The sequence below is a fragment of the Gymnogyps californianus genome, chromosome 4 (assembly GCF_018139145.2).
Source record: "Gymnogyps californianus isolate 813 chromosome 4, ASM1813914v2, whole genome shotgun sequence".
NCBI classification, from domain to species: domain Eukaryota; kingdom Metazoa; phylum Chordata; class Aves; order Accipitriformes; family Cathartidae; genus Gymnogyps; species Gymnogyps californianus.
In genome coordinates, this window is record NC_059474.1 from 48,411,782 (window position 1) to 48,483,870 (window position 72,089).

Genomic DNA, 72,089 nt, shown 5'->3' on the forward strand with positions numbered 1-72,089 from the left:
AGTGAGCGCAATGTTCTTAATGGGTTTGCGTTTCTCATAAATGGTTATTGTCTGACATGCTCAGGTTCGTCCATTACTTATTTTATGTGATCCATAAACCCAATGAAAAGATTAAAGTATGGACACCTGTTGCAGCCATGACATAAATTGTGTATCTTTTTGGAGGACAACAGGATTAAATAGTTTTACTATAAAGAGTTCCAGATGTTGAGCTCATGGGGCTGAGTGTAAATGCACAAAGAGGTGTTGATATTATTTTCTGTGAAATGCTATTAGGAATGCTTAAAGAGATGGTTATATAAATCAAAAAGTAATCAGGAAATACTCAGTAAATGCAAACAAAGAGATCAGTTGGCCATTATTTGGGAGGATGCTATTATTTGTTGTCAGTTGGTGAAATATTTCTGAAAATGTTACACACTCAGATTTTGTATGTATTATCAGGATAATGTTAATTCTGGAAGTATTTAGTTATTTGTTAATACCTAACTTCCACCATTAGCTACAGTACCAGAGAAAATATAGATGCATTCTTTCGGGGAGCAGAATCTGTCTCCTCTTATTTAAATGACCACTCACTTGCTATAAATAGTGAGCATCCAATATGAATAGTTTGCTCACCATCTACAATCTGAATTGTTCTGAAAAAATTATGCAACAAATACTTATGAATAGTGGTTACACATGTAGAAAACAGAATTAGTTTGCATATACTTATACACGAAAAAGAACTACAGTTTTAAAAGCTGTTGGGCCAGACTCTCCTGTCATTCTTGCTTATGTCAGTGTTCATTTCTTCCACAGATTTTCTGCTCGCACCAGTGGGACCACCTTCAAAGTCAACAGATAACAGAAGTGGCCTTAATTTTTAGCAGAACAAAAGAGTTGGTGGAGAAAAAGGAGCCATCTTTTGTTGTAGTAATAATACTTGCTTCTGACTTTGACTCTGAGCTCACACTACTCTGCATCACAAAAAGCCTTAATGCAATCAATGTCATCATATTAATGCAAAACCAAAACAGGTAGTATAATACAATAATTTAGATTAGAAGGGACTTCTGGAGGTCATATAGCCCAAACACCTGCTCAAAACAGCATCCACCTTCAAAGTTAGGCCAGGCTGATGTCAGATCAGGTCAAAATAGAAAATAATCTGGTGACCACAATCATGATTGTCCTCTGATACTTTAAAGTTATATCAATTACTAAAAACTCTTCCAAATACCATTTAAAGCACGTAAGAGTGTTTATTTGAATGATTTTAAGTTTTGCAGCTTGCTTTCATCACCTTTGTCAAGACTGATTAATCATTAGCCCTTCTCATAAAGGAGAGATGATATTTAATCTTGGTTCTCAACTTTAACACTTAAAAACTCCCAAAGTTTGACTGCCGAATGTGTTTAAGAGGGCTTCAGTATGGACAAGGCCAAGCAGCTTAACAACAGCATTGCCTAATACAAGAAAAGGGCTAAAAGCTTAGAGTAAATACTAGGGCAATGTCTTGGACTCTTAACACTGAGTTTTCAGGCTCCATGTTCTTTAAAAATCCCAGAGACTTAGAAGTATTTCAGGAGTAAAATGAAACTAAAATGTAGGAGTGGAATGAAAATAAAAATCAACAGAGATCTTCACTGTGCAAATGTAGCATCATAATAGTAGTAGCAGCCTGACACTGGTGCTGATTAGAGCTATATTTGGTGTATAACTTATAAGAAAGATGGAACTCTAGAAATTAGTGAACTACAGTAAAATACATCAGCTAATAAAGAAGTGATCACAGCATTAGTATGAATGACCCAGAATGATTGTTGGTGAAACAGCTTACATGAAAAACGTTCTAATATAACATTTTTAAGATGTTAATACAGACACCAGATACTTTATATTTGTATTGATATTCTCAGTTTATATGTATTTTATTAACTGAAAGAATTGATGCTTTGTGAATTATAAGTGAGACTATTTTAATTTCATAAATCAGAATCTCTGCCATAAAATCTAAGCTGGAGACTGAATTCTGCTGAGCTAGATCATTCCAAATTAATTAATCAGTAGCCCTACAATTAATGATTCTAATTAACAGATTAGGCCACAAAGGGATTACTGCCTTACCAACCACTTATGAGATTGTTTGCTGCACACTGGGGAAAAGGGCTCTGCAGGGTTGCTGCAGATCCCCAGCACAGATGGACAGGAGGAGGTGAAAGAGTTTGAGATTGAGTGCAAGGGAGCATTTTCCTCCCAGCGGTCCCTCAGAGGTAGGGTGATAACTCATAGGAGAGGTACAGTCCAGCAGGTAGGCTTTCCTGGAGCAGCTGGAAGGCAGGAATAGTCTTCCCAGGCTGCTCTGAGGCTAGTACAGCAACGCACTACTGATTGCTATTGCTTAATTGCAATTTGATCAATAACAGTCTGGATGACTGTGTTGGTAAGTGATAGCATTTAGCTCTTAGAAAAGAACTTGGGGTCAGATGACAAGCTGCTTGTTCACATGAAGTTTCAAAGGTGGTTTCACCAGAACGAATGAGAGAGGAAAGCTTAGTCATGCATCTTTAAATCTTTGGTGTTCAGAGTACACAAAATGTTTGCATGTTTACAGCATGCAAAAAATATATGCTAATGGTAGAAGAGTTTCCAGTGGGTGAAAATAAAATATCAGCATTTGTCACTACCGTGATTTAGTGATTTGCTTCTGATCAGGGATTAGAAATGCTCAGTAAAGATATCTCAGCCGTTAGAGCTTCATCTCGCTGCATTCCATGTGAGATGGTTTAGATGCTATTATACTTGGATTAAAGCAAAATATGTAAGCACAGATCACAACTGAGGAAGAGAAATACGCAATTTCCTATATCTGGAGAAAATAGAGGAATTTATGTCTGGAAAGAGAAATATTTCTCTTTCTCATGTTCATATGCAATCTTACATTGCAGTTCTGTTTACGGTCACATTAAAATAAAATCCCTTTATAGGAAAAATTTCAAATAGATTTGAAAAAGAAAGGCGTTGATTTTTGTGTCCTGAGTTTTCAGTCCTGTCTGGGGTCTCTGCCTTCCTTTTGCAACCAGTTTGCTGGAGAGCTGTTGAAATTCAACTATGTGTTTTTAACATTGAAATAGTAACATTAACTTCCTGAGGTAGCAGAAAATTAATGGGAAATGTGCCTAAATCACAGTGGTGGTTTTAATAATTTTAAGGACTAAACTTCCCCTTGTTTTCTGTGGGTGGTCATCAAGAAGTGTTACTGCTCTCGTAAAGCTTGCATCGTGGCTTCCTCCACTCCAAGTACAAATAGACTCTGTTCAAATAGCAACATTCAAAAGACCGGTGAGGAGGTGTAGGGCAAGAGTCACTCCATAAATCATCAGAATAATCCACTGAGGGCTATTACATATAAATAGAAAGTCATTACCCATAACTCTGGAACCTTCTGAGCTACACACAGCCATAGGGTGAGAAAACTTTCTGAGGAAACACCACTATATGCTTGCCGTGTTCTTTTGATGCTATCGGTGATGGAGACGGGATGTTGAAGTAGATGAATCTTTGATATAATCTGATATTCATACAATTTTATTAACCTCAACTGCACTAAATGACATGGACAGTGGTGAAGAGTGTGCAACTAGTGAAATACTAGAATTTACAAGAGTACCTGGATCACAACTGAAGTCTGTTGTCCCTTACCACACACGAGTCCACTGTAAAGACCAAAACTGAAAATCAGTCCAAGATCCAATATTCAGTTTTGCCAGTATAAATAGATTGGAATTAAACAAAACCCATATTGCTAAAGGGATAGAACAAGTGGTTCAATTTCTCATACTCTAAATCCAGAAAGATAGTTGTTTCCCCTGTAAGGATGTTTTTAAAGACTGATGTGTTTATTCCTTCCAAGCCCAGCATGTATTTCTCAAGAAGGACATTCTGGAGAGAAATACAGGTTATAAATATACTGCATGGTGATTACCTTGTGTGACAGGTGGACAGAAAGTCAATTACCAAAAATGTTTACCTTTAAGATTTGAGAAGGGGGGTTTTGTGTGTGTTTCATTAATGGAAGAGCTGTAAAGAGTGTTGAGGGATTTGATTTTTAAAACAAAATACAAGTTAAAAACTTGTCATGAATTTGGAAAGGCAGCAGCATCTAGTCAAATGTCTCTGATTAATTCTACGAAGGCATGACCTCTTTAACCTCTCTCTGAAGTTCAGTTCCCGGAAGAAAAGAAAAGCTTCATGGGAAAATCTTCATAAGAAAAAAAATCTTGGGAAGGATATGGCTGGCTGAAAGACCTAAAACCCTGTGTGGAAGAACAAGGCAACAGTGGAAAGAGTTGTTTGTAAGGGCAAATGCTCTGTTCTTAGGTTCACATGATCTCAGTAACACACTCTGGCATCCTGTGCTCTAGGAGTAGATGCCTAAACTTGCCAAAAGGCAGTAAGACAACACATTTCCAGACTTTGCCAATTAGTAAGAACAGTCGTATTATTTAATGCAGGTAGAGTTCCTGTGCCTCAGCTGCACCTTGTCTTCTGGAAGGAATGCAGTTCTGATCCACAGTCCCTATTTAAAACAGAAAACACTGAAGCAATTATGACTTGCATAAACGTGGTTTCTCTGTGGACCACAGCCAACTACCAGTAATGTGATAGTCAGCAGAGAGGATGTACCTGTCAGTATCTTCCTTTATTACAGGTTATTTGGAAAATTGATGAAAAGATCCCTCTGTTTTGTTTTAAGTGCTCATCACTTTCAAAACTTCATTTTCTTAAGAAAGCCTTTGCTAAATCTCACAGAAAAATGACAAAACACTGTTCAGTGCTTAGAGGTTTCTTCCAGTAACTGGGATCTCTGCTTTCTGGGAATAACTTTGGAAACGCTCTGTTGTCACGGTTAATGAACAAAGGAATGTTTGCTTAGACCCTGGGTATGTTTTTATAGCAGTTGTATAACACTAAGTGGTCCCTTTCATGTGCAGGACCAAGGTTTTACAATTTAGTTCCTTTCTTAATCTGATTACCTTCTCTAACTTAGAAAACAAAAGTATTATACTTTATTCAAAGACTTCATCCCAGATGCTGACAGAATGTTTACTTAGGCATTTGTCATAAAATTAAGGATAGCAGAATCCACATAATTTAAACTTGATTCTCCTCAGCCTATGACAGCATTTATGTCTGCCAAAAACTTGAATCTTAGAAGTGTGTATATTGCACCAGTCCTCCTTAACAGACTGTACATTTCATCATCACCTCAATATAACTTTAGAGACTGCAGACATCACAAGAACCTTTAGCACATCATTATATCTTTTCTCACTCCATTAAAAGAAAGGAGAAAGAATCCAGATAGCTGAAACCTGGTTTCTAAGTACAAATCTCTACCCTTCAAAACTGTATTCTACCATTGCAAATCTTTTTAAGTAAGTAAGAGTTACAAAGTAATAAAGGGTATAGGAGAAAAAAAAATTTAAAGGGATTTAAGTACTACATCCGAGTTCAACACACTTGGATGATTCCCCGTGGAACATGTTATGGTTTTTGTCCCATGTGAAAGGAAGCCAAAGCTAATTATAGAACATAGCACTGGGCAAGCAAATAAATCAAGCTTTGCACTGCTGAATTCTCACATCTGCAAATTAACAATTACAGGTCTGTTAGTGTAGACTCTTCTGTTACAACAGAAAGATACCAAATGTAAGTATATTTGCTTATCTTAGGATAAGAAGATGTAACCCAAAAGGAAATGTCCACTTCACAAGAATTCATAGCCATGGGCTAAATCACCACACATAGAAGTGTGCATTAGAAGGAGAGCATTAGCTCAGTATATAACACTGCAAAGCCCACTCACAGTATCTGTGTAAAACCTGTGTATACAGCATGTGACTTCAGCACTGGAAATATAATCGCAAATACTGAGGCTGACATATTATTATATCCTGTATATTATACGTATAGTATAATGTGCATTCAGTAATATGTATATATAGGGATCATACAAAAAATAATATGTAAGTATACACATGATTATGTCTGTGCGTGTGTGTGTATAAGAGAGAGAGAGAAACAAAGACAGAGGGAAAAACATGCAAATAGTCTTCCAAACAGAAACTTCCCCAGAAGATAACGCTAAAATTTCCATGTAACTGAAACTATGAAAAAAGCCTATACACCCATTGCACACCCAAGCACCTGTAGCATAGAAATGGCGCAGTCAACTCCGTATGCGCAAGCCAGGTTGATTAGCAGACTAATTGAACATTTAGATTGAAAGATTAGTTTAAGCAATCACATTGGCCACTAGCTTGCATGGTTCATCCACTTGGAAAAATTGGTGTCAGGGTAAATTTTTTTCTCTTTGCCAGCAGTAAACATTTTCAGGCAGAAATGGAAAAACACTACAACATCAAAAACCATCCAAATCTGCGTGGAGACTCTTTTTGAGGCTAAGTACTGTACTATGCAGTCTATATTTTAATGTTCATTGCAGGACTATGCTGTAAGGCTCATTTTCCCTAATTTAAAAGGCAGGTAATGTTTACTTACTGCTAATTCACTTGGCTGTTTGTAAGAATCGTTCATTAATGGTAACATCACACTCTGAACACGTGAAATCCTCTATAATGTCACCAGCACTGTTATTACCAGCAGGGAAAGGCACCACCTGAAAATAAAATCAGGGCCAGTTACTTTTTCTCTCCCCACTTTGAAGAACTGGAGTTCACATATAATTTTAACTCTCTTTATTTTGTTCTTTAGCTTTGTTTCTGTCTACTTGGCTATTATCTCTCAAGAGTAAGTAGGGTGGCATCATAACCTTGAGGGATGATTCTTATTACAAGACATTGCAGGATTACTCCAGCTTTTTTCAAACTAATGCATTTAGCCCCAAGCCAAAAGAACAAAACACAACCACCCCACCCTGCCACTCGCAATCACACTGAAGTGCTTTACTCCATTCATTTAAATATCTAAATACCTTTCTGGGTTTTTTTTCCCGCATGTTGCATTTGACTGCAACACAGGATAGCTTTCTCTAGCCAGCGTAGCTTCTAGTATAGCAGAAGTCAGCTGCTAAATACATATTGCAGAGTTATGAACAGGATTTGTACAACACGTAGGGAAGTCTCTGCAGTCCCAATTTCATCAGTCTTTTTATCTGTATTAGGCAAGATTAAAGCTAGCTAAGATAGCTAGCAGAGGAGGCGCTGAATTGTGTAAGGGCAGCATTTGACTCAGAAGCACCTTTCTGCGCTCGCTTAACAACTTTGCTGTGCTAAATCCAGACTTGGCTAAAGCCATTCATTACACAGCACTAAGCCACAGATAAAAGACAGGAACTCAATACCTGAAGAGCGTGTTCTCACTGAGATTAATACAGCAGTAAAGAATTAGAAAAACCCTCAGCATTGCCCAAGCTCTGTCCCTTCACAGATCATTGTAGTCCTGCTGCTAAAACCAGCACTGCAGAATTAGGCCACCACTGAACACTTTAAAAATCTCAAATGCACGGATTAGCATATATGAAAGCCCCTGCCTTTTATTGCACTGAATCCAGTTTGCTTAAGCGTGTGTAATGGACATCTTATTGCTGGAGATTTTCCTCTTTTTTTGAATGAGCTAGATGCTGACTGGATTGTATAAAAAAGAGGAAAAAAACCAGGACTTTTATAAGGGCCTTCTTTCAGCAGCTGGCCACACAAATTAGAACAAGAAGTTAGAAGGAAATAGATTGGTTTTGGTAGATCCCCACTGATTTCCAAGGATCCCTTAGTGATTTTGGAGAGAAAATGAGAAACAAAAAGTAAGCAGATAGTACTAGAGAAAATCCCATTAGATCTGTAATAGGTACTCTTGTGCAGTAAGCCATCAGCATCTGTCAGTGCTGCCGCTGCTCAAAAGACAACATGAAGTGAACTGTGCTTCTTATTAGCAGTGCCTGAGTTGCATGGTGTTTCCCTAGATGATTTGGAAATACAGTTGGCATATTTTATTTGAATTATGAGGTAAATAACTGCGTGTTTGGAAAAAAAACAAACAGAAGGAGAAAAAGAGGCAACATTCTTGTCTAAGAAAAACACGGCACAATCCATTTAGCAATTTACTGCAACGCAAATGGGTCTCACATCATTAGCAAAAAGAGTTTCTATGAAACATTTCAACTTTGAAACATTGCATAAAAAGATCAGCATGCAATCGCTACCTCATCTTGATCTGCTTTCCATTATTCTTCTACAGGAAAAAAAATGTTTTGATACAAGACAAAATGCAGTTCCCAGCTGTATTTTTTCATGAAATGGCTTTCATAGCTCACAGCTCTACTATCAGGAAAAGATTCTCAGCAGCTGGGTAAATACATTCTGCTTTGTTGATGCTGCCTGTTAATTTTGCATCTAAAGCTTGCCAACGTTATAGAACTATAAAGCTTCACAAAATACCATTGGTGGGAAGTACAGTTGCTATACTATGGATAATTCATAGGCAACAGATGAAAAGGATCATGCTGGTTCCTCTCATGAAGTATTCCAGGATCTGGTTTCAACAGAAAGCCCAATGATTAAGTAGATAGGTAGGCAGTCAGGTGCTTAGATAGATATTGTAGTATAAGTGTGTGTGTATGTATATACGGGCTTACTGCCAGGTAGTTTTAAAACCACTTGTTTTAAATAATAAGTTTTAACCTCAGGAAAGAGTAGCTTCAGCAACAGTCACTGTCACTTTAAAGGTACAAGTATTGAAACTAAGAAAGAAATTAAAAATGGTGAAGAAAGCTCACGTTACAAATGGTCTTCCAGATATGGCCTTCAGTTTTAAAATACCATTTTCAGTTATTAATCTTTGTTTGTAATGCTTCAGTGTGTTGGCTTTGTACCTAGAAATGTTTGCACATACCTCAGACATTTAGAACATATCTTTATGGCATAAGGTATTGCTGGCAGGAGATACCAGCGTTACTGCTGACTGAATTTACTTCAGAAATGGAAACAGCGCAGCTGTTAGCATGATCCTACAGCACCAAAGCTAAATAGCTCTCCTTCCCACTTCCCCAAACAGCCTGGGCGGACCTATGTAACTGAAAATGCAATTTACATCAGCTAATCTGACTCTATGCATGCATGAAAATGTACTTAGAGGAGGCACTATCCCTTTCCTGAAGAGTATACAGTCAAAAATACTCTGACACAAAGAGCTCAGTTATCCCCTTCCACCCCTCCATGCTGTGTCGTCCCCACCGTGTCCGGCCCAGCTCCCTTCTGCACTGAGATGCCACTTCTTTCTCCCTTACTCCCTCCCACATTCTGCAAGAGCCCCTCTTGAGAGTGGTTTAGCACTCAGACCCTCTCCCACCTTCCATGGTGGCATGCCCATTAGCTTCTGTTCAGGATTTTCCTCTGACAAAACAGGCTGAAGAGCCCTGGCACAGAGAACCAGTCTTAGGGCAGCTTTAGATAATCCTCTAAACCGATGACTAATCAATTTGAAAAAGAAACAGTAAATGGAAAGAAAGATCACTTGAAGCACAGATTTGGGCTGATGACGTTTGCTGTTAAACCAAAGCTAAGTAATCTTAGCAGCTGCAAAATTTCAAATCAGTTGCAGGGGCTATAAACTAAGCCACAAGACGGAAGGAAGGAAACATGGAGAACAAGAAAAGATGAACTGTTAAGCTTCTTCTACAAATACGGAGTTTGATTTAATGTTCCAAATTACTAATTTGGATTATTTGATTCCAAGTGCTGGAGTGTCGTGGTTTAAGCCCAGCCAGTTTAACCAGCTTAACCTCATGACCAGTGATGTAATCATATCATAAGTTGACATTACCCAGTACAGCAAAATGATAATTCTGATCCCTCTCCTAAAGCTGATAAACATCACCGCAGGGAATACATAGTGCATATAAGAACTTACATAACACTACCATGTGAACAAATGAACCAACATTGTGACCAGCAACTATTTAACTAATGTAAGAAATATGTATAACAAATTTGTTTTAACATGCTCTGGCCAGATCTGTCGTTATCTCAACCCTTCGTGCCCCACATTGGGTGCGAAAAAGGACTGTCGTGGTTTAAGCCCAGCCAGCAACTAAGCACCACACGGCCGCTTGCTCACTCCCCCCCGCCCCAGGTGGGATGGGGAGATAATCAGAAGAAAAAGGTAAAACCTCGTGGGTTGAGATAAGGACAGTTTAATAGGACAACACAAGGAGAGAAGTAGTAATAATAACAATAATACTGATAAAAGAACGTATAAAGCAAGTGATGCACAAGGCAATTGCTCACCACCGGGAACCCAATGCTCAGCCTGTTCCCCAGCCACGATCCCTCCTCCCCCCAGCCAGCTCCCCCAGTTATGTATTGAGCATGATGTCATACGGTATCAAATATCACCTCAGCTAGTTCGAGTCAGCTGTCCTGGCTGTGCACCCTCCCAGCATCTTGTGAAAATTAACTCTATCCCAACCGAACCCAGGACATGGGGTTAATCAACGCTTTCTTTTAACAAGTCTGAATGAAATGTTCTTTCCATAGCCCTTGTAGAGATGACATAAAAGTACACAACAATATTAATAATAGGGAAAGTCAATATAGTCTTTCCACAAGAAAAATATCATAAAGTAGCATGGTCTTCATAGGAACCACACAAAATCTGGAGTTTGTATTTTGCAGGTCTCTGGTGTTACCATTGTAGAGCTCAGCCTGCAGCCCCAGACATGACCAGTGGACATGTGTTGGCTGGCCTAGAAAGGGGAAAAGGGTATATAAGTGCCCTCCCTTAAAACAGCTCTCTTTTAAAGGAGCAGTTGAGTATAGTGCATCTGAAGCTAAGGAAACCAGGGCTCCAATCTACAAGATAATCAGTGATCTACCCATTCATATGCTAAATAGAAAACAGGAAATGCCCAACTGGATGCTGCAGTCATCTATATATTTCTTCAGGAGTGGGTCTGATGTTGTAGCTTTCTCTACTGTGTTATCACAGATACATACCTTGTCTGTAGCCTATGCAGAAAAAATGCCACTCAACAGCTCTTTTACCAAAAAAAAAGAACCACAAAGGACAGCTATTAGCAAGTTTAAACTTTTTATCAAGCACTGAAATACCATGGATGTTCTTCAGATCCTTCTGCTTCCTGTGCAGCACTGCCTCTGATGAGTACAAGCTCTCACTTACGATGTCTGAATTTTCTTCACAGGTTAAGGGCATAAGTTAGTGAAAAACAGACATGTTAGAAATCCTCCAAAGTTACGACACCATAGAATTTTTGCGTGCCTTTGTGTCACTAGCACAGCTCCTGAGTCTTACCTCTACGTAGACAAAATGGAAATAATAATTCCCTCTCTCAGCAGTGTAGCAGGGGAAACTGGTAACTCCCTTGCAGACTACGAAGTCCTCAGATATTGTAGCAGCAAGGTTCTTACAGGTATACTGATAGGCAAACCAATACATTCAAAACATATAAAAAACATTATCTTATATGGTCAATTATAAATTTAAAAAGATTAAGCAATACAGTCAGTGTGCTCCCGATGGCCCTTAGTTTTGCTACACTTACTCAAGTAAAGTAATCATATATTTTTACTTGCTGAAGCTACTTGCACTGTAAAGTTCTATCTTCATTAGGATAACAGTAGCAAAATCAGACCTGGCAGCTCTATTTTCCTTTAAATCTTCCTGCCCTAGTGTAACTACAATAGCACTGAAAATTAAAAGGAGACAAGGGAGGAATACAGACGTAAAGAGCAGGAGCAGACATTATTATTGTCAGTGAGAATTAGCCAGTCAATCTTTCTGACCACAAAGCAATTTAATTTGGCCTTTTACTGCATCCATTTTCTCTGAATAATTTTAATTATGTCAGACTTCTTGTGCCTTTGGGCTGGAAGTCTGCAGGACATTGTCCAAGTCTTTAACCCAAGGTCCTGCATCCGCCTCTCTGGTGGAAGCAGCCGGAGTCCTGACGCTTCTCAAACGCACAGGTGATAATCTGACAAGCGTTCTTCCTCTCTCTGTGAAATGTGCCATAGCATTAAAGGCCTGAGTTACTGCTCAGCACTTAACAGCTGTTGGCTTTTCCTGACAGCATTAATACAAGATTAGACATAGAGATGTTTCGAGAGTGAGAGATGTTTAGTGAAACTGCAGGTCTGCGAGGTTTCTATCAAAGGTGTTTATTCAACCAGAGCTCACATCTGCAAGACTTTAAAAGGAGAATTTATCTATATACAAAAGATACCAGTAGCTTGAGCCATTTACACACAAAATGACTCCACTTGATGTGAAAAGGTTTGCATTTTCTGACTCCCCTTACAGGAAGTCTAATCTGCTGTCACCAACACATACAAGCTTTGTCTGTTTGAAAAGTTCATTGTCTGTTACTATGACCGAGCACAACACCGAGACAGCTGTGTCTCGTTCCTGTGTGTTCCAATGCTTTGCCTTAAAATCACATCAAGTACTATTAACAAAAAAAGGCAGCTTAAAAAATAAAGCTTAAAATAACTTTAAAAAAGAAAGGAGCCTTTTTTTTTCCTTTCTTCTTTTTCTTTTTGGATATCTACCTCCATCTGCTGCTTCTAAGTCTAATGCTCAGGAATAAATTAACCAGTCAAGAATACATGTATTCTTCATAAATGGCTATATAAATCAAGTAGTTGTGAATTTATTCATCTTAGTCTCTCCCTTCTTTTGCCCCAGTTTTGCAGTCTGTTCCTTCAACATCTATGTTTACTTCTGTATATATTAATTTTATCCAATTCAAGTTCCCTAGTAATATGCCTGAGAGCAAGAATCTATTAAGTGAAGCTTGCATACCTCCTTATCCTGACAGCATCTTCTTTAACTACTTACAAATCAGGATCAAGATGTAAAAGTGAGAGGACGAATTTGATGACAACATGGATTTCTATCTGATTTCCATGACACCACATTTTATGGATGTTACTATGTTCAATGCATTAAGAATGCATTATTGCAAACTTAGCTGCTCTCTTCTGGAAACACGGTAGGAAACCACTGAATACAGTTCCAGTAAAATAAGAAATCTTTTGTTTTCATATAATTAGACTTTGTACAGGAATGAATGATGAAGAAACGGTCAAGCTAAATTTTAAGCTGGTATTTCAATAGGACAACTTGTGGTCCCAGATGTGGTTAAAAACAGTTATTTTGTAATCTATTGGAATATAGCCCCTTATCTCTGTGTAGTGGGGACCAAGCTGCTGTGTTAATCACTGAATAATGACAGCTCCTTTTAAGAAAAATAAAAAAGAAATGTATATTTTTATATTTTTATGCTGAAAAAGTTTTTCCATTTAAATAAAGTTAATAAATATTTAAATTCAGTCACTTAATTAAAGACTATATCATAGTACAGATGCAAAAGGAAAGGGGGGGAAAGATACATTAGCATCCTCAGTTTTGGTATTTCCTGAGTTATCTGCTTAGCTATTCAAACTGAGTATTAGTTTAACCGTTGTTTTTTGTTTAGAAAAAAAAATCAGATGGTCAAGAAATACACCTGAATCTGTCTTTCCAGAAATGACTGAGAGGTACAAAAAGATAATTTTAGAAGGAGCAACCCAAGTCCTTCAGCTCTTGCAGGAGCAGCTGTGGAATAATCCAAGGATAGTGGTAGAGGACTGCCAACATGAATTAAGTTAATTAAGGTGAGTTGTTAAATCCTTCCCAGTTAGACTGGCAATGTCATGGTTTGAACAGATTGTTCTCTGAGAACGAATGTAATTTACTCGAAATAATACAGGTGAGGAGAACAAAAGGCTGAAGTCCTACTGTGTATTTCTTTGCAGTGGTGGGTGGCTGTTGTTGCAGTTACTCCAGAGCGATTTTAAGCTGGTTCGTGTGCATTTGGGCCTCCGAGTAGCTGAGGTGGGACAGCATGCATTGTGGGCTACAAACTCAGCAAGGAACCCACCCAGCTTTTTCTGTGCTTAGACTACACTGAATGTTTTCCCAATACAGCAACACTGCTCTCACCATCTGATATAGCAAAGGTCAAGCCCACATCAGACATGTCTATACTGGGTGACTTGCAGTGAAGGCATGGGACCCCGGCACATCTAACCCTAAGGCATGAAGTTGATTATATTTCTGGTTTTATTTCCAGATAAGCAAAAAAAGAACAGTATATTTTGGCAGGACAGGCATAGCCCTGCAAAATATGGTACATTGTAATAGATTGTTTCATATGAACTGGGAGGAAAATGTGAGAAGATTAATTTTTAATGTTTGTGCTTAACCATGTCTGGGAGAGTGACCCACAGGTAGAAGATCTTATTGTTTAAAATTGAAGAAGCTACTTGACCCATTGACTATGTTACTGTGCTAAACCAATGTGTATGCAAAATCCAAGAGCCAGGTGCACTTGGAGCTAGATGTCTAATTCCCACTGATGTCAAGAACAGGAATAGTCATTTATGAGCGGAGACCCTATCAACCAACACCAAAAATCACTTTCTACAGGAATGTACACCAACTTGGGCATTTTGTCATGGCATTAAGTCTCCTTTCAAGTATAACTTTTGACTTTGGGAAGGAATACCAAAGCAAGCAGAACACCATTTCTCTCCAGTAAGGGGTTTTATATATTTTGACTTAAGGCGAGTTATGGCATACAATTTTAGAATTTTAATCTATGTGTCATTTGTTCAGAGGAAATCCTGAATCCAATCTTACAAACCCTAGTGTCGTGGTTTAACCCCAGCCAGCAGCTAAGCACCACGCAGCCGCTCGCTCACTGCCCCCCCACCCCTGGGATGGGGGAGAGAATCAGGGAAAATAAAAACAAAACCTCGTGAGTTGAGATAAAGACAGTTTAATAGGACAGAAAGGAATGAAAAACAATAATAATAATAATAATATGACAATAGTAATACTAAAAGAATTAAACTATACAAAGCAAGTGGTACACAATGCAATTGTTCACCACTCGTTGACCGATGCCCAGTTAGTTCCCGAGCTGCGATCCGCCCCTCCCAGCCAGCTCCCCCAGTTTATATACTGGGCATGATGTCATATGGTATGGAATAGCTCTTTGGCCAGTTTGGGTCAGCTGTCCTGGCGGTGTCCCCTCCCAGTTTCTTGTGCCCCTCCAGCCTTCTTGCTGGCTGGGCATGAGAAGCTGAAAAATCCTTGACTTAGCATAAACCCTACTTAGCAACAACTAAAAACATCAGTGTGTTATCAACATTATTTTCCTACTAAATCCAAAACACAGCACTATACCAGCTACTAGGAAGAAAATTAACTCTGTCCTAGCCGAAACCAGGACACCTAGCTACATGAATAAAATAAACCACTTCTGGAAGTTGTTTATATGCATATGAGCTAGCCATCCGAAAAACTCATCATACCTGGCTGCTTTCTGAATATAACATCTTTCTTGCAGATTGGAATTACATTGCATCGTGGTGCTTGTTTTAAAAAGCTTTTTTTTAAGGTTCTGGGCACGGCTGAGATTAACATACATTTGGGCAGCAGAATTAAATGTTACCTCTAAGTTTATTTTAGCCAAATTAATACAATTGCTGGGATTATTTATTTTTCTCAATGCTCCATGTATACTTGAGAGAGAAAGAGCAACTTCACCTTCAAACATACATTTCCTTGTCCAATTCATACTTGTGATATATTCACCAGTTATTAATTAAAAAGCAGATGTTAATGCTCATTTTCATGCCATAAAATCTTCTGCTTTTTGTCCTCAATAAGCCTCCATATTTTTTTTGTAAAGGAAGACTCTTAAAAACCTTTATATTTGTACTCAGAGCCCTACATTCATATTTAGGCATAAATCCCATTCACCTCAGTGGGTCTCGATGGGATTTTTGCCTGAGGTAACAATAGAAGATGCAGATCTGATGTTCATGCGTTTTGACAAAAACATCTTCACACATTCAGTGCTGACAGTATTGATCTTTTTTTTTTCCCCACATCCTACCAACTCAGTGCATTGAATATTTAATTATACAGGTGATATGAGGCCCCATTATCTGACTCATATAAAAAACATAATAATTTAAACCAAATCTTCTTCCTTCTCTATAGTGTATGCAAGGCTGGGAAATTGATCTAAATGAATACAATGTCTTTCAAAAAATCCTATATACATCAGTGGTAACGTAAAAGAAGCTAGAATAAAGTGGACATTTTAAAAAAAAGAACCAGTTTCTTAATTTTAAAATATTCTGCTGCCACCTTCTGGAGTTTAATAAAATGTGCATCTCAGTTGCAGTTGTTTGTAACATGGACATAATTTAGCCTTCAACAGCAATTGCTAATATTATTACAGAGAAAGAATACATACATTTCTTCTTTATTACTTTTTAAATTCTAAACAAGTATGTCCAATTTCACCTTCCACAGAGAGATGGAATAGCACAGATTCAAATTTAAGGCTTTCTTATGTGAATAAAATAGAGGAAAAAAAATTGTGTCAAGCATAACTCTCAACAAACGCCACAAATAATCAGCAGATCAAGCATTATTTGGTCATAAAGAAATATAAGTAAACAAAACAAGGAGCTGCTCACAGATAATACATAAATATCAATTAATTATTCACAATGAACTGTTAATTTAAATCCAAGGTTACTTGTTAGAACTTGGGGCCTCTTTCCCCCAGGTGTGTTGTGGCCTTTGCGTAACTGCACTGCTTTTAAAATATAACTCTACATAAATAAACAAGAGGCAAACAAGTCCTAAGGCTCTGGGCTTTGTCCTATATATTCTCTCCCTGTTTCTGTCAGAGAGATTTTCTTCTACACAACATGCAAAAATGTAATGCATTTTGGGGAAGATTAATATATGCAAATATAACACCAGTACAGAGAGCATGTCAGAAGTTCTCTATTATCACTAACACAACTGCGCTAGTCTTATTTTAGAAAAGGAGCGATCAGAAGCATTTAAACTGGAGAAAGAATAGAAATATCCGTATCTGTACGTGGTCCTGAAGTCGACAGTTTTCGTTTGATGCAGGAGATCAATATTCCCAGAGCATCCTGGGGTTTGGCCGCCTCCATCACGGCTCATACAGCGGACAGATGACCTCTAGGACAGCCAGCTCTGCAGGGACGTGTGCTGCTTGGCGAGGTATCTGGTCAGCTGGGGGTTGGTGCTCGCCAGGTGTGTTGCACAACCACCTTTTGGGGAAACAAAAATCGGAGTATTAGGAGGTGCAAGCACCAGGTGATTTACTTCTACGCCACTATCATTCCTTCATCTCTAAACTTTCATTTAAATTAATGCACAGATGCTATGAGATTTTTTTCCAGAAAGCACTAAAATGAGTTTGTTCCTTATGGAAAGTGTTGTCTATGTCAGCACTGAAATCCCAAGTGGGAAGTTTTGGACAATTACTGGACTGTAAGAGTGGGGTTGATGAACCTGTGTCAGTCCTGTCTTCTGCTGCAATGGCACGCCCTGAGTGGCATACATATATATATATGTATGTGCGTGTATCTTGTGGGAACAGGTATGTGGGTTATATGTAGGATATGGGTATAAATAATAAATCCTGTCGACTTCAGCTGGTTTCTGCAAAGCATGGGTGAAGTCTGACTTTGGCCTAGGTACGAAAGCTGCTCAGCGGTGACAGAAGGCCTCAATTTTGATGCACAGACGCGTCTGTCGTCTGCTGTACCCTAACGTCTGTGCGTGTAGTTACGGACAACGGAGGGCCCCGAGGTTTGGGGTGAGAGGCGGGAGCTCAGAGGTGTACAGCTCAAGGTCAGAGCGCAACGACTGCCGGTGCCCACCAGCCTCCAGCCGCGGCCTGAAGGCGCAGGCGCTCCGCCGGCAGCTCCCGGACCGCCGCCGCTGCCCGCCCTTTATCCGATCTCTCCTGCGCGGCGGCGTTGCCGGGCGACGGGCAGTGCTGCGGAGGGCGGGGCGGCGGCGGCGGCGGCGGGGCCGGGGCTCTCGGAGGGCCGGCCGGCCGGCGCCGGAGGCGCTGCCAGGCGGGAGGGAGAAGCTGCCGCCATGTCGGGGGAAGGCGCCGGCAGCCGGGCGGTGGGGCGGCCCAGCGCGTTGCAGGTGAGCGGGGGCGGCGGCGGGCGCTGCCTGTGGGGCCGGGAAACGGCGTCGGTGGCGTTTGTCTGCGAACAGGCTTCTGCGACTGCGAATACAGTCATTTGCCGTTAAAGACAACAACACGCAAAAAAGCCGGTTTGCTATCGGAATGAAAAGCGGGAGGCAGGTTTCCTTCTGTGTGGGCACTAGAAGCTGCTCCCCGTGCCTAACCTGGGAAACAGTCGCTCTAAGACGTGAACAGCCTGACTTCCCTGCTCCTCATAGTCCTGCAAAAATGGCTCTGGCTAAAGGACCAGCAGTGGCCGACAGCAGGTGCCTCGGGAAGAGCGTAAGACCCACGTCAAGCAACCTGCTCTCAAGCCTTCAGTGGTTTGTGGTTAAGGGTCTTCCAATCTGGAGATACTGCTGCGTTTTGTAATGTATTTTTAATGTATAAGTAAGGCCAGTTGCTCTCAGAAGGCATGTAAACGCGGTGTGTCTCTGATGTCCTGCAGCAGAGGGTCCAAAATATCAGCGGTGGCTTATGTGAAGTTCTTCCATTGTTTTGGACCTGCCACCTGCTTCAGATTCTTGCACTGCAACAGTCAGTGAGGAGGTACTCCCTGCTCACCTTCTCTTATCACGCGTGACTGTACAGACCTTTTTGTTGTACTGTTGCCAATCAAAACATATAAAAGGGGGAGAAACTGTCACATGATGATACAAGGTCATTAGTGCCAAGAATGGAAGAGGGATCTGCAAGATAGGTTTCTTATGAAGAAGAAATATAAATTAATACGTGGAGGTTGTTTAACACAGAAAAAATGGGGGAATGATGATAGAGTGAAAACACTGTATTTTACTTATCCTTCACAACAGTTTTCAGTTGAATGGGTTAATCTCTGCTGCTCAGTTTTATTTATGTATGTGTGGGAGGGGGGAATTAGTGCTGAACTTGAAGAAGTGACTCTTCCCTTCTGTGTAAAAGTTATTTGTGCAACCATTTCAGGATGAGCTACAAGAAGCAATTTCTGCTTATGCAGCAAGAGAGCAAACAGCTGAATACTCGGATGACTTTGAGAGTGACAAAGAGGGCATGTTAAACGGTAAGACAGAATTAAATATTTTTCCTCATGTTCTTCCCTTTCTTACCTCATTGCTAGATCACAGAAAATCTTTGTGAGTCAGTATGATTTAATGTTCCAAGATTTCATATTTTAACAACTTCTAAATCTTTTAGTCCTCCTCTTCCAAGTTAGAAGCAGAATTCCCAGTGAAATCAGTGGTGGTGCCGACCTGCTAGACCAGATGCAGTCTGTGCTGTTTCCGACAGTTGTGGTGCCCAGTTTTACTCATTAGCCATGTTGTTTACTCTACACCTGGATGAGACAGTAGCGCACAGTACTGAGAATGAAAGCGGACATGGGCAGAGAGAAAGCCATGTTGTTTTCTTACTGTTTTCCCAGTCTGGACAATCAGCGAATAAGGGCTGCAGGACACACTGCAGAGCATGCTTGCCTGGCAGTGTACATAAACCAGGAACAGGTTTGATGTGGCTGTTTTTCTTGGGCCAGGATGCATTTGATATTTGGTAACGTTTATGTTTAGTCTAACGAGATTGGCCGAATGGCTCTTCTTGTTCCTGATAATGGTGCTGCATGTTAAAGGAAATATGAATCTTAAATATCATAATGTATTTTTAAAAGGACTTCCTCTGTGTCCTGTTTTTCAGTCACATCTGAAACATCTTTTGAAAGTTCGTGGGATGCTTTGATTTCCCTTTGCTGACAAGATTTAGAAAAAAGCTCCTCCTGCATTAAATATGTTACTCAACTATCACGACATTCTTTTGTCATCTTCCTTGAGCATTTGAACTCTGAAATAAAGTCAATTAGAAATAACAGGCTATGGGAAGATAAAAATATTTTTGTTAAACATGTGAACCTTAGCATTGGAGCAGATATCTCCTTTGAGTGTCTTCTAGTAGATTTCAGATGGGACAGAAGTGAAGAGAATAGAAGGGGAGGATGGATTCTGGTGACCAAATGTGCCTAGCTTTGTTGTTGTTGACTTGCTTCTACTTCTTATGGCATTGGAGAGATAGTTTTTTAGAAGGGATTTGAATTGCATGACAGATAAGGATTAACCAGTGAATATTTGAAGTATTTTCTTTGGATTGGGACCATGGAAACAGATGACAGGAAAGGAAGTAGAGTAAGGATCTAGTTTGGTGGCTTTGCAGAGATCAGAGGTGCAGAAAGAGAAATGCTCAGAAACTTAAGTCAGGAGACTGTTACATGAAAAATACTTCTAAATTATAGAAGATATAGTTTCTGTGTCCCATTTTTTTCCACTTGTCTTAAATGGAAGTTGATAATGTGCTATTTTCAGGTGTTGGAGAAGAAGTTAATGAAAGTAATTCAGGTGCTGGAAGCACTAAGAAATCAGTTTCTGTTGAGAGTCCTCTCTCAGGTGATGATGCTTCACAAAACGCAGCAGATTTGGAAAACGAAGCTGGTGATGACTTGACTTTATCCCCTCATGAAAAGAAGCTTCAGCAAATAATGCTTTTAGAAAGTGAAAACATACAGGATGACAGAAAAGATGGTGAAGAAGAATGTTTGGAAGGTCAAAATGAAGGTGATGACAGAAAAAATAATGAAGAGTGTTCAGCTGCTGAAGAAGTACCATGTGATAATAGTGAAAGTGACCACTGTAATGACTTGCCTATTCACGAACTACAGAAAAAAAGAAATCAAGAGGAAAACAAACCAGTACCAAAGCCACGGGTGCACAAAACAAGAAATACTTCAGCATCAGGTGAAAAGAAAGCATTTGAATGTTGTTGCTGCTACTTGCTTAGCCATATTATAATATTTTAAAGTGTTGTAATTCGGGTTATTTTCTGTGTTAAGTATCAGCTGCTTTGGCTTGCAGGGAATTTATTCAATATTATTCTAAAAATACATGTTTTGCTAACCTCCAGCTGCCAGGGGGTAAACTGAACCAGTGTGGGCCAAGTAGCAGGAGGTTCCTATTTGCCTTTTCCTTTCAGGAGATGAAAAACAGCTGTTCGGGTACTTAAAGTCCAGCTCTTCATCAGTGCATGTCCATGGAAGGTGTGGGAGGGCTACAGAGTTGCCTCCTCTGCGTGTGCATAGCACAGAAAGCCATATTCACACGGTGTCCACAGCATCCATGCACCCTTTAATGGAAAGGTCTTTAAACAGGCATCCCTTTTCTATGACCAGTGAAGTTGGACCACAGTGTTCACAAATATAATGTTGAAGTCGTGATGCTGAGACATCATGATGCTGTAATGTAACAATGTCAGAAAATTAGCTGTAACCAAAACATTTATGAATGGTGGACTTCTCATCATCACAAAGTTAAAATTTCAAATGATCTTTTACTTTGAAGATACTGAGCCACTTTGGATGTATAGTCAAACACGTAAAAAAACCAAACTTTAATGTTTCATTATAAGAATAGCTAATTCATTTTTAATATGCAGAACTTGGAATTCTGCTAATTGACCATATGTGCTTTTAGAAATTTTAAATGTCAAAAGACTTCATATTTTTTATCTGCTTCCTAATACGAGAAGAATTTGTCCTGTTTGATGTTGAGAGAAGTTTATGGCTGGTTATTACTTGTGATGGAAGATTACAATTTTGAAACTGTAGAGCATGATTAGTGATACCAGCTCCTTTTTTTCTTTCCACATGATGGCACCAAAGTGCTAGATTTTTGTGCAGCTGGGCACTGCAGATGCCTCTCTTTCACAGGCAGTATACCTGTGTAGTTTTAGACTGGCAGAACAAAGCTGAAGTACTCCTTTTCTTCATGTGAATCTAAGTAGTTGTCCTGGTTTCAGCTGCGTGGTGCTTGGCTGCTGACTGGGGTTAAACCACGACAGTAGTGCAGTGATACTAGCATATTGTCTTCAGTAGTCAACCATTGTAAATTTCCATATGTTAGAGAAATTGATCTCTGTCCGACAGAGGAGGTGACTATCCAGAGATTAATCAGCTTTTTCTGCTCCTTTGATTTTTCTTGTGATTTACTGCATGGAAAAACTGCCGGTGCACTTGTAGGGATATTGTTGTGACCCCTTAGCTTTCTAAACTTCACACTAATTATATAATTAGGCTTTATGCAGCTGAGTGTGCTGCATGGGCATGGTGAGTCTCCCATTTCCTGCGATGGATTTTTATGAACTAGGACTTAATAAGAAATGCTTCCGTGGCAATGTGCAGAATTAGATAAGCATTTCTATGTGCATCAGCATACATAAAGAAAAAGGCAGGTAGAAAGCTGTTGTATGGCTTAATGTTGTTGGTGTCAGGGCGGGGGGAAGAAAACATGAGGAAGATAGAATTACTAAACAGGAGGAGGGTGAGGAGCCAGAGGATAGAAATCTGTAAGAAACGGTTGTGTGGTGGTTCTGCTGCCCAGTGACTGCCTTAGGGAGGGAACAGAGACATCACTGAAGAAGCTGGAAATCTACTGAAAGCCCTCCTCTTCGACTGCATTTCCCATGATGTCTCCTCCTACCCAGGGTTGTTCTGTTCTGCACCATGCAGAGAGAAGCAGTCTTCCCCTTGTATCTCCGCTAGTAGATAACTGGACAAGCAGAATAGCAAGAAGGTTCTCTTACAACAATGCTGTATGAGATATATGCTCTCTTCTACATTTATGAAAACTCTGTCTGTCTCTCTAATTGCAGATAAGCCCTTGAGTGTAGTTTCAATATATAGAGAGATAATGATAAATGGAAAAAATAAGTTTGTAGATTGTCTATGTAGAGATTATATTAGAAGCTTTAAAAATTTCATTAAACTTTCTGAAAAAGTGGCTGTAACCCTTTATATAGCTGTTTGTATACGGCCTCACTGTGTTAAGAAAGCTATGCTATTATTTAAATAGCTCATTTAACTGAAACTAGTTAGTTGAATCTATCTTGACAAAATAGTGTTCCAGACTAAAATGTCTTCAACTAGACATAACTGAAACTATAATATTTATTTTCAGCTGAGAATATCAGCATTCCTTCATTAGATAGCTGTTATAAACCATCACCTCAACCAAGAACTATGTTGAGAAAAAGTGGTCGTGTGGAAGATAATGAGCTTAATAGGTCAGAAGGAAAAATAACTTCTAGAAATGGATTTTCTCCGTTTTCGGCACCATCATCCCTAACTACTCTGAATGCCCAAGCCACACCCAGGAAAAAACTGCTTGCCGAAAGCCCTGGTCCTGAAGTAAGAGAGTATATGTGTTGATTTTTTTACCGTCTGCATTAGAAACTTTAGAAAATAACTTTTATTTAGCTGAGAAAATTTTCAGGGAGAAAAATAGGACAAAAATAAGAGTGGGAAAAAATATCTTTGCCAGTAGTATTCTTATGGTGAGGGCTGGATAAGAGAACATCATTCTTTTTCTTTCTAACTGGAAACAGGATTTTGTGATGGTTTGCAGCCGTATGTGCAGATTAGTTTTACTTCTCCAAATGTAAAACAAGAATTATACTTCTTCTAGAGAGTTCTGAACAAACATTCTGTCAAAGTATTATAAAGCCAAGTTAAATTATACTGATTTGTTATTAATTGCTCACTTGTTTATTTGTCACTTTCTGATCTAAGGGTCCATGGCTAGAAAGTACTTCACCACCATTTTCCATTAATTTTACTTCTCACAATGAAAGATCTGGAGAATCTGATTTACTGATGTGTGGAGAAGCACCACCTGTGAAAGGTAGAACTTAGATACATACAACCGGATAAATGTTACCATTTATACCTTAGTAATATCTAATGGTCTAATACAAGTCTTCTTAAAATCAGTGGCATTCTTAATTTTATTTCTACACTTTTTCAGTATCTTTCTCATGCCCTTGTGTCTCCTTCTATTCTGCTTTTGAGAATGGCCCAGCCTCATTCTTGCAGTTATGTCCAAGTACAGTATCATCCCAGGTATTGAGAAATTTGGCCCTAGAGGCATCCCAGGAATGGAGAGGAACAGATTAAAGTTTGACAATTTAGGTTTTGTACTTTGACTTATGTCAAGTGCATACATCATTGTCTAAGCATCTTTGAGACTTAAGTAATTTTGATTTCGTTTCCTCTTTTGCAGTGTCCCAGTTTTGGCTGGGATAGAGTTAATTTTCTTCTTAGTAGCTGGTACGGTGCTGGGTTTTGGATTTAGTGTGAGAATAATGTGGATAACACACTGATGTTTTAGTTAGGATAAGTGCTACTTAGCGACAAGTTAATGATTTTTTTCAGTTTCCCATGCTCTGCCAGCAAGCAGGTGTGCAAGAAGCTGGGAGGGAGCACAGCCAGGACAGCTGACCCGAACTAGCCAAAGGGGTATTTCATACCATGGAACGTCATGCCCAGTATATAAACAGGGGAGTTAGCTGGGAGGTGTGGATCACAGCTCTGGCATCGGTCAGCGGGAGCTGAGCAATTGCATTGTGCATCACTGTTTGTTTGGTTTTTTCCTTTTTTTCCCCTCTTCTTTTTTTTTTTTGTTATATTCCTTTTCATTACTATTATTATTATTATATTTCATTATTATTATTGTTAGTATTATATTTTACTTTAGTTATTAAACCGTTCTTATCTTAACCTACAAGTTTTACCTTTTTTCCCGATTCTCCTCCCCATCCCACTGGGAGCAGGGGGGAGTGAGGGAGCGGCTGCGTGGTGCTTAGCTGATGACTGGAGTTAAACCACAACATGCAGTCAGCACGACTAGGGTAAACCTTTCACTTCTTCCTGCACCTTTTCCACAAAGTTTAATACGAACTGAGTAGTGCTTTTCTATTTTTTTGGATTTGTGAATCCCTAACAGTTCTTAGGGGATGTGCAGACCCTTTGAGAAATATCAAATCTGTGGGCTTCTGAGCAGTATCCATTGAACTTACCTTTCTTAGTTCCCTTTTTCAGACTGGTTACAAAAAATCCATGGACTCCAGGTTGAAAAACACTGGAATAGGCTGTCAGACAGACACCTTTTTTAATTTGCTAAGGGAGTCATGCTGGGGGGTAATTTGCTGTGTGCAGGACTGTGACAGGTAGGTAACATAGACTGTCAGATGCAGCAAGAAGAATGCCGTCTGTATGGCCCATGTAATGTCTGTACACTGCAGCCTAATGAGGTAAAAGGTAGGACTTGGCTTGAAGGATTTAGTGCAGAAAGGTGAACAAAAGTTGAAAACTCGGGCAATGTACTGAGTAGTAAATAACAGATGTGCCTAGATCTGTGTTTAATTTCAGTTCTTTTTATATTTTACTGATAGCTTGGATTAGAAAATCAGTTTGGTATAGCTTGATGTTTTCAAGCATCATTAATGAAACAGTGACTAAAGAGAGTTTGTATGGGGAAAAGGATATGAGCATCAGCGTACTGGAATGGCTAGATGCTCCGAAGTGCAGGGACAGCATAAGAGGAAGAGAATAATAAAGATGGTGTTCTCAGGACAAAGGAGGACATAGAAACAACAATGATATGGAGTCTTCAATGAAAGTGGAGGAAAAAGGATAGGAAAAGATTGTTTAAATATGATGCTGAAGTCTGCAGGTGTAAGAATTCCAAGCAGACTGATCAAACTTGTATAGCTTGAACTGTCAAGAAAGAAACTGCAATAATAATACTTACAGGTTTTATGTGGCATTTCTCAGCTAACCATGGGAAGGTTAGTATTTTGTATCCATTTTGCAGACAGAGCCAAACTGACTTGCACATGAAGTTCTGTGAAGTTCATTCTACAAAGTGCTCATAGTAAATCTGCTGTCGCCATTGTCCTGTGCACTAAGTGCTGCAGCTTAATTAGAGTTGTACAGTTTCTGATGCCTACAGTTTATATACAGTTGTACTATCTAGTAAGTGTAAGGTAAAATATGAAAGTTTACATATCAATAGAGGAGAGAAAATGGTTCATATAAATTCAGAATTCTTGTCACCTCAAACTTACCTTCATCACTGTAAATCTAGGTTAAATTTCTTAGATTGTCAGCATTGATATTCCTTTCTTCAGGTAACTTGGAGTTAATCTCTCATCCACAATTTATATTTCTTTTAAGAATTCCATCAGAAAATTGTGGAAGACTATAATTTGGAATTTACCACGGCCTTTTTTGGTTTGTGTCTGAATTGTTTTACAAATTTACATCTCTGCATTAATGGCAGTTCAGATCTGATAAAAATGGTTTTTAAGTATGATTAATAAAGTGTTTCATAAATTACAATTTCACTGCTTAGGCATATATTTAAATTGAGGTGACATTTTGTTTAAATCCCCACCGCAGAATCTTTCCATTATTTCCTTGTGTGTCCCACACCCCTGAAAAACACCACACAATGAAAGTAGTTTTTGTTACCCAAATTGTCGTACAGACTTCATTAGTAGTTTGCTAGATGTCAGAAGAGCTCTTGCTGTGATTGCAATGGCTCTCGCTTTTGGTTTCTGCACTAGAACGACGTTTGGGTGGTAAGGCAGACAGGAAGTTTTGCCTTTGTCATGCTCTCACATTCTATAACATTTGTTAAAACTTCAGTTGCTACTCCAGTCTTACTTTTAAATACAATACAATTGAATACTCTTCTTATTAATCCATATAGTTGTTAGAAGGAAGTATACAGAAAATACATTATATCAAACTTAGTAATATGTTTCATAAACAGATGTTTGTAGTACAGAAATAACAATACTCAGAAACATTAACAATGTTAATATGTCCTCTCAATCTTTTTTCTCCTGTTAGATCAAGATCAGAAGATGATCAGCACCAGTGACTTGAAACTGGAGGACAATAGTAGAAAATCCCCTTCTGTGATAGAAGTAATGATGACCACAGTATATGAGAAAACAAAGAAATTCGAGAAGTCAACAGATGACAGTTCAGATGAAACGGTGAAAATAGTGGAAGGGCAAATAGTAACTGATACAATACAGGAGGTATCAGTGAATGATCAGTCTGAGCATGGGGAGGCAAAGAACACTTCAAAGGACTCTGTCAAGGTATGATTCATGTGTGTTTTTACCATTGTTTAGAACAATGTCCTAGAAGCATGGTGAAAAGTTTTGTAAAGTTACTGTTGGTACCTTAAATGTGTAGAACTCTGTTTGTAAAGCTGACAATTTATCTCTGGCTTCTAGAGCTGAGGCTCTTACAAATTCTGTATAGTTTTATGGAAGATGTAGGGAATACCTTTTACACAAATCATTTAAACCAGATAAAGGTATTGAAATGTGTGTTTTCCAATCTTAAGGAAATACCCTTATCCAAGTGAAAATGTCAAATCTCTATTGTGAGGTTAGCTGAATTGGAATGAGCAGTGTATGTTGGCAGAGGATGGAATCCATGGTGTGACTTGAATAATGGATAAGATGCAAAGCACTTTATCGTAAGAAAGAAAATATGTAGATATATGTAATTGTTAAAGCTAAATATTAAAAATAGTTAAAAGAATGTTGATATAATAACAGGGAAACCCACTGCCCAGCTGGGTTCTTTTTATTCCTTTGTATTTCTAAACTATGGACTATATTTTTACATAATACAAAGAAACATTTCTAGGTGCCATTCCAAAAAGATACAGGCATTCTGAAAGTTTGTTTGGTTGGTTCCCCCCCCCACTTTCTTACCCTGTACTGTACCCTTTCTGTATTAGAGTGGCTTTCTTGCATATTTGTCTAACATCATAGAATCGTAGAATATCTTGAGTTCGAAGGGACCCATAAGGGTCATCGAGTCCAACTGCCAACATCCTTGTTAGCTTGTAAGAATCTGTTTCATCCTGATCTAGTTCTGTTGCTTGAGAGACTCTATAATTTTACTTTTCCTCTGTGTTTCTTAGAAACTAAGTGAAACAAAGGAGAGAGTTCTACAAAACCCGAAAGCTTCTTTGTCTGACAGGTAAGAGAAAGATGCTATGTATCACAGTCTGCAGAGTGTAAGATGCATGTAAGTGCCCTGACAATGCTGCTTCACTCTCGTTTTGTGTCGGCATTGTCTTCACTGCTGACAGCCTCTGACCATCTGTGGAAAACAGTTTAGTAGATGTGGCATGTTATTATAACCCTTGCTCAGGGTTATATCAGATCAGACTCCAAGTCTTTTGCCAGTGTTTATGATGAGTGTGTGCTACTGGATCCACCAATGAATCCAGTCCCTGATGTCTTTACAGGTTTTAAGCTGTTTTGTAGGTGAAAGTGTAAGGAATTTGTAAACTTTCTTGGGCTGGATATGTTGAGTAGTGGCTTGCTTTGGCAATAATAAAGCCCTCAGAAGAAAACGGGCTTCTTCCCCCTTTCCTTGTCCCCTGTCCCCAGCTAAGTGCATATAAAAACAGAATCACAGTAACTTTTGGTATACACTGAAATAAAAGGAACACTACTTGGTATCAGCTACAATAAATGGAAAGATTGTTAATGTTTGTGTGTTGGTATTTTTATAGGTCTCTGTCTTCTGTGCTCTTAAAGAAAAAGGTGAAAGCTGTTCCATCAGGTACACCTGTTTCATCTCAATATCTGGGAACACTAAAGGTGTTGGAGGATAAACGCATGCAGAAGAGCAGTACAGAATTTGACAAAGCAGATGGTTTACGAGCAGCTGTTTTCCAGGTAGGTCTTAAACAAATAAAAACCAAACAAAACAACCAACCAACAAAACTATGTATATAAAGGTCCTGTTATAGGAGTCAACACCTCTTATTTTCTTGAAATCAATATTTCTGAGTATATCCCTTCCATATGATTACAGGTGTAATAATCCTTTTATTCTGTTGGCTATGCCTTTTTTTCAAATTATGAACTAAAAAGCTAGATGAGAGGGACATACTGTGGTTCATAATTTATTGTGTCAGACTATTTTCAGACAAATATCATATTTTCCTTTATTTTTACTTCTTCCTTAACATAAGTAAGTGTGTAGTTTAAAGTTTATTTTCCTGATAAGTTCTATTCAGTTGGCATTCAGGAAAAGGGAAAACAAGTCTAGTATTCTCTCCAGAAGGATAATCTAGGTGGCTTCTGTGTAGAATTTCATAACGATTAGTTTGTGGGTTCCAACAGATTTTTGCTACTAATCTGTGTGAGAAAAACTTTCATTAACAGATGCTGTTCATATTGGTATGTGTTTTTAATACTTGTTATGGTTCTAGAACAAAATTGGGAACCTCAAATTCATATTTATATTGTCTCCATAATTTTTAGAGGTAAAATAGGCTTCATTTAGGACACTTGTATCTCTAAGCAGCATACCAAATATATAGTTAAACCTTGAAAATTTAAGCCTGATTCTGCAAAAAAAAGTCTCATAACACTTTATGGATGCCTGAAGTCTCACTCTTCCCAGTTGGATCTTATTCTCGTTAATTATAGGTATTTGCACGAGAGACAATAAATGTAAATAATATTCCTATATACCAAGTGGTAAGAATCTTTATTTCATTCTTCTTTTTCTTTTTTTTTTAATGCTGACATTTTTTTGGTGTTTTTTTGAAGATTTTTTTTTAAAAGATCCTTAAGCTTTTTCATATTTTGTAGCTATGATTTTAGAACCTTAGACTTTTTTTTATCACAATGTTTGTGTGATCACAGCTTAGTCTTCCACATGGGGTAGTTATTTAAGTAGCACACGGAAGAATTAAGAGTAATTTTGGTGGTCATTATATTGGTGCTGCTCTAATAGTATTTTGTTGTTTTAACAGAACTTTTTTAGTTATACCTTAAAAAGACTTTAAAAGTGTAAAAGTCTTCTAATGGTTCTTACAGAATTGGTTGGAAAAGAAAAGGACCTTTCTACTGGAATTAAAGAGAATTGAAAAGAAGAAAGCTGAAAATCTAAGGAGTAATGCTGAAAAGGTTTGTTTACATTCTTGTTTAAAAGAAGTGGACAAACTATAATTCTCTGAAGTCTGCTTACCTCTGCTTTCTGCCTAATTACATCACTCTGCTATTCTAAGGCATCTGGTTTTCTCTAAATAGCACGAGGTGAGTTGAAACAGTAAATGGCATGTCCCACTTGTTATGGTTGCTGTAAAGGGTGTGTGGCTGACGCTTCCCTACACATTTACGTAAGGTATGTTAAAAGTGTGCTTCTTAGATTAATTTTCAGGTTTGTTTACAAAGACCTTGCGATGCTCAACTGTTCAGGTGTTAAGTTTTTATTTGTCATCTGTTAGAAAATGTGTTTTCTCCCTATCTCAAGAGATGCTTATCTACAGAGGACTGTATTTTGAATGGTACCATACACAATTCTTAGGTTTGGCTTTTAAGTATTTAACATGTTTCAATTCTAAGCATTTGACATGTATTTCATATTCTTCTACATGTATTTTGCAGGACTAGTTTGTCTCATTCGATTAAGTTAAATTAAAAATGAGCACAGAAAAAACCACTCTATATAGTTCAAATTTAATTTTGAGTATTACTTAGAATGTTGTCTGCAAATCAATTTCCATTTCTTTATTGCTCCATCTAATCCTACATTTGACAATGAGTTTAAAGCATACTATTTCAATTATAGTTTTATATTTAAGTGTATTTGAGTGTAGACTGTTTTCAATCTAGGAAGAAGCTGTTAAAAGAGAGGAAGCAATTGCATCTTTTGAAGCCTGGAAAAAAAAGAAAGGAAGAGAAGCAAAGAAGTTAAGTGAAAAAAAGAAGCTTGAGGAACTTAAGAAAAAGAAAGCAGCAGAACAGAATGAGGAGAAAACAGAAGCAGCACAGAAGGTGATGTGAAATATGTACATAAATGTGTATCGGATATGATTCAGGTGATTGTTGAGAATAATTTTGATTAATCCAGCAAGAGGTAGAAACGAACTAGATTCTAAAAATCTAAACATGGTTAATTTTTGAAGAAAGCTCATATTAGATTCTGTTCTGTTGGAAGTATGTGATGTTTACATTTGCACACAAATAGGCATTTTTCCATATTTGGATTCTGTTAACTGAATGTAAAATAGACTCCATATAAATACATTGGCAATGAACTATTACTTACCAGGAAAAATAATTTATTCTTTTTAGGTATAGTGATACCCACTTCTGAGCAATGCTGCAAACAAATATTCCAAAATTGGAATGTGTAGAAATTACAAAAAATAATAATACAGAATAAGCAAGTGGAGTATTGACAAAAAGGTGAGGGGTAAGATTTCTAATGAATCTGAAGTTTTCTTTAGGCATTCGAAAAATGGAAAGAAAGAAAAGCAGAATATTTAAGAGAGCAAAGCAGAAAGGAAAAACAGTCTGAAAGAATCAGGAAGAAGAAAGAAGAGGAACTGGTTGCAGAGAAGAAGAGAGACAGCATGTCAGCAGTTGAAAAATGGTACTACTCCATTGGGTTTTGGAATATCATAGTTTCCCAAATCTTTGCTTATAAATGCAATAGGTCTTCTGTGAGTGCTTGATGTGCTTTTAATTGGGAGACAATGGCATGCTTGGAATCAGGCTCTTCAGTCCCAATGGAGAACAAGTATAACAATGAGAACAACTTGTACAGCTTCTTTCAGTTTAGTAACTTAAATGCTTTCCTCCTGAAAAAGGCTACTGGCTAAGCCCAGGCAGATACTGCAACTGAGAAGTAAGATTCGTTGAGTAGTATAATGTCTTACGTGATTAGTCTCATGCTTCATTACTAAGCCATAGGAAGGAAGGTAAATCTTTATCTTAAAGTTTTGTGGAATACAATGGATGAATGTAGATGTATTCAGAAGCAAATGAGATGTGTCTGCTGGAGAAATTCTTTGTTAGTTTTACAAGCCAAGAGTTTTCACAACTTACTATTACCCACAGAAGTTTTGAATCTAATTTTTTATATGATACCAAATAAGGGAGAAGGTAGTACAGAAAAGGTGATGCCATAATAGATGAATAGTAGGTTCATTTACACCTTGGTGATATAATATATAATGATGGACTTTGAAGATTTTAAATATATATTCTCAATCTTTTATTAAATGCATAAAATATTTCTTTTGACTCAATTTAGTTAATCAGTCATAGATGCAGCATTTAGTCTGTTGCATGATGATCTTCTCTTCTTCCCTCTCACTATACAGGAATGAAAAAAAGGAAGAATATATAAAACAGAAGAAAGTAGAAAAAAGCCTAGAGAGAAGAAAGCAAGAAATACAACAGGCAAAGAAGGAAGAAAAAAATAAAAAAGCTATGGAGGAATATGAAAGATGGCTGGTATTTTTTTTTTTTTGCACTTTGTCAAAACCGAAAAGATTAATGTAGTAATAAGTGTGAATGCTTTTGTATTGTAATACTCGTGGTTTTTCATGCTGTTATGAGAGAGGCCAGATGATGGCAGCATTACATAGCTAGTCCTCCAAAATTCTTGAGCAAAATGATAAAATATGGTGGGCTTGATACTTAGCATACATGGAAAATATATTCTCCCTACCTACGTGTCATAGAGTTTTGAATTTCATAGTTAGTCCTCATTTTTTGACACTCCATGTCAGGAGCAGCCATCTCTGAAGGGCCAACTCACCACAGCACAAAACCTGCAAAGCCAAGCAGCATCATCAGCTGCAACAGTGAGTGCATATACACTCAAGGAAGCATTTAATGTGGAGACTTGTATACCTTAAAATTGATAAAAGCACTTGTAATGAGGTTTGAGATTATTTCCATTTACTAGAAAGGTTGGAACTCTGATGCTCCCAATTATATTTTTCCTACAACAGTGTACTTTAGTCACAGTTGTTAAGCAGTAAACTAATCTAGTACTCAAATCCCAACAATAAGGCAAGGGTTTTTTTCCTTGCTACAGAAAGACAAAGTAGAAGAGAGTTCACTAATATTCTTAGCATATCTTGTTTTCTTAAAGATGTGTGACTTGCTAGTTAAAGAAAAAGCTGCATTTTTCATCCTCACCCTGTGACACAGTCATTCATCATGCTGACTTTCAAGGTTTTCTTAGTTTGAGAGTGTTTCTTCTGTTGTCTCTCTTCCTTGTGATTTCTGGCATGCGTCCTGTACATACGGTCTCTGTTGCCATTTATAAGAACGTGATCTTGCAACTCAGCTGGCTTAAGGTCCTTACAAGGATTCATTTGTACTGTCAATAACTTAAATCTTTTCCAGAGTCTCAAGTGGGCTTTCTATTTTTTTTTAGGGGCAGGGGCATAGATGAGAACTGAGGCAGGCAGATGTACGGGTGTGGGACAGATTTTAAAAGCGCCATCATCCTTTACTTGGCTAACTCAGAAACATGCAGTTACGTAAAACAGCGAGAGCCTGCAAATTTTCCCTTCTCTCTGTTTTCAAACCTTTTTAGTCTTAGGTTTAAGTCTTTTACGATCTTCTTTGACCTGGTCCCCTGTTGGAATAGCTCTGACTTCTGTCATCATTGGTAAGAAGTGTTTTCTCTGGTCCCCTTTGTCAAGTGATTGCCAGCTCAGTTTTGTCCAATGATTAATGTCCAATCTTAGATTATTTCTTGCTTAGTCAGTATTCCTGGTTCCCAAGGAAGGAAGTATTATGCTTTGAGTAGTAGCTAACGCTCTGTCCCGGTATGCTCCGCTTACTGAGAACTATCCTCAATTAGCGTAGTTGTACCAAAGCATGAATGTTACCTCTCATTGTACATTTGACTTCCTTGCTGTCTTGGACTCTGTACAAAGGTAGAAAAATTATCCCTTTTTTTGGGAATGAAATATGCTGCCTAGCACAGCCTCCCCTGTTCAAATTGTGTATAAATTTCCTGAGGTCATTACTTCACTTCAGTGGGATTATTATTATAAATTTTAGTAGTTGGAGGAATGACCAGATCTAAATGGATGTACGTGTGCCTACATGAGAGGAGCAGTTCGAAAAATAAGCAGGTGTTGGAGGATGTGATAGGTACTGAATTGGATGGCAGAGGTACCTCTAAAATTATCTCATTTTCAGTGTCTATGTGCAAGTGTTGACTGATGTCTCTCATGCCCAGTCTTCACATTTTTACTTTCAGAAATTGTGCTGCTTTTTGCAGCTAACACACCTTTATTTGAGAAAGCATGTCAGGCAATGGCTCTGTCATCATGTTTGGCCAGAATTTATCTCACTTTGTATAGTAATAGAGAAAATACACACCTTCAGTGAACTGCAGGAGAGAAATGCCTGTAAGGTAGTCAGTGTATTATCAAGGGAACTAAGATGATATCTGCCTACAGGTAGATAAACAGGCTTCAAATCTGAGAGGGCAGAATTGTGGAAGCCTTTTAAGTGTATTGTTTCAAATAAGAGGATTTTTGTTTGAAGGGAAATAAAATAGGAGTAGTATAGTGGGAAGTATTCTAATATTTTTTCATTAACATTCAACAGAAATAAATGTGTAAGTTCTTCCTCAGCTGTACTGAACCAGGTGTTGACCATAATGCACGGGTAAAACAGACGTAAAAATCTCCTTGTAGTTCTTCTAAAATATAAGAAACATTCTGCTTTTATGTTAATGGAAATTCTGTTACTTATACGTTTAGAGGTCATTGTGTGAATGTTTGATAACATAAGTGCATACAGAAGATTATTTTCTAAGCATGAAAATAAATGCCCTGAAAAAGGCTATTAACACTTGTAAAATACTAACATAAAAAGGATAATCTTGTATTGCTGAGGAAATTGAAGCTTCTGGTTTTTTTGTTTCTTTCGTAGTATTTGCCTCTTGCTACTCACCAAGTACTCTTCAAGCCAATCTAGATGTTTTGCTTGATAAACGATCATTTTTTGCTTAATACATAATACCAGTGTCTGACACTTGTCATTGACACGCATCTATTCTGAGGAGTAGAACGTGGAGAAGAATTATGTAGAAAGTTTATAATGACAGATCAGTTTAGTTTCCATTATTTTTGAGACAGTAGTCTTGATACCTGTTTTCTGTAGAGAAAAGCGAGTATCCTAGATGTGTTATGTTCTCCATTTTATGTGGTGTTAACCTAGTATGAGTTGATGAGAAGTAAGGCTGCTCTCAAATAATTCTCGAAGATCAACATAGTAAGGTTAAATGCCCTAGAAGAAGTTTGAAATTTTACCTTGAGGTTGAGCATGCTCAACACCTATTTTTAGCATTCTAAAGCTGTTTAAAAACATCAGGAAATGATATACTGGATGAGTCTCATGGATTTGTTGCTTTTCTGGGCTAGAAACAGCTGACATAGGTTATTCATTTCATGTGGTTTAATAAGATCTATCTGAAAATACTTTCTATATTGGAATTCTAATCTCCTGGCATTGCAATGTGTTAGAAATAAGGCGGTTATTGTTACTCCTCTTAAATGTTGTAAGGCTTCTGTATTATCTAAAATTCAATTATTATGTGGCAGTCATACTGCTAAAGAATGTGATCTTCCCAGAATTTTGTAAGTGAAAAATGTGTTCATCTTACTAGGCTACTGAGTAGGAAACTTCCACAGAGAAATCAAGCCATACAATCGAGTTTTGTATTTGATCTATTGATGTAATAGATCAAATGTAATTTTGATTGTAATTTTGTAATTTGATGTAATTTTGTTTCTACATTGATCTAGTGTATGACAAGCTACAGTTATTGATTTCATCTTTCACTATTTCTGTTACTCTTCTCCTGTTAGTGCAGCTAACATCTTGTTTATTATTTTAGGGAAGATTTATATCAGTTATGTCTTGTGAGAATGTGAACTGTGGTTAGGACTGGAACATAAAAGCTTTGTGTGTGTTGAAGGCAGGGAAGAAGCCAGTAAGTCTTCATGTCAAATTTAATCTTTTAAAAACCAGTTAAATTAACTCAAGACTCTTTCCTTGGCACTGGGATTCATTCATGAAAATGGGATCTTCAAACCCAAACATTCAAAACTGAGACATGATTAAAAAATCCAAAGCAACTTTCATTCCCTTCCTGGGTGGGTGTATGCTTTATCTCTAGTTTGGGTTTTTCATACATGAGTCTGTTGTGCAACATGTATTCAGTAAAGGGTGCTTTATAAACATAAAATATGCACATTTCTTTGTAACACATGATTTCTCAAATAATTGCCAATACTGCTACAATAAGTCCTATTTTTAGTGAGTTTTCAATTACCTGTCCTGATGTGTCTTTGAATGTCAAATACAGATTCAGATTCTAAGATTTGTAGAATATGATTAAATTTTTGTAAAAATAAATTGGCTGGATATGTGCAAATACTCCGAAACAGGAATGTGAATCATATATGTGTTCCATTACAGAGCACATTCATCCCAAGCTCATCTGTACTGTTTGCACATATCCTGTCATCTTTTTTGAAAATTATCACCGATAATGCAGACTCCTTTCCCCTTAGGGTACTAACCAGTTCACTTTAAGAATTCCTGAAAAAAGTATCTTGAACTTGTTCTAAAGACCCAAAGCCACTAGTTGTGTTCATCTGAGGAAGATCTCTGTGGAAGGAGGAAGAAGGCAAAAGTGTAGCATGACAGAGAAGAGTCAGAATCTTACAGTGCTACAAGCCCAGTTTGTCTCAATTACTCCATATAATCCAGAAAGATACAGTTTGTACAGAGAGATAATATTTTTTTATTAGACTAACTGTGATGAACTTTTGTATCGCTTGTTTTAGTAAAGGGCGTTACTTCTCCATGCAAACCTTGCCTTGCTTTTAATCAGCTTTACTACTAACAACATGAAATAATTGTGTGTTTATGTAGCCAGACCAGACATTTCTAACAGAATTGGATCTTCAGATTTATGTTAACAAACACCTAAAGGGCCCAGATTAAAATCATATTGATAGGGTTGATGTTTCAGTGCATGTTATGCTTTTTTAAATTTTTGTATATATCACATGTATAGCTAGCATTAGTACAGTTTGACTGCTGCATACGTGTAAAACAAGAGAAAACTTCCACTCAAGCTCCCTTTTTTACAATAACACTTCTACCCCCATTTACCAGTCTGCTCCCTTAGCCACAGTTACCTCACTATTTCTCTTCTCACTTACGAATAACAGGCAAACATTGCTAGGATCTTGGGAATTTGCAGGATATACAGTGTCCCTCAGAGGGATGGGATCATGGGTTATCTGAGAGTGCCAGTTACTTTACAGCTATTTTCAAGGAGCAGTACTTCCACTGCAATGCAGTTCATACATGAAAATACGAAATTTTTATGGTGCTTCAAAATACTGGCTGATAGGCTGCAAAAGAGGAAAGGACCAAAGTTGGATTTGGCACAATTGATGATGGTTTTAAGCCTCAGTATTGCATCTTTACGACCAATGATGTGTATGCCAGTTGTTGGTCCTAGGAATGAATGCACCTATGGCAATGTTCATGTGCCAGAAAGCCAGCTGCTCAAGGACCTTTTATCCACCTGTCAGGTGGGACACTGTAAGTTATGCTCTGGTCCATAATGTCAACCTTGGTTCCACCAAGAGAGAAACTCACTTTAAGTGAGTAAGTGGGGTGCTCAAGCATGCACCACAAACCTGCACGTATGATACAAGGAAAATTTGCACCTATAAAGAGCTCTCCAGTGTACTAAATTGCTAATGCAGATGCACCCTTAGATGCTGGTGCTCACAATAGTGAAATGGCAGTCATCTTTGCAAAGAAGAATGCTTATTTTACATAGAACAGAAGAATATAAAAATTCAAAAATAATTATAAATAATTGCAAATTATTTTTTGAATGACAGGTCTCTTGAAAATCATTACTTAATCAGGCACAAAAAGACTATTCCAAGTATCTTGCTTATCCTTCATCATCCTAATTGCCCATTGCTGTTTGAAACAATAGAAAATATCATCAGAACCTTGCAGTGTTCATAATATGATAGATATTTGTTTATAATTAAATTGTTTAGTTCCCAGTTTGTTCTAGTACATGGCAAGTGTGATTTAATAAGTACAGAAAGTTACAAAGATGCATCAATGTTCTCATGTAATGAGAACAACATGTTTAGCATTGTGGTTTAGGTATCCTCTTAAAGAAAAGAAGTAATTAAGATGAGACTAATGATATAGAAGGCAAATACAGTACCTAATCCACTAGGCCTTCTGTTTGGCTTTTTGTTTAGATAGTGCACAAAACCAGCCCATCCTTGAGACAGTCACCTTGTGACTGTGCACATCAAATGTGCAGCCTCTTGTGTTGCATTGTGCAATATGTGTGACTGAATCCCTAAAAGGGATGCGCTAAGCTCCAAAAGGCAAATCTCCATTGCATGTTAACTTTTCATTTTACACAAGAAAGGTATAACGGTAATTGTGACTTTTCTGTTGGTGGAGTTGGCTTTTTGTGGTTTTTTTTTAATTTGTGTTTTTTGGTTTGGCTTTTTTTGACACATCTTTTTATCCTCAGGAGAAGAAAGAGAGGAGAGAGCAGCTTGAGAAGAAGCAAAAGAAGTTGCAGGCTGTCCGTGGGGATGAAGTGCCTTCTCCCTGGAGTCCACCTGGCAAAGTCACATACTCAAGGAATTACTGAGCACTCTGTTGCCTTCTATGAGAAAAGATGATCCACAAAGTTCTGACAATGGCTAGTCATTATTTCAATAACAGCTGATTTTCACTGAATCCATTATAGATGTTGCATCCTTTCTTTTTGGTTTATTTGATCTCTGCAGTTTAAATAGATCAGGTGTCCCTTTCTATTGCTTTAGAAAACGTACTAATTTTTGTAATTCCACATTTAACTTAGTTTTGCTAAATCCTGTGTTACTTCGTTCCTTTTTGGTGAAAGTGTATATTCAGGATACATAAGGCTGGACTCTGGCATTTTTTTCACCCAATAAGTAGCAGAATGGTTACTTTTAAGTTACTAGGCCACACTGCTGGGGAGTTAAGTCTGGAAGAAATGCTTTGTGAAGGGCAGGATGATGGGCAAGGAGATGTTGGCTCTCTTGTGATAGAAAGAAGAGAAAAGGCTAAGCAGTATGGTAGGGGGACGTCATTTTGATACACGAAGCTACACTCTGTAGCTATGATACACAAGCTACAGAGAACATAACATAATTCTTAGATTATGTTACATTGTGAAATATGAAAATAGCTTTCAAGTTAAAACTGCATCAAGCAGAAACAGGATTTCATGGGGCCAAAAACAGTCAGCCATGTGATGGTACAACAGAATTAAATTGGAATCCATATAATGTAAAATGATCCAGGACTAAGTAAGACTGTAGCTGTTAATTCCATTTCAGGTCTTCATGTACATTCCATAGATTTCCTGCTTCCTACAGGAAACAGTGGGTTGAGAGGCATGTTTCGCTGTTCACACAAAATCTTACATATAAACTGCAAGGGCAGAACGGTGGTGCTCTTATGAGGCAACCTTAGACGGTGAAAATTATTTTTTTTGGAACTTAATTTAAACGCTTCTGTGGTTGGTTTTACATGATCAAGTAAATCCTTCCCAAACATGTTTTCATCATTGCTAATGAGCTAGTTGCTGTAGTAAATTATTTAAAATGTCTTCTGTTTTTTCATGGCTATTTGCCTCACTATTTTGGAAACAATGGCAAGACTACGTGTCTTTAGAGATCTTCAAATCTCATTTGCCTACTGTCTAAACTCAAGCTGTTACTTATGTTTGTATTTTCTTATTTGAATTTTAATAATCACTCCAGATAAGATTTGCTCCTCAAGTGTGTATTCTTAAAAAAAAAAAAACAAAAACATCACCAACCAAGAAGTAAAAACTAGTCTTTAAATTATAGCTGTATTTTCTCAAATGAGAATCTTGCTCCTGTTTAGACTGACAGCCTCCTTGGGGAAGTCAAAGGAGCATTTGAGAAGTAGACTTGCCTTTTTCACTTGAGTCCTATGCTGTTCATAAATCACTGAGATACTCATTAGTTCTACTTTTCATGTAACGCTAGGGCATCTCTTCAGAAAAGAAAAACCACAAGACCGGCAAACAGATTAATTTCTTTAGGTGCCTGATGTTTCTTGCTTGGTTTTTTATGTTTTAGTGAGAGCCACTGAGAATTTAGAGGCGTTTGTTTTGGCCATAAGTGTTTCTGTTACCGGAATACTGTACAGGTGAAATTTATTGTTAGTATGTATGTAAAAGTGAAATCAGAAGGATAGCTATTCTATCTCACTGTTGAATATGGTCCTGTTCATTATTGCTGGTATGAACTCTAGTTCTGTGAATTCCTAATTCAGACCTTTTGCAAAGTTTATGACAGACAGAAGCAGGTGCTGGAAAGCAAAAAGGTAAGAGAGATTTGTTAGAACAGTAGGTAGTGGTGTAGTTACCATCATTAACCCAATTTCTATCAATGAACAAGCGTAGAGGAAGGCTTGTAAAATGTACAATATTTCTGTTGCATATAATCTATTGACAGTGTCAAGAAGTATTTGCTAATCTTGAGAATAATGGTGAGGTTTCACTAGTAGTTTTGCTGGATGCGTGTACAGCCAAATCATCTGACAGATCAGATTTAATCCATTGTGAGGAGTGGTTGCAGATTTGATACAGCTTCTAGATTATGAAGTATTTTTATTGCAGGATCAGGTTTGAGTATATTGCCTGGTATTTTACATTGCATGTCTCAGCTTCCAGTTGCCTTTCATGCACCTGGTTCATGGTAGCCCTGTTGTGTACTGGGATTTCTGAGCAGGTCTCTGCTGGTCCTGCCTCTTGCTTTAAGTTCTGTTTCTTCCTCAAAAGACAGTTGTACTGGACCTGGCTTTTATTCTTTTATTTGTTTCTAGCCTTCTGTCACTGGGCTGCTCACCCAGAAATGTTGTGGCTGGAACAGTTTTTGTTCCACTGAAGAGTCTAAGGGACCTTTATGACACCTATCCTTTGATTATGTACAGTCTGCAGGTAATGCACACTTGATGTCTTCCAGTGGACCTTAATGACAATAGTGACCTTTTTGCCCCTTCTGTGAGACTCAGATTTGTGCCAAGAGTCATCACTTGAATGCTGAACTTCTGGGTAGGGCAGCATTCATACGGGTTCATGCTAAGCTCGTCTTTTTTTCATTTGGGGGGAAGAAGATACTGGTCAAGAAGGGAAGAGGGCAGGAGAGAGGCTGGAGCTTTCAGAAGCACCCTGAGGCCTGCAGTCTGCTCTTGCAGAGCCCCTGAGGTCTGGCTGTGTTCCTAGGCCATTTGTGTTTTTTCTTGTAGGCTCTCTTCATAGTAGTACCCACGCTGAGCTTCTTGCACTGCAGTGTTGCAGTGCATTGCATTACCACAGAAGTTCCCAGTTAGGGAATCCTACACATTAGGTTTTTTGCAGAGATCCAGCAAATCCAGATTTTTATCTGGCTTAAGCCAGGCTGTAGCACAGATATTGCAGACAAGTGAATACGGGACTTTCATAAACTCTGGGTCTGGCTCTGGCTGTTACCTCATGGCAGGTCAGGCATTCTTTCCAGCAGCAGTGGTATCACAACGACAGTATTGGCATCCAAAGAGAAAGAATCCACTGCCGACAGAAACGTTCAAGAAGTTGAGAAGATGCCCAGCCAGAGCAGCTTCAGTAGGCAACCTAAGAGGTAGGGTAAAATTACAGATACCAGCAGGAGAGGTAGCAGAATTACAGCACAGGCAGAATGCAACAGAACTGCCAACTCAAAATTGACCCACCCAAATTTTATGGAAAAAATATGGAATTAATTCAGGCATTTAGGCTGGAGCGGTGATGTGCATCATTGGTCCTCTAGGCTTCTAGCACTTGGAGCCTTGAATTCAGCTTTAGTGTGTTAAGAAACTATATCATGGGAAGATGAAATGTATAGCAGACAGCAGAGTTTGCTGTACGGCTGTCATGATCAGATCAGGAGAGTCTGAGACAAAGCATGCAGCCTGTAAGAAACAAGTCATCTGGATCATTATTTTTGCAGTGTCCAGCTAGAGCAAGTAAGGCAGGTCCCTATGCTGACAGGCCTATAGTTGAGGGCTGCAAGTGAAAAGTATGGTAGAGGTAGTGGCAGAGCTAGAAAAGGGTTTGTCACGTGCCTGTGCCTAAACTGAATACGGCGTCCTTACTGGCTTTAAGCTTTTAGGTGATTGGATGGAAAATTTTTGACAGAAGATAGAAGTGGGAAGATGTTGGTGACATCTTTCAGAGGAGTGATATATCCGGCACTCACATAAATTCACAACTTTTCAATTAGAAAAAGATGCTGAAGATCTGTAGACATGGAAAAACAGTTGATACAACTGTGTGTTAACTTTTACAATAAAAGTTTGGAAGATTTGTCTAATTTTACATTGTAAAAACTTGGACATGATACAGCATGATGCAAACGTAGAAAAAAGAGCTGAGAAATATGAACATATGTACATTAATTTATAAAAATGTACATGTATGTATAAATCCTGTTAATATGTTTATTGATGACAGAGGGAAAATATTTTGTATTTAATAAAGTATATTTTAGTCTAATGTCCTCAATGTTTTCATCAGATCCTGGGATACAAATCTTTGTTTAAAGCTTTAATGCCTGTAAATGAACTGGGCGGTGTCCCTAAGTGCAAGCTATTCTTTCATCGTTGTTAATATGACAAGTAGACAGGGAACTGTATCCTGCTGAAGTCGGAGCTTCTGGCACTACAGCTCTCTCCTCCAGCTCACTGACACTCACTTTTGCTTGCTGCCACGCCAATGCAAACAAATATTTAAGAAATGCAGGGGTTTCCAAGTAACAACCTGGAAGATGATCAGTATCTCTCATTTTTTTTGAAAGTATTTCATTCAGGCATTAAGTTGTTGCATTGGTGCACTAAAGGGGCAGATTAACGATAATTTTCTATTCCAGTTCTCTCGTTCTGGGTAACAAAGATTGTACGCTGTTCTCCATCATACCTTTTTCTTTTATATTCACAAAATATACATCGTCTTACCTGGTCTGTGTATCATGGACTGCTACGTTTCACTCGGTTAATTGTGTGTTGAACTGAATTACTTGAGTCTGACTAACGAGGATGAACTACTCCGGGTTGTGAACGCTGATGGCAGCCTTGGCTGCAAGTCAAGAGCTGGACTTGCTCCAGTATGTCCGTATCTTTCTTGTACTGGGGAGCCCAAAACTGAACATGGTGCTCCAGATGCAGTCTCGCACCTAGAAGCAGTCTCACACATGCCAAGTAGCGGGGAACAATCGCTTCCATCAACCTGCTGAATACACTCTTGCTAATACAGCCCACAATGCCATTGGCATTCTTTGCTGTAAGAGCCCATGGCTGACTTATGTTCCGCGTGTCCTCTGGTGCCCCTGGGTCCTTTCCTGCACAGCTGCTTTCTATCCTGTTGGGGCTCAGCCTGTACTGTTTCATGGGGTTATTTGGCCCTAGATGCAGGACTGACTTTGCCTTTGCTGAACTTAAAGGTTCCCACCAGCCCACTTCTCCAGCTCCCTCAGGAACACCCTACTTGGCTCCATGGACTTAGCTGTGTCCACCTAGCTGAAGTGCTCTCCTATTCTTTCTTCCTCTTCGGTGCTTCAGTGCCTGAGGGCAGACCTCGCCAGTAAAAAAAGAAAAGGGGGGGGGGGGGGGGGCAAAAAAGGCATCAAGTACCTCAGCCTTTTCCATGTCCTGTGTCACTAAGTCACCTCCCTCCCTGAGCAGCAGGACCACATTTTTCTTTCACTGTCGATGTACTTACAGAAGCCCTTCTTGTTGCCCTTCAAATCCCATATGAGCTTTAACTCCTGCCGAGCTTTGGCTTTACTGAATCTTTCCATGCTCACTCAAGTAATGTCTCTATGTTGCTCCTGGGTAGCAAGCACTCTCCACCATCTGTGTGCTTGCTTACTATCTGAACTCAGGCCGGAGAGCCCCGTTCATGCACACTGGCTGCCTGCCACACTTGCTTGACTACCCACATGTCAGAATGGACTGTTCTTGTGCTCTGACAAGGATGTTCTTGAAGGTCAACCAACTGTCCTGGGTCCCTTTGCTCTCCAGGGCAGCCTCCTGTGAGATCCTGCCAAACAGATCCCTGAACAAGCCATCATCTTCTCTCCTGAAGGCCAAGGTTGTGGTTCTACTGTTTATCTTGTTTGCTTCTTCCAGGATTGAAAGCTTCACGATCTCAGAGTCGTGGCAGCCAAGCAGCCATCAGCTTTCACAACTCAGACTAGTTCATCCCTGTAACCATGCAATAACTAAGCTCAAGTCCCAAGCACCTCTTAGGTCATCAGCACTTCCACCTTCAGTTTTCTGCTGAACTGCTGGCTTTTAAAGAACAATTTCTAAAATTTTAATAACATTTATTGGTTAGATTTTCCCCTAATGGATAATAAAGTAGTTGCAAGACTCTTACCTTGTTACTTCAGCCTGGGGCATGGAGAAGTCTGCTCGTATTAGCAGATTGCATTCAGGCAGTTAAGCTATGTTTTCAGCATAGCACATAATTTTAGCACCTACCCTCAGAAGAAAAGTGCTAATAAAAGCCTTTGGTATTGCAAGGTATTTTTCTTTTTTACTACTATTTCATTTATGAATAGTCTTTTTCTGTGATGCTTTTATTTCTGGGTAGATTCAGACTAGAACAGTTGAAAGTTTTTTTATTAATTTTTAGTTTCATTTAAAGAAGAAGGGAGAACTCCCATTATAGATTAGTCATTTTTCATGAATAGAAATATAAAATGAATATATATTCATTTTCCTGAATATAAACTGGGATGTCCAGTCCTTGATGATAACAAATGATAGGAGGATAAGATATGATAGGAGGATAACATTGTTTTCAAGCATCATTAAGTCTCAACAAGTGAAGTAGGATGTTCCACCTTTTAACTGTTTTAGTGCCCAGGTGTAGCATAGATATTAACAATAATACCCTGGTTGACTTATATTTTCCTTTGCACCTTTTAACATGGTGTAATACACTGGGGACCCATCCCCATATGCTGCTTTCTAACCAAATAATTAAGGAAAAACAACAGGAAAAAAAATTTACAGACAAAAAATTTACAAAAACAACAATCTATTTCAGTTTCTTGAAGAAGCATCTGTAGAATCATGGAGAATAAATGACATTTTGGGAAAAAACTTTCTTAGCTACCCTGAATTCCTATACACTTCTTAGCACTTACAATATTGAAGTATAACAAGGATGTGCAGAGGTGATTTAGCACCTGGTCTAACAGGCTGGTCATGAAACCCTGCAGGTGGGCAGGATAACTGCTCCCATCCTGAAGGCCTTCTGGGAGACCTGGGGATTGCAAGTTCTGCTCCCTGACACGGGCAGGATGGTATCCACTCTTCTCTCCCCGTACCAGAAATATCTTTCCACTGACAGCTGTAAGCAAAATATGAGCAGCAGTTAACTCAGCCAATAACTAACCACTGCAGATAACTTTCTAAACTTCCCAGATTTGACTTTTGTCTAAGTAGGCCCTTGTTGATATGATTTTTATTGCTTAGATCATCTACCACTGAAGGAGAATGTTGTCCTTGATTGAAATGGGAGCAGGAAAGATTTATATTGCACAAGCTCAGGGAGCAAAATGAAGACATTCAGGCTTTTATTTAAACATTTTTTGGCTGTCACGGTGAAAGAGAGGATACCAGTGAGAAAACAAAAGCAATCAGTACTGTCATTATTAAATTTATCATTTGTAGAAACATTAGTGGTTAGGAACATGGTCCTGGATGCTGCACAAGCAAAATGGAAAGATGACTTCCCACAGAAGGCTCCCCATCCCAGAAAACACGTAATAGAGATTTAGTCAAAAGCACAAGGAGAAGGAGGAAGGTCTTGGGAAGGCAGCAGCAGTTTCAGAACAGCAGCCATGGTACAGTTGTATCAACAGCTCCTGGCAGTTTGATTTCACAGTCCACCAGCTACTGTCCTTGCTTGCTATCTTGCCTTCAGCAGACAAAGCCAATGTGCTCATTTTTCCCCTTGACTCTTCTGCTGACTATGTTGTCAAGCATCCTCTAGCTTCCTTTCTTCCAATGTACCAAATTTCCTGTCTTTCCTGCTTAAAATACCAAATAATTCTGTCCATTCTTGCTGTCGTACAGCACCTCCAAAAGAGATCAATCTACTCAAAGAATGAATCTGCCGTCAGTATTGCTGTACAATTTAAAGTATTATTATAGCATTAAACCCTAACATCAGCTTGATACTTATTTTCCCTTAAACAGATGGTAGTGCATCAAGCTGTTAAATTTCACTGCAGCAAAAATGACTGCTGCTTAAAGTTTCTATTCCTCATGTGAATCAATAAACTGTAGGAACACTGCATTAGAGAAATGCTCTTTGCAAACAGCTATGCATTTGTAACTTATCCAAAGCAAGGGCTCATGATAATGACCCCTGATTTTCAAGGGCAAACTGTTTTTTGGCTTACCAAGTATCACTAGAGAGAGAGGTTATGTGGAAATAATATCAGGGCAATGATATGTGGAAACAACAGGATTAATAGCTCAAGGCTCAATGTAGCACGTGCACGTTAGGTGTTTCACAAAGCCTGTCTACTGATTTGCAAGTCAAATATCCTTTACACTATTCTCTTTATGATTCACTTTCACCTTTTCTCACACAGATATTTGTTTTAAATAATCACGTACACTGATTAAAGCAGTCATAAGAGAAAGAGCAGGGACAGTTTTACCTGTATATGCAGTCCTTGCTGTCAGTCTATGAGCTACATGTAGAAGTAAAATTATAAAATGGGCATGGATGCAAAACATAAGTTGCTAAAAAAATTTAACTGGCAAGACTGTAGTACTTGAAATTACTGCCACGAGGGAGGGAAATGAAGTGTGCCAGCCTACAGCCCGGGCTGAGAGCCTCTGCATCGGATGCCACCAGACCTGGTTTTCTGCACAGCTGTGCCATTGGGTTCATATAAAGGTGTCCCAAGGGGCCATGCCACAGAGCTGTGATGGCATCCCGAGCTCGTGGACTGTCTCCCCACTGATGGGGTAAAACAGAGCAAGGACAAGACTGGCCAGTGGGGTTTTGTACAGGTTTCACTCTTCGTTATAGGCTGAATGTCTCTTTTCTGACCTGCCAGTCTGGGGAAATGCCTCTGAACAAGCTTCTGCCCACACGTGCCAAAACAGGATTTACTGTGGGCAGGATGTATTATAGTCATGGCTGGCAAGGCTCTGTTTTCATCAATTTAAACATTTATTCCTTAAAAAATGGATAATCTGTTGCCACAGTAAAACACTCCATGGGCAATAAATGAGTCTTACTAATCTTTAGCAAAACAGGCAGCCAAGAATTAGCACACACATCTGCGTTGCTCTTGTATGACACCTAGATTGCCCTTGAATACTATTAAGAATACTTAAGGGAAAAAGCAAGGATTGTTGTTATGGCCACACTTAAAATCCTAGCCGCTCAAGGACAGATCTGTCCTTTCTTATGAATCCTGAACCCCAGCTCTGTAAAACAAAGCAAGATTTTCAGGTGTTAAGCATCTGAACTTCCCAGAGATTTCACTTGTATTAATGTTCAGCCATACCTGGAATAAATTAGAGCACTGACTATTCACGGGTAGCGTGATAGATTTGATACCCAAGGTATCATTAAAGAGATCCTCCCAATGTCCCATGGGAACAGGTTAGAGCTGTTATCCCCCATGTTAGACAAATGTAGTTTCTCAACCCTGAGTCACGACCAAATCAGAGGTCAGAAAACACGACTTCTTAATTCCCAAACCTGCATTGTCTCCTGCAGATGTTGCTGTTTTTCTTACAGGGTTTTAACTGTGCAAAGATCATCATAAAGGCTTCAGGTTCTGCCAGATTAATTTACTGTGTCCTTCCCCCTGCCCATCACACACAGTCTTTGGTTGTTGAGGACAATGGGAACTTGTATTTCAGATATTTATACTGTGAGGTATTGAAGAGCTACATAGAGACGTTGAACAAAGCTCAGCAACCACACCAGCATGACCTGAAAGATCCTCTAAGCCCCAAATTCTGGAATTGTTGTCAGTAGCCAACGTGGTCCATCTCTAGGAGAAAATTCAGTGCTGACAATATCAGTTCATGGGAATTTCCAAGGAAAAGAAGTGCTGGATATAAACCTTAAAGAGGGCAAGTAGAGAAAACCTGGAACTTCATTTCAATGGGCTGTGACCAATGTGGCTAGCTAGACAGAGACATACTGAGACCTGAGGGGAAAGTTGAGGAACAGAAAGTACCTGAACATAACCAGAGAAGACTGTTGAACCAACCAACAGTTTCAGTAAAATATGTATTAAAATGGTTTTGGGAAACAGGCAACCAGCTGCAGACCAAGAGTCATAGGCTGCATTTCCCCTCCATCTAAACACATGAGAACATACCCCCTTTTGAAGACGGTGATTCATGAAGCCGACAAGCATGATCTGCTACCGCACTTGTTGTAGCATGGATGTCAGGGTGCCCCCTGTGACTGGCACCCAGCCTGCCTCCAGAGCTGCACACCCATCATGAGCAAAAGCTCTAGCAAAAAAGTTACATTTTCACATTTTCCGTAGGGTTTAAGTTCCAGATGAAGGAGAAACTTTCGGTCGCCTGCTTTTGCAGTTTGGGCTGCTGGTTGCTGTGCCGCCAGCCTTGCTCCTGCCTGCCCCCTGCCACCTGCATCAGCCCACTCCCACCCCTCCGTAGCACTTTCCTCTCTCCATTAGGCGACTGGCATTTTGCCCCGGACATAGCATCACTGCACCAGCTTGCGAACAGCACGCACCCTGCCTGCCGGGGAGCCGTAAAAGCATTCATTATACATTTATAACTACCCCCTGCTGCCTCAATGAACTGACAGCACGCAGCTGCCAGTGCAGCAGTCACTCAGGGATGGGGATGGAGCAAACAAGATGGCAGCAGGGAGAGGTGGCTTGGGGCTTGGCGGAGCCTGCTGCAAGCAGAGAGGCTTTCTGCTGGTCAGCATTGCTTCTGCTCAGTTACTTTTTTTCCTGACTCTCACCAGAAATGTTCAAGACTATCTTGCAGCCACTGACCCCAACAAAACAGGTTTTTGATCTGGCTCCAAACTTTTTGAATGCAATTGAAAAAAACCCCAACAAACTACACTACACTTTATTTCATTTCTGATATGGTATTCAGGCTTCCAGTCTCTCCTGGGAGCCAGACCCCTGGTGAATATGATTATGGTAAATATTTCACGTGTATTGCATGTGGTCCATTACACAAAACCTTGCATGACCAGAGACCCAGGCTGACAGGGCAGATGGGGTCGGCAGCTTTCCCAGGCGACTGCTCGAACAGGGCTAAGTGCTGCTGCCGGCTGGTGCTCAACTGGCAAGGAACAAAGCATTTTGGGCAGCTCAGTAAACCCAAATACCATATTCAATTATGGATGGGGAACGTCTGTTTTGACTGAAACTCTCAAAATAGCTTAGTTTACTTCTCCTAAGAGGGAAAGCTTTGGAAATGTGTATTTCTGAATTATTTTTATTGCCATACAACCTGCTACACTGTCCTCCCCTCACTGCCTGTGGGAAGCTGATTTTCAGCTGAGATTCACTTTGCCGGCTAATGAGGGAGGCTGCATTAAATGGCAGTAGCAAGGACAGGCCACGGACAGTCATTACCACTCCCCTGAAGAGCAGCCGGGAGGGATCCCACTCAGCCATGCCTGTACCAAGGTTCCGAGAATCACTCTTTGTCCTGAAGGTCTCCTTACACCGGCGTGATCCTGCAGGGACCCCCTGCCCACTCATGTTCAGCAGTTGGGCTTGACAGTTGTAACATGCAAAGCAGTTAGCATCAATGTTTTACGAAAAGAGTGTCGATACGGCTGGACCTTGGAAACCTAAACTCCCTTGAACACGATTGCACACGTATGTTTGCTAATGAGTCTGTGTAGGGCACCAGGAACTGCTTGTTTTCCTTCATTCATGCTTAATATTGAATTCAGGGTACTGCTGAGAAAGCCTGGTGAAAGAGTCAGCATGCTGATGCTCAGCATCACGCTGGCAAACCCCTCTGGCCAAGCTTAAAGGTGCTCTGCCAGCTGCTTGGTCTCTGTGGGACCCTTACATCCCGGCAACAGCACAGAGAGATAAGTGAGATTACCTAGACATGCTCTATAGGGTCATTTGCATTCAGTAGTAGCTGGAGGATTCACACATGTAAATGAGGGACAGGAACCTGGGGAGGAGGATGTTCCTAGAAAGCACATTCAGATGATGGGGAACAGCTGCGGCAGCTCCCTGAGCAGTATCCCAGCTGTGGGAACTGAGGAATAACGAGAACTTTTCAGCTGTATGCTCAGCTATAGTCTAACTCTGAGTTTCACTCTTCATGCTGGGCGTTTTGCGGTGTGGATCCTGACCACTCCTGACCTCCCTTTTCCTGGGCTGCCTTCATCTGGGTTTTCCTTGCTGGCTTAGGGCACAGGTATGTTGCCTAATGGGAGTGGTATGGGAGTCCCAGGAACAGGAGGAAATCTGGATGGGTGATGTCCAGGGCACATGGATGATGCCAGTGCTGCAGACAGGGGATGAGAAATGGAGGCTAATAGGAGGGGCTGTTGAGGAGTAGGATAGGCAGCACCAGTGAAAAGGATGGAGTGGAAGTCGCAAGTGCTTCCTATTCATTCGCATCTATATTCTTTTCTGCTAGACACTTCTGCCAGCATTAGGGCTGTATATTTGGCCGTTGTGATTAGCAACAGCCTTGTATTTCTACATGGGTTTCCCTGATGGGAAATGCATGTTTGTATATTATTGCAGAAAGGCAATATCTCTAGGATTCCTGTAGTGTTCCCCCAAATACACATTATTATTGCTCAGTCAGTGCACTTTCAGTGTGATTCCTATATTTCAAAAAGGAAGCAGATAGATGGGAAGGGGACAGACAATCCATGGTAAAAACCTGGGAAGTGCTAGGAAGGAAATATGGTGAAGTAAATCTCGCAGTGAGCCTTGCCAGAGGGAGTACTTGCCATGAAAATACACAAGTTAAAAAGGAAAAAAAGTGTAGCAACAAAGGAAGCTTTAGTTAAATGAAAGTATAGAAAAAGTAAGAGAAAAGCTGAATTCTGGTACCTAAACAAAAGCATGAAGAAAAGATTAAGATCAAAATGTTGGTATAATTAAAAAGGTGGGTGACAGAAAATGGATTAAACACAACTAAGAAAAGATTGGTTGGAGCTATCCACTCAACAACAAAAAGCCTCAGGGAATTCTTGGCTTGCCTATGCTTGCTGGAGAAGCTATAGATAGTGGCTCTGAATGTTTATGTGTGCTCTCCAAAAATAGTATTATTGTAAGATTATTTCTGCTAATCGTATGGCATTCCATAATCTATTTTTGCTAGACATGGTACAGCAACCGTGATGATATCAGATGGTCATGATTTGATTGTGATGTTTAAATGTTTTCAAAAGTGTGGTTCTTTGACTGTGTAACAGCAAGCTCAGAGTACCTGTAGTGAAATAGTCTTGTGAAAAATGCAGTTCAAACTGCTAAAAGCATGCTTTAAAATTCAAGCTAGTACTTGGCACTATTAAATTACAGCACAGCACCCTGGAAACTGGCACTGCCACTTGAAAGTAGCATTTCCACTTGCTGAAGTGTTGTTTAATAGAAAGCTGTAAAACCAGAAAGGTTAGAAAATCTTCACAGCCAGGCAAAGTTGTGTGCATCTGTGTAAAGTATTTGGTAAAACATGGCCCAAGAGATAGTGTTCTCTTTTGAAGTGATTTTTTTCCTCCAATGGGTAACTTACAAAGCAGGGGTATCCTGTGAGGAAATGGGAAGTCTCAGGATCTTCGCTGGAGATGTGTCCTGGGTCTCAGTTCCAAAATGGACCTAGCTACTGAGGGGTGAGTTCAGGCCACATCAGTGAAAAGGACTGAGCAGAGCCCTGTGGAGACTAGCATCTATGGTAGTCTCTCCTTTGTCCTTTCGCTCTTCAAAGCAACTTGGAAGCTGCATGCTAATCTTTAAATGTTTAATCACGTCAGTCATAATTGCATGGGCAGTTTTCTCTGTGAGGTTCACGCACGTGGTGTTGCCACATAAAGATGCTTTGGTATGGGAGCAACAGTAGACATGATGCCTTGTAGACACTGGAATCCAAACTGAGAATCTGCAATTTTCCAGGCACCCCTCTCCCTCCCGCCCCGCCTGTTATTGGAGCTATTCCATGGCGAAAGGTGAGCAGGGCAGGTTTCGGGTGGAAACCAGCAAGACTCAGTGCACCTTAGCACATCCCTTTCTGATATTAAAGGTGTTGATTTAGTGATGCTTTTCATTTAGAACAGTCGAAGCAAATTAACTGCCAGTCTCTGCCAGCATCTTCAAGTCAGCTATATTTGTGTCGTTCTTGACTTTGACATCATCTTCACTGCCAGTCACCCTACTGCCTCCAGCTGAACACAGTTACACACTGGTCACTGGTCCCAATGCTTAGCATAAAATAACATGTACCTATTTGAATATGGCTGCACAACGACTTCTTAGTGCTTGCATTACCTATGTTAAAGCAGCAGGAAACTAAATTAATACAAATATCAATTCTCAACGCAGCACAGGTTGATAGGTGATGTTGCTGTCCAAGGGCACAAAGGTACGCTTCTGACACCTTCCTACTTGTTGTGCTTGTTGTCCTGTTGAAGTTAAAGGCACCGCTAATGTGCAAGTAAAATCCTAAAGGTGCTTTGAATCTGGGCGAACTGGAGGCAATGAATATACAAGGTCATAGGAGAGCCTGGGGCGCCTGACTTGTCTGTGTTCCTCTGTTCCAGTTAACCTCTAGAAAGATGCCTACCAAAGCTATCAAAATAGCTACTTTTTAAAAGCTATTCCATAGCTTTTAAAGGGAAATATGGGCATCAGGAGGAAATTTCAAGCAGCTAGGTTCAAACATGTGTTATATTCTTTTAAATAAAATACAAATCAGTTACAACACCATTCTGAATGTTTGATTATGACTCTCTAGTAGAGGAAAACAAATATAAATGGTACTTTTAAAATATATAGCAAATACTGGAACATGTGCAGTTACAAAACCACAATTCTGACACGTGTAAAAATGCAGGCAAAGGGATGCTCAGGTTAGCTTCACTAGTCAGACTATATGAGATGTTTGATGTTGTTTAGCTGCCATATTTTTGTTCTTAGTTGTAGTGTTTAAAGTAACAGTGGTACTTTATTCCACTTAGTGTCACATGAACTTCAAAACATACATGTCTGTAGCCATTTCTAGCTAAAATAATCGGTAGTTGTCACCTGGATGACCTAATAGGAGAAAACCAAGAATCTAGAATAGGAAAAACCCAAGAATCTAGTAATCTGGACCACTCAGGTGTATCCAGGTGTCTTATTCATTTGTGTGATCATTCCTACAAGAAAATCCTGAGAGAACATGCACTTTACAAAAACGCAAGAGGGATAATGGTGTCCAATTTTCTGATAGAGAAGATCTGGCCAAGTATTTCTATACAGTGTAACCAAATAATTGAATTCCTGGTTCAATTTAATGGTTAAATGATCCAGAACAGGAATTTTGTCCAAACATGTCTCTTCCCCTCAATTCTCTTTTAGGGATGCTTAGATGTGACTGACTGTCTGGAAGTTATTTATAAACCAGCAGGTCCATGTTTGGGAGTTTGAGAATAACTTGCCTTCTGTCAGCTGATGAAGAGCAAAAGTTCTTCCTTTGTAGCTCATGCTCTATTTGTTTCTAATCAGTCAAACAAAACAAGATTAAAGGGGAGGAGTACAGTCATTAGTTTTACAGAAAGCTGTTCAAACTGCAGTAGTAGAAATAGTAAAGAATCTGAGTCTAGGGGAGTGAGTAAGAATATGAAAAAAAAATGGGGAAGCTCTTTCTACAGGGCAACTTTAAATTTTCTACTCTTGAAAATAGTATCTACATTACTACAGTTGTTTGAAAAGCAGAAAAATAAATCAGAATCTGAGATGCTGGAGTGTAGCTGGTTAAGTGTGTTTCGTTCAAATGCAAATGCCCATTTTACTGCAAAGCTGTCTTTCTAATTGCTATAGGGTTTTTAAAGCTACTCAGGATCTTCAGACTGATTGAGGGTAATGGTGAGCTTGTGCTTACTGCAAGGAATATTCCCTAATTTTTCTGCCCTGCTGTTTCTTACTAGTCAATGTCTGGAGCTGGAGAGACTCTCGAAACCTGTTTTAAATCAGCAGGGAATTGGGCTCTTTAAATTTATCTGCGGATTAGAGCTCATTGCTCTTAGGTTCAGGTCATTTGATATCCTGGCACCTGCAGATACGCACTCAGCAGTACTGATCAGCACTGACAAGCAATCCATAGAGCAGGCTGCATCTCAAAGCTTTCAGACTTTACGTAAAGGCCATATGGCACAGAATTATGGGAGCTATGCAGATATTCAGACTGCACTCACAGTTGTTAATGCTGTGGTTTTCTATCAACTCCCTGCTTAAATTTTTGGGGGTCCTGCTCTCTCAGCCACAAGTCATGCAAAGTATTTCAGCAGAGACGATGCATTGCAAGTAATTTATATTCTGGCTCACGGCCAAGAAATATTACCTGTATATGCTGTTCTCTGTTCAAAGTCAGATTTTTACCGAGAGCAGTGATATATCTGCAGGTGAGATGGGGGTAGAGTCTTGCCTTGCATCACTACTCATTCTTCAGGACTTTGTCACGATTTATATCATGCAGGGTGACAGCGAGTTCGGGGAAGAACCCCAATGGCTTCTGTCCTGGTTTTGGTACTCCTGTTTCATCCTGGTTTGTTCCTCTTCATTGTCTCTCTTCTGGATACTTTTTTACTCTTAGGAATTCATATTTCACCCTTTTTTTTTTTTTTTAGTTATGAGCCACTGAAATGACGGGTATCTGACTAGTTAATGCTTACATTCGTGTTTTTCTTGAGCTTCAGAATAATTTTTTTAACTGAGCAAGCAATTTTTTCAAGCTCTCTGTAGGAAAGTAGATGTATAGTAAGTTATACCTGATCTATATCTGGAATTTTGTCTTTACAAAGACTTGCATTTGCACTAGTGTGTGTTAAGCAGGTCATAAATGTTTCCTGGGGAGGTGGGAAGATTTGAAACGTGTTCCAAGCCAAGGAGTCTTTGTCTATATCAGCCTTTCAGGACACCACATCTCTGGAGTTGGCTGCTGAGCAGACTGCAGTCATTTTTATTGCATCTTTTAGTTACAAAGAGAGCCACAATACATGAACCATGACGTTAAAATCAATGCCCATCAGTTATATGAAGGAAGCCTTTGGGCAAAACTTGCCCTCTGTTAAGCTGTAGTAGAGTCTAATTTTCTCCTGCAGACAGTGCCGGAACGTGGGGCAGCTGCGGCACTTACTTCTCCCCCTCTTCCTTCTCCGTCAGGCAGCCTCCAGCCCCTCTGCGGCAGGGTGGGAACTTCACGTGTTCCCCAGGGCATGGCAGAGCCATGACAGGGAAGTGGGGGGGGGGGGCGGGAGGGGGAGGAGGAGGAGGAGGTCAGGGAGGGGCAGGATCTCAAGGGTCTTCCTGTGGCTGCGGTGCTGGCCCTCATCTGCCTTCACTAGAGTGACTTGATGTCCTGTGTCACTGCACCCCACGTTATGTGACTGATGTAGTTTGGGATTTAGGTGGTGCTCCCCAACGTACCCTGTGAGAACATGCCTTGCCATCATGCATGCTGTACCTGGAAGAGGCAAGGGAAAGAGGTTTACCTCATCTTTCTCATTCACATGGAAACATCTCTAGCCTTGTAAATAGAATGAGTCTAAATTTCTTATAGTAAAATGCTGAAAATTAAATTCTCTTTATGTTCAGGGTAATAGTGTGATACTTCATGAGTGTTCAAAACTTAATGGAGCTTAGTCTTCTTTCTCATGTTTAGGGGGGTGGGAGAACTTCTGTATATTGCAATAAAATGTAGCTGTACAAAAGCAATCAAATTCTGAGTGCCAGGATAAATAAAAAATTATTCTTATTCACAGTCCTAGGATGATTGCATAAAATTATGTTCAATACTAGATTCACTATGAAAGAATATACTAGTTAAGAAATCCTTTAAATGACAATTTATTCTTTCTGTGGGGAAAAAAAAAAAGCTCTTTATCAGAAAAGTAATGAAACCTGATGCAAGTCTGAAAATTACTGTGTATCCTTTTACTGTATGTAAAACTGTCAGAGGAGCAATTTCTAAGCCTCTGATGAATGATCCCTTCTGACCTTCTGAAATACTTCTCGTCTGAATAAACACTTGAAACTATAGGCCATTTATGAGAATTAGGATATACTGCCCTAGGTGCACTCATGAGTAATTAAATGATCTCTGCAAACTGATTTGCCATGCATCTGACTTGTGTGGGGGAGTAAGTAAATGGCTCAGTGCACTGATAATGAGACTAAATTTTTATTACGAATTCTGTTGAAGTTTTGAAATGGGCTGCATTCAACCAGATACTCAAGGACTTTAAATGAATTCCAGACAGAAACCAGGTCTTACCCTAGTACATGTCCTAACTACTAAGCTTCAACATTTTTCTGTTATGCTGTCTTAAACTTTCTTTCTAGTTAATAAGTCTTTTGGCTCCTTTGGGTAGTTAAATGCTGTGCTAATGGCAGGCAGCTCCAGAAGCACTTCACAGATCTGAGTGGGCAAAAAAAAAGGCAGACAGTCTTCAATATAGATTACTCTGTTAAAGCAAAGTAATGCTTCTAGATCTGTGCATATGGGATGCTGAGCTCCAAACTGGCAGTTGCAACTCCAAAAGACGATGCTGAAGTTGCTAGTTCTCTGAAACCATAGGCAGGGATGTACCCTCTGACAGCATCAGTTCAACGGTGCTGGGTGTTGGGAGTATGATGGGAGGAGGCTGAATACTGGCCAGGCTTTCCCTAACAGCATCTCGTACTGCTGCTGTGTTTACCTACTGTTAAACCAGCAGACACAACCTTCCAGCACTCTGTTGTCGAAGATTAGGATATGCTAGACAGGGTGCAAAATTTGTATTTCCTATAACCTGTAGATTTCCTTGTCTGTAGATGACAGTTTGTTCAGCATGATGCCTATATAGAATCCCTGGGTGAGACAGCAGCTTACCGTTGGGTATCGTGTGTGGACCTAGGCATCTAATACTGGTTTCCAAGCCCACTGTATTAATCTTGAGCCTGAATATTAGATATTATAGTGACTAACTTCCAGGTGCCTAGGTCCTTTCTCGCTGTATTTCATCATTTTGGCAACATTCAGTGGTATATGCGAAGTGAATTTTGTTTTCCTCAGTCTCTTATCTTGCAGAGAGGTTTCCAGATGCTCGTTGGAGTGTTTATTGTGATGGCTGGATTGTTTTACTGTGCTTTTGGTAAAGGGCTCAAACCCTGACTGTGCACTGAGACCGAACTTTTTCCATCCTGATAAATTATCTTCTGTACTATCATTGTTGACCATGGGTTACTTAATTCTGTATTCACAGAGAACTTAATGCTGTGTTTGTTTCTGGGATATAGACTGGAGTGAACAGGAGTAGTAGTTTCAAATACATACTACTGTGTCTTTTCTGTAACAATGTAAACAATTATTTCATCATATGCCAAGTTTGGCATATTTCACAGGCACAAATGTAAAAAGATTGAACTATCCATTAGTAGATAAGAATCAAATTCTTTAAAGTTTTAAATAGAAATTTGGAAAAGTAACATTGATTCCCAGGAAATTAGGACTGAAAATACATGCATCATTTAAAGGTACTGTTAAGTAACTTGTTGCTTAATTGGCTGTAAACTGTTAACTGAGTGTTCTACATTCAGCCTTTAGTAACAAAGCAAAACGCACATACTGATAATGTATATTGAAACAATCTATTATAACTGCGTATCCAGATTATAGATACCTATTCTTTCATCCAACAGAAAATAATTTTGGAAACTTAACTGAATCTTCTTAAATGTATGCGTGGCCATCCAGCCTTCTAGTTGTTGCCTCTTGCAGAAAGAGAGCAGAGTGCACAGTAAGACTGGGTGAGGCAAAAATACAAGACAGGAGAAGAGAGAAGCAAAGCAGAGGAGAGCTCCCTCTCGTATCTCATCTCTGCAGTTCTGCTGTCTTTACAGATAGCAGCTGCCATGTTTCTTTTTGAGCGCGTGTGAATAAATACCACATATTTGTCGAGAGGCATGGTGGGCTCAGGCACTCGACACCTCTTTCATAGCCAATGTGTAGCGCACAATCCTCCGCCCTGGCCTCTTTAGCAGCTTCCTTGATACAACTTCCAACTACATCTTATGAGTGCTTCCTTTCTCAGGTATTTGAGTGATATTTCAGCAATTCTAGTACAGCAACACATTTCCTAGGTTCACAGGAAGATATACACATATCAGTGTGTCTAAGTCTGCGTATACTTCATATCAGTTCCAAGACTTGTCTATTCTCATTTATCCAGACACATACAGAGATGATGGTGAAGATTAGGTATTTAGGTAAAACTCCCATCCTGGGTAGAGCCTTATCTGAGGAAGATCTTGAGTTAGATATCTGGCCTCTTAAGCTCTTCTTTTTTCTTGCCTTTTTTGTCCAGCACCTGGCCAGGATTTTCATAATTTAACCAGCTTTGATTTTAACTCTCCTTCCTGAAACAGTGACTGAATAAAATGGCTTTAGGAAATGCTACGCTGTTTGGCATAAGTAGACAGAACCACGTTCTTTCAAGATGGAAAACTGAGCTTGCTAATGCCTTGATACTTAATTGCTTATAAACAAGTAATTACCTTAATGTAAGAAAAACATTCTCCTTTAGCTGGTTGAGTTGGCACTCAACCATCACGCCGTTGTTTGTTTATACCAATTCTTTATACTTGTCTGACACCTTCATTTCATTTAAACACAAATTTAGCACCACGCTTCCTAAATGCAGAAGGATAATGCAGGGGAGGCATCACTAGCTGTTGGTAACGACAGTCTATGAAGGTAAGCATATGTTCTGTGACAAGAGTGCAGTTGGATTGTCTGGTTGCTCAAATCAGTTTTGAGGGATAATCCCAAAATATTTAAACAAGACCTAGCAACTTTCATGGTAGATTGAGTCCAAGGTCCTGTATTCCATTTGCAATAGTGGCTAGTACCTGATGTGTCAGAGAAAGATGTAAAGGGATAGATTATGCTAGCTAAATTGGAACATAATGTACCCTCCATATTATTTGCTTGATTTATAATAGCAGCAAGACTTATTGAAGACTGAAGCGTGATCTGAAAAAAGTTTGCAGATACCAGGGAGAAAACATAGGATTAAATAAAACACAAGTCTAAAGCTGACAAATGTAGCTTTTTCACTTTTTAAAAAAGCTAATCAGAACTGTTTAGAAAACTACAAATTGCATTTTTGTCATATGTCCTGTTTTCTTACAATATTCAGAGCTGTGCTCTGTGTTGCTGTAATAGCCAACATCTGTAGCAAATTGAATCCTAAGATTACCGCTTTCTGAGTTTTAGCATGTGGAGTGTTTCCATTCCTTGAAAAGTTATTTTGGTGGTATCATATCACACAGCTCTGAGATCATAGGAGGTATGAAATTAAATAGAATATATTCCTTAACTTCTCCAACAGAGCTTTTAAAGCTTCGGATGGAGCAGATAACATAATGTTGTCTTTTGATGTATGAAATAACATTTAAAATTCTAATTTTACATTCATTGCTAGAGATATACAGTGACTGTTGCTCCATCAAATGGAGCTTCAGCATAACTGTCAGATGTTTAGAACAGTCCAGATTCGTCATCCAACACTCAACCACAGTTAGGAAAATATGGCAGATTTGATATACACTTCTGCCTCATTTCTATATTACACAAGGTAGTAATAAAAATGCAAATAGCAAGACAAGATCTGTGCAATCCATAAGTAAGGTTGAACTTTGTGCAAAGTAAGACTTTTTGTTATTTTTGAGACCAGTTGCTTCAAGGCAGAGGGTAACAACAAGATGTTTGTAGTAAGTATTAAAGGGAAGTTGATTTCTTTTCTGCGGACTTAGAAAGAGTGCAGAGTGTTCTGTAATTTGGATTTGGTATTTCAAAAGACTTGCTATAAAAATAGCAAAGTTGGAAGGGTCAGGGAAAGCTGATGTTTGTTATCTGTAAAGCTTCTCTGGTATGTCTGTGATTGATAGAATCTCTCAGCTAAATTCTTATGTCTGACTTCTGCAAGCAAAATGCAGATAAATCAGTTGTTGATAGCATTAATAAATATTAATATGGTGAATGTGACCACTAGGAAGACAATAGTAAATTCTGCCTAAGAGGACATTTAGAGCATAATTACCTGCATACTTACTACTTTCTTACTGCAGAAGTTTTTCTGCCTCAGAGAAAGGTGAAATACAGAATTGATTATTTTCTTCAGATCTGCTCCCTCATCTGCTTAATCACACCTTAATTGTCACAATGCAGAGCTCTTTAAGTCTGAGAAGCTATCTGTTAGCTCTCACGAAGGGGGATGAAACGTAACAGGTTCTGCCCTTAAGACCAGGGCTAACATCCATCAGATCAACTGTTTTGTAGTTGAGCTTTGCCTGAGATCAGCTCTGCCTCATGGTGTCTAGTCCCTTGTTCCTTTCCCTTACCTATCCCCAGAGCCTCTTCCCTCAGCTCCATTCTGGAGCCACTGTCCCCTTGCACACAAACCTGCCCAGTGATTGTCGTCACTTCCAGCATGCGTCTGTGATGACTAAGCTGAACAGTTCAGCTGGACCTGGCTGACTTGGTCTGGAGCCAGACACTGTGCTCCTGAGCGAGGAAGTCCAGTGCAGCGGTGGCCAGCGCTGGTGTGGTGGGACTTACTTGTGCTTGTGTCTCCTGTGCTGTTCAGTGAGTATGAATGGCTGCACTAGGTGAAATTGCTGTCGTGCCCTCCTCTGCTCCACCTTGTGAGTCAGCCATTGGGGGAAGATATTGAAGGCCAAAAAAATGGGAGATGCTCCTACTGACTTTCAAGAGTTAGGGGCATAAACTGCTTTTGGAGAACAATGTTAGCAGAATCATGCCAGTGAAAGCATTTGTTAATGCTGCCATCTCACTAGCTTAGAGGTTTCCTCTTTGCTCACAATTTTTCCTCTTGCGATGCCTCATGCTTCCATTGATTCTATCCTTTAACATAAGGAGACCAGAAATCTTCCCTTTGGAATAAATATTGACAAACTAATGGCTGCCTTATTTATATCTTCAGCTAACCATACTGTCAAATTAATAAATTCCCAAATTTTGCAAGTTAAGAAAAGACTGAATAAGGTATCAGGCAGGGTTATATGCAGAAAATGTATAAGATAGTTAACAGGGACACTATACTGAAATGTAGTCCTTCATTCTTGGCTTTAAAAAAATGCTGATTAAGATATTAATGAATGTGGATGTACATGTATTCCTATGTGTAATAACTCTATATTTAGCTTGACCGTGCTTCACAGCTTTCTCAAAAGGGAATGTGTGCTGCTAACAAATATTTAACTCTTTAGTTTCAAATAATTCTAACAGGCAGAGCTGACAATGCTTCTTAAAAAACCAAACCAAAACAAAAAACCCCAAATCTTGTAGGCATTGAAGGCACTATAACTATTGCCCCAAGCCAGATCAGAATACTTTCCTTTACAGATTTAGTCTGTTTAGCCCAAGTAAATGAGTGCTGAGGCTAACAGACATGGGAAGATCAATGAGAAAAGAACAAGGACCGTCACTTATCACTAAAGAAATTATTCAATATATCTACTAGACCAGCTCCTCTCTTATGCATAATATGTGTCTAATATAATGTATACACCATGAGGAAAAAGGAGAGGTTGCATATTTCATTAACCAAAGACAGCAAGACATTGCATTAATAGTCACAAAAGGATAAGAGTTGAGCTTATTATAGGGAAAGATTAGGTTAAAGATGACTTACACTAGATATTCTCATTTTGGTTGGAGCTGGTGAAATTTAAGCTTGGTTACATAGGCAAATTGCTTCAGCCGTCATAACTGCTAGTGGCGATCTTGGAGTCTAGAAAACTGTTTTTTAAAATCTTCCCCTAAACTTTGAGCTTATCTTGGAAAAGACAGTGAAAAAGAACAGCCAAAAAATTATACAGCTGTCATTGCAACTTAGATCCTGGAAAAATACCAGAATATACTCAAAGAAGCAATTTGTAGGCACCTAGAAAATGATAAGGAGGTGAGTAACAACCAGCATGGATGTACTAGTAACAAGTCATGTCAAGCTGATCTGATTTTCTTCTCTGACAGGGTGAATAAGGGAGAAGCAGTAGGAGTCAAATAATTTGACTTTTACAGATTTTTATGCTCCCTCACCATGCATAACAACTAGGAAAATATGCAGTATGTGAGACCATTAGGAAATGCAGAATTGGTAAGAAAAATCTACTCTAGAGTAGAAAATCGGTGCTTTAATGTCAAACCAAAAGGCTATATCAAACATGATTCTTCAAGGACCTTGCCTGAGTCTAGTACTATTCAGTATTTTCGTCAGTGATTTGGATGAAGGAATAATGTTTTAACTATGCAGATGATATTAATTCAAAAGGCTGTAAGCGCATTGGAAGACAAGATCAGGTTCTCAGACTCTTGAGAAACTATCTAACAATTCACTTGAGATGAATGCCAACTTCAGTGGGACAGAGGGACAAGACTGCCTGGACAGCAGAATTGCAGGAAAGGATTTAAGCATGATAGAGGATTGCAAGCTAAATATGACTCAACGGTGTCATGCTGTTGGAGTGAGACACACCAGAGTGGATGCATCATCAGAAGCAGAGTCTTGAAATAGGAGTCTCCTACTCTGTTCAGCACTGAATTCTGCAGATCAGGACGTACATTAAATGTCAGGGTCCAGAGTGGTGAGGATAGTCAGAGATCAGAAAACAGTTTGAGGGAGAATACAGGGACAGGTTGGGGCGCGGAACAGTAACTTCAAATTTACTGATGAGAAAACTGAGGAGATCTAAGTCTCCAATTACATCAAAGGGTACAATAAACGGAATTAAATTCCCCTCCATGTGCTGCAGGTAGGGCAAGCGGTAATGGACTTAAATGACAGCGAGCAGACTTAGGCAAGTCATTAGAAAAAGTAAGAAAAGGTAGTTTAGCACTGATATTGGCTGGGCACTGATGAGATTACGACATTTCCATCTAGGGAGTTGGTTTAAAAACAGACTGAGGAAATATTAAGGATGACAGTTCTCCCTCTGAGCCATAAGATAGGCTAGATGATATTGTGATGTCCATTTCTGCTCTTACAATTTCCGCTCCTATGAGGCTTTTTCCATGGTAAAATGTGTAAGAATGTTATCTAATTATGTGGATAACTTGTGTGCTAGGCCCACTAATTTGTTTCCTAGGGAAATGGAAACAAACCTGAAGCAGATTGAAAAAGCTGGACCTAAATGTAGGTAAAATGTTGTAAGAGCCAAGTACGAAAAGGAAGTTATTGCTGGAAATGCATATCAGTTCATCACCTTATTGCAGGCAATGTCTGCCTGAAGGCTTAAATTCCAACAGTTATGCATGAATCACTTTGAATATTTAAGCAAGCTTTTTTTTTCTTTCAAAATATGCACATATTGTATCAAGATCAAATACTTTGCTTAAGGTGATCTGTGTTGCTTAGTCCTCACTAATACTAAATCTGTATGCTCTACTTTTGTAGAAAAATGGGGTCATTCTGCAAAACTGAAGAAATCCCTTTAGGTTACTAATTACCTTCTTACCCAGAGGTGCCACGTTCCTGCATCCTACCCTTTGGCCAATGTCTATTGCAGTGAAATAATAGCTCATGTTTTAGTAATAAACAGGCAGTTTTTCAAAAACATAGCAAAGTGCTATTTTGGAGAGAGAGGGTCAGGTAGTCAGTGAGTTACTAGCATTGTCATTGCAGTTATCATTGTCTGTATCTAATACTATGCCTTTAATTTTGAGGGAACTGAAAAAATTTCTAAGGAGTGCAAGGAAGGCCTGAGTCAGACAGCCCAAAACTGTAGGAAGATTTCGACTGAGTGAAAAGTGATGCCATTAATATAGATACACAGTCACACATTCAAGTGGTATAGTGTCTACTAACTTAGTAATTGACTGGTATCGAAGACTTAATAAAGTAACTTGATAAGTAGAATATTAGGAATATTATCTCTAAATCTAAACTGTATCAATAAATGTCACAAACTGCTAAAATTGCCCTTTCCCTTAACATAACGGAGAGAGGAGAAAGAAACGTATCTCTGCTCAGATTTATCTGATTAAACATTACTTTGAAGTCTTTTGGATGTATATATCTGTTGAGTGTACTGTTGATTTTCTTACCTATCCACCCAGACAATTGTTTCATGTGAATTTGGATTTAAAAAAGCAGTAGCCATAAAGGCCAAGGCAAAGCGCTATGTAAGAAAGCAAAGCAATCATCTTACTGTGAGATTTTCATATGTGAATGAATAGAACAGAATTGGGAACAATCCCATTTCCAGCAATCTACAGCGTACTTGTTCTCAGGTAATCTAAGACTAACCACCAGTTTAAAGGGCATACACAGTAAAGTATGTGCAGCTACTTTAACCTTTCGAGTTGTTGCTGACTCTCTTTGTATTCTTACTGTGTTTATGTGGGCACTAAGAGTCAGTGGTCTGTCTGATCTTGCTCTTTGAATGTTGTTTTTGGCTACCCAGTGCCATTTGTCATCCTTTCCCATGTGTTTGTACTGAATTCCCGGTGTAAAGGAATAAAAAGCAAACCTTTGTTTTGTCGTGAGCAAGTTCTGATAGAAATGAGACATTTCACAAAGAATGCTGATGAAAATCTTTTCAGCAATGTACCAAAAAGGTAGAGAGAATGGAAAAACTATTTCTGTGGAATTTGCTTTCTTGATGAAAGCGTTAACAGTGAGCTTCCTCTCATTGCAGAGAGAACTCTCATTGCAAAAACAGCACTGGCTCATCAGATTCCTTTCCATTTTAAGTATAGCAAATGCCAAATTTCGAGTTACAATGAAGGCCTGATCGTTATGGCATAACAATTCTAACTAAAAGTGTAGATATTGACTAGAGCTGGTTAGATTCCTAGTTGAGGTAAATAGTGTAAAGTCATGCTGGACTTCAGCTGAAGAGCACAGTTTTAAAACCTGAGTATCTTCCTAGAAAATTCCAGTGCCAGATCTTAAGCTCTTGCTCATATGTAGATAATTTCAGTATCTAGTGGTGATTCAAACATTTTTTAATGATGCCAAAGCTAGAAAATTTGGCCATAGGCTCTCTTTAGGAAATCTTATTGAATTACAAAATCAAAATGCATGGGCATTTGAACTATTTGCAATGTGGCAGGTCTGCTGTTGTTTAGATTATTGTGGGATGACCATGTTATCTCCCAGAGCCACTACTAACGTGTAAGCAGCTGATCTGAATTTAAGTATCTTCGTGGATCGAGTCAGAGTTGGCAGGTGTATTGATCATGCTTTGAATTTTTTTACTTCCCGGTAGACGTGTGTCTATAAAAACTCCTAGCTACCTGATTGCACTAATGAGTTGTCCTATGCCTCCTCTCAGTATTGCTAATATTAGTAAAATACATAATCACAACCACTACTACTACCTCTGAAACTTTTGGAAGGGGAAGCACCACAGGGATTGTGCTAGCTTTCTCCTGCCGCCTTCTACCAAGTTTAACAACAGCAATGAGCAGTTTCAAAAGCTAAAGATTTTTGCTAGTGGGGTAATTAAGATTTCTAGTTTGGTTTTTTTTAACTATGTTTTTCTTAAATCTGCTTTGAGAAATGTCTTGGTGATTATGAGGCAACTGAGTCAGTGTTCCATCATAATCTTATTATTTTTCCATGCTTCATTTCTAAGGTCATGTGGGTTAAAGTATTTTATCCAGAGAAGTTTCTTGCTTTAAAAGTAGTGACTCCTGTGATTTTTATTCTTCGTCCTGCAATCAGGATTTACGTTTGAGAAGAGCAGCCAGGGTCGCCTGCTGTTAGGTACTCCAGTGGGAGTTATTAGCCATTAATTACTTAGGAACAACACAAATTCTGACTTTTTGAAGACATTAACTAGGCAAAACCTGGGATTAATGACACAAGAAAGTCCACTGTGCTTTTTCTCTCTTGGGAGAATGTAATGCTTAATGTTGCAAGCATGGACATAAATAGGTGGAAAAGGTGCATGAATGCAACAGCAGCAGGGCGGTAAGGTACCTTTCCTGAAATTGATGTAAGAAAGTGATTTAACCCTTTTGACCATTTGAGCACAGTTTGATAGAAATATAGTTACATTAGAGGAATCACATGTAACTACTTTAATCTCATTTTTCTTGAGAAGCAGACTGAAGGCTGAGAGATTCAAAACTGCAGATGCTCATGGACCTTATTCTCTGTGAAGTCACATTCTAGAAATACTTCTAGTATTTGTCAGATTTTAGTTAAAAACTCAAGAACTGGTTCTGCTTGCCCCTTAGTTTTAAAGGTAATGATTTGAACTCTATTTTTCCCTTCATATGGTTCTAAGTCTTAATATTTTGATTAAGATGGAAAGAATTCAAACACTTTATTTCAGATAAATCTGCTTAGACTTATCGACAATTTAACTGTCAGAGCTGACAGTTAATGAGATTTTTATCAGATGAGCAAGTGTGGGTTGCAGTGTTACTGAGAAAAAGCTTGTGATTTGAAACAACTGTTACTTGGCCTTTACTCCCACAGGTACTGGACATCTTTCCTGGTATATTACCAAGAGACAAAGCGGCATAATACAGATTTCAAGGGAAATTAATATGAAATGGGACCAAGTTTTCACCTGAATTATTTGCGAACTGAACTTAGGCTGGATAGGTAGACTAACAGCGCTTCATTATCTGAAAGCTGCTTTTTAAACCTGGGGGCTAAGTAGAGCAAATCAAAGTGGGCTAGCAAGGTGGCAGGCGTGAGTGGAGCAATAGAGCTCCGGGTCCAAAGCCAGAGCAAGTTGCTTTGTGGCACCTGCATGCAGAGGAGTGGGGCTGGAAATGAAGCCAGTGGAAGAGCACAGGGGGCTTTCTGGCTAGGCAGGGGGGAGTGGGACAGCCTGTGAAAAGCCACTGGCCTGGCTGGTCACATCAGGAAAACTCCCAAAGCAAGAGGAAGGTGTTCTGGCCAGAGCCATGTGCAATGGTTTCTGTAGTAAGTTATTCTGGAGGCATTTGTGTGGTGAGGTGAAGTTGTGCTTTTTTCTTGAGGTTTTTTTTTCAGTTCAATTTTCCTGTTATTGACAGCCGGTCGGTTGCATGCACTTGTCCAAAGGCTGTTACAGGCAAGCTTTTGGCTTGAGGAGCCCTGTTCAGCCATGGCTTTAATGTGGAGTGAGATTGCTTAATGGAGACCTAGTGAGTAACAGCTGTCATGTTTTAACTTCACATATGTAGTAATTTGCATTGCAATTCCCCCAGTTCAGTATTCAGGACCAGAGCATGAGCAAGTTAGTGTGAATACAGGCTACTTGATATCATGTCCTTAAATGGGGTGGAAGGCAGTTAGAAAGAGAGCAGAAATTATATACAGAGCCTAAGCTGTGCTGGCTGAAGCTTTATCATAATGATTGCATATCTGTACAAGCTCATCTTTTTCAGCATGAAGAATCTGACTGTACAGAAACTATTGTCAAGTGCACCGAGTAAACAAGCTGAAAAAAGAAACACTTTCTCTAATCACTTTCCCTTTCAGTCATCTTGGATTTTATTTGTAACAATAACAGATAAAACTCTTACAGGCAGTCTTATATTATGCTTTAAATAATGCAAAACCTACATTAAGCCTATTAACATCAGCACAGGCTGGGTCAAACTTGTTTGGCACCGTGTTTATAATACTTGAACTGGTATGTACTTAATTTCTATTATCAGGTCAAATGTTTAGCAATGATAAGATTTCAGGAGCACCTAATCTTTACTTAGCTTTTTTAGTTTTCTTTCTAATAGGTAAAAGAGCAGGAAACTGTTTGTATAGAAATGATAGAGGATAACAAAGGATGGTTCTTGATCTTCAGTCAGATGCTGTTTGCTTTTAATCTTTCCCAAAAATGTCTTGTATTGAGACTAAAATCAGACATCGTAGCAATGCTGAGACAGTGTTTTCAGCTCAGTATATTACATGTGCATAGCTGAACTGCTTTGTGCTCTACTTCTGTCTAGACAGACACACACATTGCACAAAAATACGTCCAATGTTACTGCTGGAGCTTTGTCAGTGCAATCTGCTTTGTACTTTCAGGCAAAGTCAGTGGTGCAGTGGCCTTAGGCATAACTTTATAACTAGAATGTCAAGATACTTATTGTGAGCTAACCCAATAGTGGCTGTTCGAGAACACGCTTGCTAAGGTTTAGTAAGCATATGTAATGTATAATGTACTGTAGCACATTTATTGAAGCAGTGGATAGTCAGTAACTGCTGATAATCACCCACATGAGGGTGAGCCACGCAAGGCCGCTGTGTAGATTAGCACTGATGGCTTCCTGTTGCTACCTCTGTCTGGTTTGGTGGGAATGTGAATTGCAACTGAACAAATTGTGTTTTCCTTTCCATTTGATGGCACAGCTCTGCAAAGCGGACCAGGGCCCTGATCTAGACTGGGGTCCTTGGGTACTCATGCAATAATAATTATTAACTTCAAGTTGCCTGCAGTCCTTGTGGTGTGTGACTTGATACAGGGGAGAGAAAACTGTGTGGGAGATGTATGCAATGTCTTCCCTAAATGTCTTTTTCCACCTTAGGAAGCCTGGAGATGTAATAGGTGTTATGAAAACTAGTGCATGTACACCCATGCACATCTTTTGACGAGTGTGAACTTCTACTAAGTGTTAACAGCTGCCTCTGATGTCTTGTTCTGCTCAAGGCTACTGACTGGCTGGAACATCAATTAGATGCTGTAGATTGTAATGAATTTTACTTTAGCCTTTAGCAAGGTGAGTCAAAGAAATAAATCTGAAAACGTTAAAGTCAAACAAGGGGAGATCATTCAAGTGATTCTGGAAAGTAAAAATGAAATACAGTGTTTCAGTTACTCATAGGTACTTAATAGTACTAACAGACGCATTGGAGTGCTTACAGATCTCAGATGTGTGCTGTGGCAGAAATGTGCTATAAATACCTCTCAAGAAAACATGAAGGTAAAGGTCATGCTACATAGCAAACAGCTACAATCTAAATCATTGCAGCTCAGCTTCAGTCAGAGCCACAGTTTTCACACTGTGTTTGCTCTCACATACATTTCCATTCTTAAAAAGTGGAGGAAGCTAACATTTCAGGGTCTCAACAATAAATGGCAGTGAAAGAAAAAGCCATTCCTCCATTTCAACACTTTAAAATACATACGTGGTGTCTGGTGGCCCATTTTGTGCCTACGGATTTGAAAGGGATACAGGTAGGAGTCTGAAACAATCCATGCTCCAGTGGGTATAAAATAATCCCTCCCACATGCACAGGTGTGGAAGGGGTGAGGCTCTTGGCACACACAGGGATGCATCCTATGCATCACGGACATGTGTGGGCTGGTGAGTCCAAGGTTCTGGTGACAACAGGGAGCAGGGAGGTGGGAACGTGCCGTTGTGTGCATTCATTCCCTAAGCACCTAGGTACTCTGCACATTGGTGACCTTTTTTTCACATGTGAAGATATATTCTTTCATAACTGGGAAATAAAGGTTTGCTTCTGCTCAGTAAGTACTGAAGGTATAAGCAACTCAATGCTTGAAGTCAGCCAGGCTGCAATTACCTTTAAATGAGGTTTAGCTGGCACTGCATATTCACACAAGGAGACCTTTCTTTGGTGATACAAAGACATTCTGGTCTCTTCTGTGGCTTGGCATAGTATCTAGTGAGAAAATGTTGTTCCAGTTTGTTGCTTCCAGCTGATATTTGGTTGTATGAAGTATTTCTTATGTTCTGGAAGAGTTTTCATGTATCTCTGGGCACGGCTTAAAAAATCTGGCTCATTCTGTTCTCTGTTTTTCTAAGAGAAATGTAGCTGAGAAAATTACAGAGTTTTGGGTGGTGAGGGATATGTAGGACACTGAAAGTGAGATGAAAATTAAATGCTTCTGATTTCTGAAATAGAACATGAAACTGAAAATTTGCATTCCTCTATACCACTTCAGAAGTGTCTAACTTTCGCTGAATAGCACTTACTGAATCTATGAACTCTGTGTTTTTTCAGAGCATGGAAACACTCCAGCGTTCCCAGCATACCAGCTAACCTAATGCTAGAAAACATACCTGACACCAATAATGATCCTCTTCTAAAATAGCATTATTGCTGAGGTGTTCCTAATACTGACCTTAATCTAAATTCCTTTGAATAAGGAAGCTAGAAGTCTCAATAATTTTATAACTTATGAAAATCATTTGATTGCTCATGTTTGAAAATCCTACCTGTTTGTAGCATTTCAATGGGCATGAGCATAATACTGTGCAAATGGAAATTTAAGTGTTCTTTTTTGGGATTTCTAATTCAATATAAAAACCTAACAGTATAAACTTATATTTAATAATGTATTCTTTGCTCACAACCTTCCAAGTTAAAGATGAGAACAGCCTGTGGAATTACAAAAGTCTTCCCATGCAATTAAAGACTGTGTTTTGTTTCACGTTCTCTTTTGCTACTTGGTCGTTCTGTTCTGAACTATTTTCCGGCTAGGGAGTGAATGTCAATTGACTTTTCATTTCGTGTAGCAGAATGCTAAGTAATATTATAAACCGCTGTTGTGTACAGCCATAAAGTTTTGGAAGTATACCTCCCTAACTTCTGACTATACCTCAGGAAATGAAAGGATCTTTCTGGACTGTTTAAAGTCAGTGGCTGCAAGGTTTGCTGCTAGCATTTATAATGTGAAACTTAAAACAACCGTTCTGTATTTATGCTAAAACTGTTCCTCCAAGGAATATTCTGCATTTCATGTAGTCATCCTTTGTTTTTCTGAACAGTAAGTTTAATTCAACTCCAGGTTCACCATTCCTCTTCTTTCAAATGGCTCTTACAGCTGTTCAAGAGCAAAAAGGGCATACAAGAACGAAGAACAACTGTCTTGTAATTATTTATATTACCTTAATATCTCTCAATACATATGCTAGATCCTGCTTATCAGTCATGGGCTCAGAATATGAGAAGTACTCTTTTTCAAACAAACAGAATTCTACACTTAGAAAATTAACTATTTTCTTATTAAAAGCAGCTGTTATGGCAGGTACTACTTATGAACAGGAAGAATACAAAAAAATGCAGATGCAGACAACTACGTGGAAGGGAAAATTCAGTAAGGCTGAAACTGTGGTTCAGATGAAGTCATGTAACCAATGAATCTGACCAGAATTAAGCATGTGTAGAAGCGCAGTCATTTGTGCAGCAGGTAAGGACAGAAATGGAACCACACAGGTCACCCATCTCAGCTGTGAGATGGTAGCACAGACCATCTGAAGTGGAGAGCAACTTGGAGAGATTGTCCAAGCAAGTGAGCAAGTCTTTTCGTGACTCACTAATCCTCTGTAAAAGCTCTCAATATACCAGCTGAAACTGCATTAACCAAAAAATGTCCTGTGCTAGCCACTAATTCCCAGTAAGTACCCAGTGTTGATCATTACTGCTTAAAAATGGTGTCTTTTTCATCAAGAATAAAGCTCAGTGACTACTCTTAGAGACAAGATCTCTCTTCTCAATAGTCAAGTTATTTGGAAACCATAGTTCCACCCTAGTACTTTGTTTATAGCTGAAGTAGGAGGAAGAATATACTTGCCATCTTGAGAAATCCTTTTGGTTTTTCTTTCAGTTTCTCAATTGGCATTTGGTTTGGAATGTCAAATGACTCAAACTTCTTACTATTGTTATGGGACTCAAGCCCAAACTAGTCTGGTTTTTTATAGGATATATCATACTGTGCTTTTAGTAACAGAAAATATCAGGACAGATTTGATGCATCAGATTCCTTTTCAGTACTTTTGGTTTACCCTCACTGAAGATAGTGGAGAGAATGATGTATGCAGACTGTTACGGAGGTGACAAGCTATTTACTTGTCCCCACAAGTGGACACACATAAGATACTGCACAGCACAAGCAATATCTCTCTTCAAAGAAGAGGAAGGTTCAACTCCCCTCTTTATCACCAACTTAGTGCATAACTGAAGCTAGGAGGTTTCTGTGCC

At 39.2% G+C, this 72,089-nt stretch overlaps 1 protein-coding gene across 2 annotated transcripts; it reads left to right on the top strand.

The window, feature by feature from the left end:
- Positions 1 to 19,076: 19,076 nt before the first annotated feature.
- On the top strand, positions 19,077 to 39,935 carry MAP9 (microtubule associated protein 9). 2 transcript variants are annotated; one of them, XM_050896548.1, is made up of 12 exons: positions 19,077 to 19,145; positions 20,431 to 20,859; positions 23,074 to 23,303; positions 23,685 to 23,796; positions 26,817 to 27,067; positions 27,907 to 27,965; positions 28,507 to 28,672; positions 29,825 to 29,914; positions 30,623 to 30,784; positions 31,240 to 31,385; positions 32,119 to 32,251; positions 38,370 to 39,935. In XM_050896548.1, exons 1-12 carry the CDS (start codon positions 19,136 to 19,138, stop codon positions 38,487 to 38,489), a joined length of 1,908 nt encoding a protein of 635 aa, XP_050752505.1. In that variant the 5' UTR covers positions 19,077 to 19,135; the 3' UTR covers positions 38,490 to 39,935. The 2 variants fall into 2 exon arrangements, with proteins under 2 accessions (XP_050752505.1, XP_050752506.1); XM_050896549.1 differs by lacking the exons at positions 19,077 to 19,145; positions 23,074 to 23,303 and adding an exon at positions 29,432 to 29,482 and having other exon boundaries at positions 20,555 to 20,859; positions 26,811 to 27,067; positions 38,367 to 39,935.
- The last annotated feature ends 32,154 nt before the right edge of the window (positions 39,936 to 72,089 follow it).

Bases quoted from the DNA above. Each gene is read 5' to 3' on its own strand.
- MAP9 (XM_050896548.1), top strand. The intron at 23,304-23,684 runs GTAAGAGAGTAT...TTCTGATCTAAG, and splicing joins CCGAAAGCCCTGGTCCTGAA to GGTCCATGGCTAGAAAGTAC. The intron at 27,966-28,506 runs GTAAGAGAAAGA...GTATTTTTATAG, and splicing joins AAAGCTTCTTTGTCTGACAG to GTCTCTGTCTTCTGTGCTCT.